At 42.8% G+C, this 60,948-nt stretch overlaps 3 protein-coding genes and 1 non-coding gene across 5 annotated transcripts; 3 read left to right on the forward strand and 1 right to left on the reverse strand.

Annotated features, from left to right (window-relative positions):
- The first annotated feature begins 8,410 nt into the window (after nt 1–8,410).
- On the forward strand, nt 8,411–12,986 carry pthlha (parathyroid hormone-like hormone a). The gene is made up of 2 exons (XM_085376353.1): nt 8,411–8,517; nt 12,473–12,986. Exons 1-2 carry the CDS (start codon nt 8,411–8,413, stop codon nt 12,984–12,986), a joined length of 621 nt encoding a protein of 206 aa, XP_085232479.1.
- A 27,552-nt stretch (nt 12,987–40,538) lies between these two features.
- Nucleotides 40,539–48,742, forward strand: c4h11orf98 (chromosome 4 C11orf98 homolog). Of its 2 annotated transcripts, XR_014907025.1 has the most exons (5): nt 40,539–40,589; nt 42,265–42,389; nt 42,466–42,563; nt 46,790–47,238; nt 47,932–47,995. XR_014907025.1 is itself a non-coding variant. In XM_085376791.1 (4 exons), the coding sequence occupies exons 1-4, from the start codon at nt 40,554–40,556 to the stop codon at nt 48,045–48,047; spliced, it is 375 nt and encodes a 124-aa protein (XP_085232917.1). In that variant the 5' UTR covers nt 40,539–40,553; the 3' UTR covers nt 48,048–48,742. The 2 variants fall into 2 exon arrangements, 1 of the variants encoding a protein (XP_085232917.1); XM_085376791.1 differs by lacking the exon at nt 46,790–47,238 and having other exon boundaries at nt 47,932–48,742.
- A 6,458-nt stretch (nt 48,743–55,200) lies between these two features.
- On the forward strand, nt 55,201–59,768 carry mansc1 (MANSC domain containing 1). Its single transcript, XM_085376776.1, has 3 exons — nt 55,201–55,453; nt 56,309–56,449; nt 58,741–59,768. Exons 1-3 carry the CDS (start codon nt 55,201–55,203, stop codon nt 59,766–59,768), a joined length of 1,422 nt encoding a protein of 473 aa, XP_085232902.1.
- On the reverse strand, nt 58,427–58,499 carry trnat-ugu (transfer RNA threonine (anticodon UGU)). The gene has a single exon. It is a non-coding gene; the product is annotated as a tRNA-Thr (tRNA).
- Nucleotides 59,769–60,948: the final 1,180 nt, after the last annotated feature.

Here is a 60,948-nt window from a genome sequence, read left to right on the forward strand (position 1 = left end):
ATATTCACAGACAGCACAGTTTGGTACTAAAGACTGCTTTAGAGAGTCAAATACCTTCAGTGTCTCCCTTTAAATGCTAATCTAATCACAAGCCTAAACCCATAAAGACTGTTTAGCAAGTCAAAACTGCTCAAAACCACTTTCTGTCCTCTCCATATTCTAATCCAGTTTGCTGGCAGTGCAGCACTAACCATAATCAGATCTAATTGAGTTTAGGGACTTGTTTGCCTTGGTGGGATCCAAGAGTGACACACCAGCAGATTATGCACACCCATGTGGGGACATCTGCAAAATTCACCCTAAGAGCCTGAGAGGCAGACAGCAGGCGCCTTCCCCTGGTCTCTCCATGATGCTGGTGTTCGGAGCTCTATGCTGCTGTAACATTCATCCTGCTGAGAGTTAATGCCAGAGAACTGCAGGAATGACTTCTGCTGAGCGTTGCTCTTCCTCTTCAGTTACTTGTGCTGACGTATGATATCGTTTTTTTAAGTTGCTGGCTCCTGGTGGGAGTTTAGATGACACATCAGTGAAAACAGGCAGTTGGCTTCGATTAATAAAGCCAACTGAGGAACACAGCTCTCTTTGCCTACAACATTACCACTGCAGACTTCGTTCAAGCCTTTCTATCATTCACAGAACCACACAGACTACACCCATGCCATGTATTTTTATAAAACAGCACAACTCTGTAAAAACTATAAGAACTTATCAGTCCCGACACATATGAAACTATCCTGCATAAACTTTACATTAGTGCAGAGAAGTCATTATAAAAATATACACTATGCAAGAATGTAAACAAAACTTCACTTAATGTCTTTAGAATATTTCAGGATCCCGCTGTTACATAACGACAAAGAAAGTGGCAGTCTAGGGGATTATTAAAACCAACTGTGGAGGCTACTCGTTCCCAGTTAAAGAGCTAACGAACAGCAGCAACCCCACAGACATCCAGCGGGCAGGAAAAATAACTGAAAAAGAAGCAATTGCATTTTTTCACAAGGTTTATTCAAAAAAATTTAAAACGTAGATGATATAGAATAAATATTCTACCATCATTTCAATCTGATTAAAATCACTCTGTAGGGGTACTTTATGTAAAAAAAAAAAAAAAACATGAGGAAAATTTCAACCTTCAACACAAGGGGGCAGATTTACCCAGTGTGGTTACACAACCCAACTACCTGTATATTCTTCTTTGTACGTTAAAAATTATTTTATTGCTCCTAATTTTCTAGATTGTTTTTCTACAAGCGCATATCATCCAAATATAATAGCAACATAGTAACGCTAATGATAACATTAGCTTGAGACAATCTGTTGAATGGAAATAGTCAAACATATCTATGTAGTTTAAAGTAGTAAAAGAATGTGTTGCTAATTTGAGTCTGTTGCACTTGTTCTTGTGATTTAAGAGTGGCTAGCTCTAACAGTGCTAGTCGCAGCAGCCTTCTTTCTTTTTTACGTCACCAGGTTATTTATTAGCTTACTGCGAAACAGTCTTCATACCAAGTCATTACTGTGCATGTGTTGTTTGTAATAATAAAATAGTAAATGTAAAAAATATCATAGATAATGAATAGTAAAATAGTAAAATTTTATGGAGCTTTTCTTCTTATGTCTGACATCACTGGCGGGCGGTGTTGACAGGTGTCTCTGGGTTGCAGTCCTGGTTACTGGTGGGTGGTGTAACATTACAGCTGGTGTTGTGCATTAATAACATATGAATAAGTTTGATTGAGTTATTTTTGTGCCGCTGTGTAATGTCGTGCAGCTGACTGGAACGAGTGTGTGTTTGTAATCATTCCACCTTGAAGTGAGGCATGAACACTCCTGTGAACAAGAGTTGGCCTCACACTCTGAACAGACGTGATGGCACTTGCGCGATGGTAGCTGGAAGACTCGCCCTAAATCACAAAGGAGTTTTCGCTGTGAGGAATGGAGGCCGCGGGGAAGGGTGATGGATGAAGATGAGTGAGCGATGATGAAGAGACCAGGAGTAGTCGCTACCTCTCCCTCGCTCAGGGGTGGCCTTCCCCTCGCTCTCATTTTGACCTCTGGCTTACCTCCTCCTCCTCACAGCCCTGTCCTTGCTCAGTGGTGACATGTTTGACCTGAGGAATTCAGGAATGTACAGTTTGTATTTGGATGGACAGAAACTCTCAGCCTCCCACCCTCTTGTTTTACTCTCATTCACTTTATACAACCCACGCCCACCACAGGAACACATGCTCCACCACCGTGGTCCAACCACAAACAGTAATTCCTTGACTATGAGAGCTGCTGCAGACAGATTCCCAGAGTTTTCTACTCCCCACCCCAGCCTCATGACCAGCTGACACGATTGGAAATTCACTGCATGCTTATCAGAGTTTGGGTGGAAGGAAGTTGTTTTAAAGAGTCAGGAGAGCCACTGGGCTGCACCAAGGCCTGGTGTGAGATAAAGAAGGATTACTTTGAGCTGTGAACCATACAAAGCTACTCTAGCAGAGTCCAAATGTTTCCTCAGTGTTGTGGCAGGTTTTCTGTTGAGCATCTCCTTAGACACCCCTCACCTGACCGTGTTGTGACGACTTATAGGAGATGCAGGGGCTCTCAGGAGGGAGTCAGGGCCGTGGATGGGGGTGCACGCCAACAGTACATGGCTTTGTGTGTAGAATTGTTTTCAAAAGCAGAGAGGCAGGGGAGGCGGGGCGCCGTCGCACAGATTAAAAGCGGACATTTGTTTTGTGTATGTGGTGCTCTGCCAAAACCCAGCAATTTTCTGTGAATGTAAAACAGCTTTCCTGGCTCAGACCCCACAGGCTGCTTGCTGCCAGGAAAATACTTTTTCTTTCTTGTACCTGTTTACATGCAGGTAAAGTGGCTTTCACAGGCCAAAAGCACATGAGAGCTTTCTTTCCAGCCTCTGGAGGAGGAGTAGGGACATGGACATGTTCCCGCCACAGACCTATGGCATTCCTCTGTTTGTCCTCTGGTGTAAAGAGGATCTGCTGGACTTCGTGTTCCTGAATCAGCTCCAACCAGAGGAGCTCATAAACTGGAAGGAACTCGACTAATTTGCAGACAAACTGTGGGGAAAACGACTCCCCTGATTCCCTCTGGCATTAATCATTCACCATCAAATGTTGACTTGTTTTATACTGCGAGCAGTGACTGGGGAGGGAACAATGGATTCTGTTTATGATCACTAATGAATGAAAAGCGCAGCAGAAAGCTCTGTTGCATCACCGCGTCCAGGGCTCATGTTGGCAGCCTGCAGGTTTAACAAATAATGTGTTCATTGTGTGCTTCTCATGTTCATACAGTGACCTTTACAGTGAAGCTGCTATTTCTGGGTAAAAATCAAGGACGCATCAATAGACCACAGTCGCCAAGCCAAAATGTTTGAGATAATTGGGTAAATTGAAAACACAGCCTGACTCAACTGCACCAGTTGCCTTAGACTCAGAGTCCGTGCTGCAGGGAAGCCCTGATAAATATCTATATGTGCATGAAGGAGGAGCGCAGCTCTTCTGAAACTCCAGGAGGCTGTCAGTAATGTTAGCTAAACATTTTCAGAGCGCACAGTGGGCTAATCTTCACCTTTCATGCTGCTCTTTACGCTTAGAGGAGCTGATGAAGGCTCGGGTTAGCTGGTACACTGATTAAAGCTGTCCCAACATAAACCCAGGTCCAGCTCTTTAAATACAGACAGCCAGCCAAGACAGAGTCTGCATGTAACTCAAGGAGGGTCCAGCTAGGATGTTTTAGCTTTATTTATTCATATCTGTTTGGCTGGACAAGAGAAGAAACATCTAAGAGAGAAGGAGGAAGAAGGAGTGCAGGACAAACATCAGGAGTTACAGAAACCAGCATCCATTTACTTTTCTGGCACATGCTCAGTGAGGTGTTTGTTGTGCAGAGAGCCTGAACACTGTCAAGTATTAGGCCATCTGTAAACAGGTCAGCATGGACGCTTCTGTCTCCAAAAAACAATCTAGTGGAGGCTAAAATGCTAACATTGAGATGTGAAAATGAAGCTTAGAAACCCTTGTGTTTTATCACAGTGGCTTCATGCAGTTTGGATGTCGACTTTAGAGAACTCACTATTATACCTCTCACACATGGATTGATCAGCTGATGGTCCAAATGCATCTCTGAGATCTTATCTGGATGTTTTCCTCTTTCTTATTGACAAGACTTTCAGATATCTTTCATCTGCTGTAGAAAGTCTTTTAGGCCTCACATTCTTTTTTTTGTCCTTCACTTGTCCAGTTTCCTCCCTTTTTTAACTGACACTTCACACTGTGCTGAGATATGCTAGGTTTTTAGCTAACAGCTCTTTGGGAATCACCTTGTTTATGCAAAAATACAATTTTATGTCAAACTGTGTTATCGTTGGCATTTTTCACAGATTCGGCTACAGAAATGGGAAGAAACACTGTGTTTTTCTGATGCTAGTAACAACGAGCCTCAAGATACAATTTTAAATCTGTTCTTTGCTTAGTTGTCTGTGCTATGTAGACACAACACTGGTTTATCCCTTTAGTTAGGAGTCTTTTTATGCTTGAATTAGCCATAGGTCAGAGTTAATGGGCTTAACAACAACAACAAAAAAAATAATTCCTCTGAAAATGGTCAGTACAAGGACTGGACTTGAAATGAGTCGAAAAGCAGCCAGAGTCCAAAGAAGAACTGTGAAAGCCTGGGGAAGTAATGCTAAAGAAAAAAAAAATGAAATACACAAAGTCTGGCTCAAAGAAATAAAAAGAAATGAGGGGTGGCTTAAGACTTTTGCACAGTAGTGTAGATCATGTGGTTTTGATGCTGTTGGTGGATTCATGCTACAATGAAGGATAATTTATAAACTGTAATTATATCTAAGTGGAACTCCTGTTTGGGAATCGGTGCTAACATTCCTGAAGAGAAAGCCAAGAAATGTTTGTGTGCACTCAGACGTCAGTTGGCTGAAACGTCAGTAACATCAATCTCCTGTCTATTGTTTCTAATCATGCTTCGAACCTAGCGTTTCCATGGCACTGGGTTAGAAAAACTTGTACAATTGCACATAAATCTCAGCTTCAAACATGCGAAAAGTTGATGCCACATGCTCGAGTAAACATTTTTTCCCACCAGTGATTTCCCCGCCACAGAGATAAGACCCGCTGAGTGTGCACTGGGCTGCGTTTTTCTGTGAGATCTGGTCTTAATTGTGGGAAGCGACAGCTGGAACACATTGCTGATATTTCAACGAGTGTCAGTCAGAGCAGGGTAGGGCGATGGCGCTGCTGCCCGCCGTGATTGTCTGACTTACTCTTGTTTGCTCTCACATATGTGGGGGTTAACTTAGGAAACTTGGGGGCTCCACTTGAAGCCAGAAGGTTGATGTATAGATTTGTATTCTGATCATCTAATGTTTACATACTGAGTAAAACAGGTCTGTTAGTTTTCTCAGCGATCAGAACATTGATGTGTTTCACTGAAAAACTGCACTGTTAATGTATTTCATAGATTAAATGATTTTATTTTTTTAAAAAGCAGCAGTTAAAAGTATAAATTCAGCTTACATCAGGTGTGTTATGCACATTTCTCAGACAAAATTAAATAAAACATGTAAATCCGGTGCTTTTGCAAGACATCGTTACTCAAAGCTGTTTTAAACAAATATGCCGTTCAATCCACAAACTATAAAAAATTTCTTCTGCTTTCAGGATGACGTGCCGCGTGTTTTAGCTGTAACTCCTCTGCCAAACCTTCAATAGAATTCAAAATTCATTGCTTCATTTTGGCTCATCAGATTTGAAATTGCTAATATGTCACAAATATTAACAGTTTTAATGGCTTGTCTTAAAGGTTGTTGTTAGAGCTTGAGTGGCAGTGTAGCCAATTCTCAGACTAGCTTAATGAGGTCATAATGTCTAAAAATCACAAAAAAAAGAAAAACTCTAATTCAACTAACTTAAGTTGTTAATAATAATAATAATCTCATATGTGGGACATGTATTTTGAAACATCAGTTTAAACTTCACTCTTGTGTTGTTTTAGCTCTTTTGCATGTCCGAAAATCTTAGAAGGCCTCTCACCTGAGTGCTGGCCAGGTGTGGTGGGTGGAGCTTCACCTTGCATACCAGGCTGCATAGCTCAGGGGTTAGAGCACTGGTCTTGTAAACCAGGGGTCGTGAGTTCACTGTAGCCTAACATTATGGAAAGTGTACTCACTGTTTCCTGGGTAGAAATCCTCTGTGGCACCTTTATTGTTAACCTTGGTGACGCTTCGAAATGGAGTCTAGAAACTGCTAGGTGGCTATGTCCATCTTTCACATACAGTCTATCCATGGATTTACTATGAGTATTTTTTTTAGCATCATGATGGAAACCAGCTGCTTCAGTAGGCTTTAAAATACAGAAGTGTATTGTTTCCAGAGTGTAAGTCTCATATTTGCATGTTAGGTTTCTCCCGACTTATAAATCTGATCTGTTGTAATTAAACTGAATCATTTCTGTCAGCAGCTCCGTCCCCACACGTTGATCTCTACACCTGATTACAGGAATCTGATCTAATCTGATCTAATCACGTTAAATACGACTCAGCTGGAAACATTCCTCATGTGTGAGGATCAAACAGCCTCAGACCACCAAGACTGTCATCGCTCTTATGTAAGCTCGGCGTATGGAGCTAATGCAGAGCTACACTAGATACAGATGAATCTGAACTTTTCCAGGATTTTTATCTTTATTTTACGTAACTTTAAGGTTGTTAAACTTCCCTTTTCTACTCTTAAGAACAAGTCAGCCCATGAAATATTAGAATTAAAAGTTAATGAACTTTACAGTGAAATGTTATCAAAATGTATATAATTTAATTACATCCCATTTGCAAATTAAGATAGATGAAAGTACAGTTTTGCATACTTGTTAACGGAGACTCTATAGCGTCTCACTCACAACAATATGAAACAATAATGGACCGCTCGACTTTCTTCATAGTTTCAAAATGTCCTGATCTGCAGTGTGTTGATACACGTGATTTGTTTTCTGTGCACGTCCTCGCTGCACTGACAGGTAAGGGCTGAACCTGCCAGACCTCATCACCCTCCTTCGATTTTGTCCTCAGAGGCATCGTACCTGAGACAAACCACCTAACTCCTCGAGTCTAAAGGCCAGTGATGGCTCACGGTCGCTGCTGACACCCGCTGTCAGAGTGGATCGCTCATAAACCATCACCAAGTTTAGGCGCAGCGACGCTGCCATCGCCTGATATCACAGACTTCACCTTTGGTTTTACTGAACTGAATATTGAGATTTAAAAACGAATTACAGTCGAGCTGTGATCAGCACTGAAGAAAAGAAATAAAAAAAATACATGTTCTGCTTTAAGTTTTTCTGACTGGCTGCCCCTCACATGTGGAGGGTTTGAAGAACATGTGGTGGGCTCATGTGCCTCTCATGGCCTAACAAAGATATTCCTGCTATGATGTCATACAGAAAACCGGGTGATATTAAGAGCTTTGTGAGGGGTTGACATGATTTTTTTTATTATTTAATTAAAAAAATTAATCATTTAGTGATTAAATGATGCAGAGTAGGGTGTGGGCTGATTTTCCACTAAAATCCAAAAGGTGTGATGCTATTTTCTCAGTGTGCAACACATTAGCTTACATTAGACACAGAATATATACACTAGTGTCTGAAGTTATAAAAAGTTGCTTTAAAAATGTGTTTAAATGTCATTCACGTTTTTTACATCACAACAATATCCTTGTTGTGATGATTTAGACCTTGATAACTGTGCAGTGACAGTGTGAAAGGCTGACATGCAGCTGCAGGAATGACTGACTTTAGTAAGTATGTGCTGCCGTCTGTGGCCTCAGACTCTGTGCTGTTGGCACTAACTGACCTCCGTAGATACAGCTGTGGTTCTTGCTTTTGTTGCTGCTTGAGCGCCACCTTCCTGCCATGTTTCCTCCTCTGCTCCCCTCCCTGAAGGAGGCGTGAGGAGGTCCTCCTCTCTGTTAACAAGTCCTCCCCTTTCCCGTCTCTGACCTGCAGCAGCTCTCAGGCAGCATGCAACAAATGCTCCCATCAGAGCGACCTGCAGCACTGCAGTCGGGTTCACCTTTAACCGCTGTAGCTGCAGCTGGATGACCTCCCTGCTCACTCTATGAGGAGGCTTTAAACTGGGAACAAACCAAAGAGGAGCTGCTGGATGAGTTTTGGCTTGTTGGGATTGCTTTTCCCCCCTAAAGGTGTCATCACCTGGATTTTCTCCTGAGACAGTTTGAGAAAGGACTCGTTTTCTGTGTTTTCTGTTTCTGTGCTGCTGTGGGAATGTAAGTTTCCTGTGAACTTTTCTTCTCGTGTTTGGGTTAAACTACTGTTTGGTGAAATAAGAGAGATGACTTTCTTGTTTCTTCTCTTTGCAGAAATAATGTTCTTCTCCAGGACGGTCCTGCAGCAGTGGTGCTTTGCTGTCTTCTTGCTCTGCTCTCCGGTGCCGCACTTTGGACGGCCGATTGATGCCCTGAGCAGCAGAATGTAAGTCTGGATTTCATTTTTGAGTCTTTTCATGTGTGTCCAGCAGCTCGCCTCATCATGGTGGGTGAGCTGCAGGCTGGAAAATGTGCTCGTTTGTGTTTAGTTAGCCTTCGCCCACCTGTATGTTTACCCAGAGCAGAGACCATCTCGGTGCGATAAACCCCTCCGACCTCCCTCGCTGTTTGGGAGTGAGTTGGATGAATAATGCTGATGTTCGGCTCGGCTTGGGACCAAACCAAACCTGCTCAGCTGTTTGATGCCAAGCAGAATAAATGCTCCTTCACGCTGCTCGGTCAGAATTTTAAACACACTTCAGGAGCTTTTTTTCCACTTTGGAAAGATCATATCGCTGAGATGGTTTTTGGATGTAAGCGTTGGGAGGATGCTCTGAGCCGACGCTGAAGGAGGAGGAGGAGAGCGGAGTGATTCAGAGCTCCGGGTTTTCCTTAACGGACTCCAGACGTTTCCCTTGCCGTGTGTGATATGTACCTAATGGGATTTTTGGGGGGACGGGGTTCACGCTACCTGGGTGGAAAGAAAAACAAGAGCGCAGTGAAGGGATCAAAAATCAGCCAGCGGTGGGAGCTATTGACCTCTGACCCTGTTTTCCGTAGACTCAATTGTAGTTCAGTATGTTTTCTTTAATATTAAAAAAATAAGTGCAGACGGTTTTCTTTGCAAGCTCCTTTGACTACGATGACCTGGATGACTGAGAACCTTCACAGAAAAAAAAAAAAAATTTTCATGGTTTTTCATTTTTAATTTGTGCTTCTCAGGCTGTCAAACGTGAACTTTTGGTATTCATGAAGCAGTTTTATGAAAGATAGGTCTCATTTTTTCTGTTAAGGAGTTACACGTTAACAAATGAATGATTGCACATTAATTTGTTTAAAGGTATTTCAAATTTTTAAAACTTAATACTATTTTGTTTTTACATCACCGGGTCAACATAATGACCTCTCGACTGCACTGACTTTATGTCCAAAGCATTTGTTGATTTTAGAGATATTAACAAAGTCAAACCGGAGCTTTTCTTTCTTGTAATACTGTTTTGAATCAGGAGATGGCGCCGTGATTAAATTTAAACTTTAACTGTTAAATTGGTCACCGAGTAAAAGCAAAAACTATTGGTGAAGCCAGAGCGCGACTAAAAAGGGAGCACATGTCTCAGCTAGCGCTGCCCCCTAGTGGTGAAAGTTTTAGTTAAAATCTGCAGCGAGTGATTTAAAAAAGTCCCTTTAAATCTGGAGCCAATAACAATCATAATAATAAAAATAATGATAATAATAATAATAACAATGACTGTCAGGATTTTGTGGTATTCTTCATTTTTTTTCTGGGTGTCTTGTGGTGTGGTTGTTTTGGGCTAATGCAGGAATAATTCTAGTGTTTTGTTTGCCGGACAAAAAAAAGTTGTAAATTTCTTTTAAAAGGGGCCGTAACATCAGAAACATTCATCAGAATCAGAGCCGCCCGGTACTGTCAGCCATCAGGGCCGTGAATCATCTCTAACCACTCGCCGCTGCCTTTAGGAAACACTCGTCTTTCACTCGTCTCCCACAGAGAGAAACAATTAAGAGCCGGCAGGCTGAGGACGGGGGGCGCTGGAACGCTGCCACTGCAGGATGTCCCGGCCTGTTTTCCCGCTCCTCCTCCTCTCTGTGGAGTGTTTGATGTGACTGTTATTAAAGGTAAAACAGAACCAGATCGGCTTTCAAAGGCGGCGATTTACAGGAAATATCTGTATGCATATATAAACACAAGCTGCTGTTGAGGCCGCCTGTGTGTTCTGCTCTGGATATTTTTATTATTCAGCAGGAAAAGCTGAATGAGAAGCGGCAGCTCAGTCATCAGGCTTCACTTACTCAGTTTGCTGTATGAAGCAGGGGGTGGAGGAGGGCATCACGGGAACCTCCGGTATCTCCTGCTAAAGCTGTTTGTGTGCTCACACACCTGAAGTGTCTGGGCGGCGTTGGCGCTCAGCAGTGTGCAGCCTTCGACCTGTGTCCGCTGCTCTGTTAGTCTCAGAGACTCGCAGTAAAGCAACATTGCGGCGAAGCCTGAATCCCTCACAGCTTTGTAGATCTTTGATTTGTAAAACTTAACAAGTTTCAGCATTTTTGAGATTATACCTCTGTGCTGTAACAGGGGATCCATCCTCGAACTGAGACCGCAGGTAACCTAACCTGCGTCACCGTGTAACTCTAACTCTACGTTGCTGTAACAGATTCTTTGCCAGAGTTTTTGAATCAGTGAGAGAATACAAGTCAGTGCATCAGTATGAAGAGTAATTATCATAGCCTCAGTATAAGGACTCACACGTGTCAGCATAGCCCTGCATGGAGCTCACAGGAGATGCTGCAGTGGATGTGAGGTCAAAAACCTGAGGGGCAAAACAAGAGAAAGCAAGAGTCATAGATAAAAGCGCTGCATGAATGTGTGTGTGTGTGTGTGTGTGTGTGTGTGTGTGTGTGTGTGTGTGTGTGTGTGTGTGTGTGTGTGTGTGTGTGTGTGTGTCTTCGAGTGGTATGATGATCAGCTGAGGAAACAGGTCCATCTACCCTTACGCACCATGGAAAGCATAAATCCTGACGATGGTGTCAGTCAACTTCAAAACCTAAATCAGCTGTTACCCCGTGTTGCGTCACAGCAGCCTGCCATCACTGTGATTCGTCTTGAAAAAAGTGGATGAACTTTAGGAGAGAAACTTAACTAATGTTGTGGAGGTGAAATTGTGTAGGCTCTGCTTGGATTCAGCATGTTGGTGGTTTGATTAAACCAGCATGAAACTGCTTGTTAAAAAAATAAGATGGATCAAATTTTAAGCTTAAGCTGCTTTAAGATGAAAGCTGAGTTAAACGGGTGAGTTTTAAATATGTGCTCCCTGGTACAGGTGTTATGAAGGAGGAAATTATCCACAGACACACCGTGTCAGGCTGTAAACTCACTGCTGGAGCCTCTGCTGGACGTCAGAGGAACTCCAGCTTCATTTTTTAGGCCTTCGTTCTTCAAACTGTGGAGTTTTAACTGTGGCGCTGCTGCAGTTGACACTAAACGATCGTAACGCTCATGGTGTTATTGCTGACTGAACTCCTCCGATGGGTTTTCAGCTAAAATCAGAGTCGATAGATTTATTATGACTCACTTTTTCAGTGTGGAGGAATGTGCAGCTTCATTTCAGAATCACAGCAGCTTTTTTTTTCTTTTTCCTCCACCACATTTAATTGGCACGAAGTGTTTGTGGCAGCAGTTTTTGTAATCCCTCAAGGGTCTGAGTGCCACGAATGTGCCGGTTAACATTCACGCTGATGAAGAGTGAAAGCGTTGGCTGCGCTCATGTTCATCTAAAAGGAGAGAAAACCCTCCTGGACCTCCTCGCAGGGCGGGGATCTTCTGTATCACTTTTAGAAGGCTTGGAAAGCAACGGCACGGCTGTGGTTTGATGAATCAGGTCATTTCTCTGCATGGATGCAACAGCGCTGTCCAAAAACAACTGGAGAGGAAAGACAGCAGCGAAACCTGTGTTCAAGAAATGCCGTCGAATTTATAAAGGAGAAGGATACAGTTTCTCCGGCTGCTCCATTTCAAACTGTTTGCCTGTGCTGCCCTCTGCTGGTCAGTCAGGTCAACACTAAAATGCCAAAAGTATGTGGACAACAGGGAGCAACCCAAAATAATGCACATGTGTTTAGCTTCGTCAATAAGCCTGTAAAAACAAATATTAGACCAAATTTTTCAACAATAAAAATATTATTTTATTTTGCATGGTTCAGTTTGAAGTGCTTCCTGTGGTGTAGATGGTAACACTTTTGATTCCAGCAAGAGTCACAGGGTGTTTTTATTTAAGGAGAAACCTGCAGACATGAGCTCTGAAACATTTAAAAGGGCGTTGTTGTTGTTTTTGTTTGATTGAAAAGCTTCATGTAAACAAACCTTCTTTCTTTCTTCTGTTCAGGAAACGCTCGGTGAGTCACGCTCAGCTGATGCACGACAAAGGCCGGATGATGATGGAACATGAGCGTGTTTTACTCCTGAAGGCGCTTTTGGACGAAGTCCACACGGCAGAGATCCGTGACCTCCCCATGCGGACCACAGGGGGAGGCGGGAGCAGCAGCGACGCCGGAGTCGGGATGCCGGGGGGCGGCCTGGGAATCAACCTCAGCACCACCGGCAGCACCCTGCACTCCAAACCCCCCGGAGGCACCAAGAACCTCCCCATCAGCTTCCGGCTGGAGGAGGAGGAGGGCACCAACCTGCCACAGGAGACCAACAAGTCGCAGACATACAAAGACGGCGTGAATAAAGTGTCGGGCAAAAAGAAGAAGAAATCGAGGGCTGGGAAGAGGAGGGAAGGGGAAAAGAGGAAGAGGAGGGCACGCTCTTTGGGGTGGAGGCTGGAGGATGAACTGGGTAGCGGACTCCACCTGGAGTGGAGGTCTCTGCTCGGCCTCCAGAGGGCGCTGCATTAAAACGCCGTCAGTCTCTGACGAAGGTGAGTCCAAACAGCTGACCTGGTTTTCAGAACATGATCACATGATTAGAGAGTTTTCAGAACACGCGTGTGCCGCATTACAGCCGCAGATACTGCAGAGTGCAGCAGTGCACTGACTCTGTGCTGTGTCAGTGTTGTGGAGCTGAGATGATGATGTCTGAAAAATAGGGCGGACAGTTAGAGCTCTGTAATTCACCCTGATTCACCTGTTTTTCTCCGTCTCTGTGTTGCAGAAACCTTCGGACGGTTGGAGTGGACTCCTAAATGCTCACATTACAGACTCTGTAACTGTGATTGTTTGGAAAGAAATTGGAAAATATTTATTATGTGTAAATATTCTAAATATAGCAGAGTAGATAGCAGAATATGATAAGAAAATAAACCTTATTGACGCTCCGCAGGGCGACAGATTTTACTCTTTGTGAATCCTTGCTTTTCCCTTTTTTAAATTCCAATTATGTTCAGTTTTTTGCATTAATTTATTTTGTCTGAATGGTGTATTTATTTGGTAAATGTATCAAGGTGCTGCTGACCTTCTATATTTTTGTACCGTAATGCACTTTAGATATATAAATATAAATATATATACCATTAATTTTGCTCATTGACTTGTGTTTGTGGGTGATTGAAATGAAGAAAAACGACGGTTGTCTCTCTGTGTTACCTTTCAGTCGGTCTGTCCAAGGGTCCAGTTTATTTTTGTTTCTCTGCTGCTGTTTGTTCGATTGTTTTCAGTTTGTTGTCTTCGAACCGCTCTGCTTCTCACGACCAAACATCACATGTGTACATAAACCAAACACGGCTTCATATTGTTGTTTTTGGCACTTGCACTGAGATAAACAGCCTGTACTGAATGGATTAAACATTTGACAGTATCTTTCTCTCAGCCTCTCGTGTCTTTGTTTCATTATTGCTAACACTTATCATTTTTCTCGACACCCACACTGAACAGCTCTATCTAATAAATGGTTCATTGTGGGCGTGGAGGAAAAATCACCTGTGGTGGATTAAACTTTAAAACTCGTCCTTATGGCTCATGAACTGTTTTTTACCTGTAATATCTTGTCTATGCTGTAAATAGTATTGTTCAACTTGGAATACTTCATTTTAATTTTACATCTCAGTTTAGTTCAGTTTTTCTATACCTAACAAGTGGTTGATGAGCATATATGACCAATAGTTCACATCGCTCCCCAATGTGCCTTACAAACCTTTTCTTAATGAGTAGCCATAGACAATGACAATATAGCTATGTAATACAGTTAGCATCATTCCCTGATCCCTGCTTGCCGAGGCAGACCCACTGAGGTTTTGGGATTAGGGTCTTATGTCAGACTACTGCTTGTGCCATGTGGACAGTTGTTAAACAGCTAACAGATCATCTGCAGAAGAATGGTTTATTTGAAGAGTTTCAGTCAGGTTTCAGAGCTCATTACAGCACAGAAACAGCTTTATTGACGGTTGCAAATGATCTTCTTATGGTCGCTGACAGTGGACTCATCTCTGTGCTTGTCCTGCTAAACCTCAGTGCCGCGTTCAGTACTGTTGACCATTGTCAGAGTTTTACCCCTGATACTGCTGAATAAACAGAAACTCACTCAGGAACGAGGTCACACAGAGCTTAAGTTTTCACTCGCGAGAGGGAAGCAGTTGTCTCCAGCCCACTTCAACTTCCTTCCTTCTGCAGTTTTTTTTTTTATTGTTTACACACATGAATATTCATAAAGCATGTTGCTGTGTTAACTAAGAGAAATTACTATATATGGTTACAAATTGTGTTGTGCAAGAGTGGTTATGTGATGTGAGTGCAGCCCTTACATGTTGTCGGTATCTTGTCCTGCCAGGTGGCTTCCTTCATTGAGTAGAGTCTGTTCTTCTCAAGGCTGCTTGTTCCCTTTTTGGAGGTCGTGCACATACTCATAGCTTTTTAAATGGCACCCTACAACACATACATTAAACCTAACAACCATAATATCCTAATAGAGCGATTATAGCATGCTGTAGGTATTGCAGGTGCTACGCTGCAGTGGGTTGTATCATATCTTTCTAACAGACTCCAATTTGTTCATGTAAATAGAGAGTCCTCTTCACACACTAAGGTTAATTATGGAGTTCCACAGGGTTACATGTTAGGACCAATTTAAACATGAACGATTGGTGATATAGACTCAGTATATCATGTATACAGTTATCCACAGAATAGGCTCCACAGGTGAAAAACTGCATAATCTAGGATTCAGGGAATCTCACACATGGACACACTGCACACAGAAAACTACAGACAGCTGTTAGCGTGCTATCTGGCACTGCACTCCTGTCAGCACTTTCGGAGTGCCATTTATCACACATACTGGCCTGATCCCTTTATTCCCTAACATTTGCATCCTGGGTTACTTATCAACACTACAATTACAACCCTCCTCGCTAATGTTATCTCCACATCTTTTGAATGTTTTAGAGAGGGACTCCAGGTTGGAGTGAGCCAAAAAAATAAGTTATCATAGGGACCAGTAACTCACTATGACCCACTGATCAGGTAAGTATGGTCCTATTTGTATATTGCTGCATACTGTAGAAAAAAGGTAAAGCAGAACAAACGTCCCAGCCGTAAACCACCTTCACATTTGTTCTGGGCGACCTCTCCCAGCAGGCTGACCCCCTACAGGTATAACATTTGAGTCATCTCTGAATCATACCTTTCTGTGACATCAGTGAATCTCCCACTTCAACAACATAGTTACAGTTTAAACTGTTTTAGATTTGTGAATAAATGTGCAAATAAATTTTAATCTTAATAATGGGTTCCGAAACAGTACCTAATGTCTAGTGATTATCCACCCTAACAACAAATGTGGAGAAGACGGCTGAGTTGAGAGAGCACAGAAAAGTGACTCGAACATAAACATAAAGAAACACATACACTGTAAATAGACAGTGAAGCTGCTAACCGCTGTGTGGGGGGTCCTCCTTTACACATTTACAACAAAATTATTTGTTCATCATTTAATTATTTTTTTTTCTTTTTTTTGTGTCCCGTTTGAATCTTTAGCCATCAGAATTGTTGTCTTAAGGCCAAGAAAGATGCCAAGCGGATTTATTTTACCAAGTGGATCATCATGGCCTTGCCATATTGGTCCATTTGATTGACCTTTATTATAATTATGAATTTATTTTATTTTCAGTTGCTACAAACGGGACAGACATGACTGGGGGATAGTACAGGGAGAAAGAATGAAAGAAAGAGAGGGAGAGAAAGAAAACCAAAGGGGAGAAGAGACGGTGAGAAGGGGGGGAAGAAAGAAAAAAAAAACACCTGGGTCACCTGTATGGAGAAAAAAAACAGAAGAGAAAGCAAACAACAAAGAGCAACATAATAAAAAAAAGGCACCATCACAATAAACTAGCTAGCAGTAGATATCAGTAGATACTAAATAATAAACGATATTGTGCAGCACGCAAGATAGACAGCGCACAATGTGAGGCAGCAGTCAAGAAAGCTGTAGTCCGCGTCTGTGAATACCCGTGTGTACACCTGTGTGCATACCTGTGTGGATCAGCATGCTTGCATTCCAAAGGTTTCTCCATGTAACGATCTGCTAAGGAGTGTGGGGGGGCCACAGCCCCGTCCTCCAGGGTATGAAGCAGGTATGGAGGAGATCAAAACTCCAGACATCCAGAGGCCCCCAGAACACAAGAGACCAAGGAAGACCAACAGAGGGGCAGCCGCGCCACTGTCCCAGTAAGAGCTGAGGAGAGTCCCAGATGAGGGCTCACTCAGCAGCCGCGGAGCAGAAGCCAGGGGGAGTTGCAGTGACGCGCCCGTGTGCTCCGCCGGCAGCCAGCTGTGCCTGAGTGACCGAGCCCCAGGCCGAGAGGCCGGGGGCACCCCACCTCCGAAGTGGCCCCAGCGAGCCCCAGGCTCCAGGCCCCGATAAGCGGCCGCCAAGGAGTGAGCCGGTGTGTACCCGGACGCCCACCCCCAGACACAAAGAACCACCAACGCACCGACACCTGAGGGAGTCCGCCACTGGCAGGGGAAGTGGTGGTGGGTGGAGATAGGCCTCCATACCTTGGAGGGCCTGACATGTCCCCAGAGAGGTGGCGTCTGATACCCAACCTGACATATAGACACAGACATACAGGCACACACAGATACAAACATCCATTCCCACCCTCATGCTCTCATATGCACTTACTCCACACTCAACCAACGTGGAGACAGACATAAAGAGACGCTGTACACACGATCACACTCCCCAAGCATACTCTACGAACCGGGTCTAGGTACCCTTGCCCCTGGAGGGGGGAACCGCACCCAGACCCAGGTGGTGTTACCCTTTTCCCTGCGGTGGGGAGAGGCAGACCGCCCCGACTCCGCAGCAGCAGGGAGGCCCCACACTCCAGACCGCAGTCGGACGGCCAACTCCTCCTAGCCCCCCCGCTCCAGCAGGCCGCAGAGAAGGGGGGTGAGAGAAGACTCCAAACCTCCCTCCACCCGCTCATTGTAGTGTTGATGCATGTGTGTTCTAAGGTGCAATTAAAACCCAGGAGGGCATGGAGCTACCTGCCAGAGAGCAGCAGGTAAGCGCATAGTCCCTCCTGCTAGCCCTCAATGTCTACGTGTATTCAAAATTGAGAGGTGGGCAACGACGCCAGGGGTGAGGTGTACACCCTGATGGTAATTTGGACTCCGTGTATCGTGCCCACCCCTAAGATTCTATATGTATGTGTAATGAGAGTGTGAGTAATGTGAATGTCTAAGTTGTGGGATAAAATTGAGGCAGAGGCAGCCAGAAGGGGACGGGGGGGGGGGGGGGGGGGGTAGCCTCCTCTGCACCCTGGTGACATACCCCTACTCCAAGGCCCTGCATGTGTGGGTGGTTGTGGTGGAGCGGGAAGAGGGAGGCAGCTGGAGATGGGGAGGGAAGGAAGGGAGGGGCAGGTTACCCCTCCCTGGGGCCAGCTCCCCCGCTGACCCCAGTAGGCACTCCCATACTCCGCGACCCGCCAGGGAAAGGGGGCCCAGGCCCATCCAGACCGGGGCCCAGCGCAGCAGCGCCCCCCGGCCCCACAGAGCCCGGGACAGTCCACCCAACCCCACCACAGAGAAAACTGCACCCACCCCACCATCCACTCATCTTCCAGACTACATGAGACAATAGATGCCCAGGCTGAGATCTTTCTCCACCTCTCCTGTATCTCCCCCTCCTGCAGAGAGTTCCTGAGGAGAGGAAAGCTCCTGCAAGGTGTGACAATCTCCCCCACCAGTTGAAGAGCCCCCCAGGTGGCTCGACGCACTGGCGGCACCCTGCGCCAGGGATGGGCCCCCATGCACCCACCCGCCCACAACCCCGGCAACACACAAACCAGGACCCGAGGCCCCGAGGCCCGGCCAGGGCCCCAGCCCAGAGACGGAGCGCCCCCAGAACCTCACAACCATCCCGGACCCACCCAGGGGCAGCCAGGCTACCAGGTCAGTAACCCACGTCCGTCAGCACAGACCCTCCCCTAGCCCCGCTGCACGCAGCCACGAGGAAACAGTCACCCGAGAGCCAAAAGAGCCCCCACCCGGACATGACCGCTACCCCGGGTTGAGCCCCCCAAGGAAGATGCCTCCGGGGAACCCCCCGACGCCCTAAGCCTGTCCCTACCCCCACACCAATCACAACAGTGAGGGCGGGACCAAACTATGACCCCCCACCCCCACTAGGTGATGGAGCTGATCAAAGGAGCCCAGAGCAATTGATCTGATGTGGTGGCAGAGGCTGTATCAAGACTAATGTAATCTAATAGATAATTTCTATATTGGTTAGAATTAAGATTATTTTTATTTTTCCAGTTCATGAGGACAGTTTTCTTGGCTATGCATAGGGCAGTGAAAACCATATGGGCTATATTCTTTTCTGAAGTGACATTATCTAAGCTGCCCAACAAACACACTAAGGGGGAAGTTGGAATGTTACATTTCAGACACTTTGATAAGTCTTCACATATCTCGCACCAAAACTTCTGCACTGGTGGACAGAACCAGAGAGCGTGGATGTAATTGTCTGGTGTATTGCCTTGACAGTGTGAGCAGTTGTTGGAAGATGTAAAGCCCATCTTGAACATCCGATGACCTGTATAGTGCACTCTATGTAGTATTTTGTATTGTATTAATTGCAGACTGGGATTTTTAATCAATTTAAAGGTTTTTAAGCAAATCTGAGACCAGAAGTTTTGGTCTAAGCTGACTGATAAATCTGCTTCCCACTTTGCAATAGGAAGGGATATTGATTCATCTAATTTAGAAAGTGTTCTGTATATTTTAGATAATAATTTGGGGGATTTAAGAGTAAGGAAATGTGCCGCACTAGGTGGTGTTTGTAATTCAACTTGACTGAGGTTAAATTTCTTTTTTACTATGGATTTAATTTGTTGATATTCTAAAAATCTTTTCTTGTTGATCCCATATTGTGCAACTAGTCTGTCAAATGGAATAAATTCTGTTCCCTCTAATATATGTTCTAAGTATTTAATTCCTTTACAACTCCATTCTGGGAAATTAATCATATTACTGTTTTGTAATATGTCAGGGTTATTCCAGATAGGTGTACGTTTGCATGGGATTAATGAAGACTCCGTTATTTTTAGAAACTCCCACCATGCTGTCAGAGAGAAGCTGATGTTGATACTTTTAAAGCATTCATGTCTTATGTTTGAGCTAATAAATGGTAGGTCTGAAATCTCTAGATCCTTGCATAGTGCCTGTTCAACATCTAGCCAGGGCTCATCTAAGAAGGTATGTTTTGACCATTCTGAGATGAACTCAAGCCTGTTGGCTAAGAAGTATTGGTGAAAATTAGGCAGATCTAATCCTCCTCTATCCTTGGTTCTTTGTAGCGTTTTTAAGCTGATACGCGGGGGTTTATCTTTCCAAAGGAATTTGGAAATATATGAATCCAGAGATCTGAACCAATCTTGTGATGGTTTGTTAGGGATCATCAAAAATAAGTAATTTATTTTTGGCAAGATCATCATTTTTATAGTGGCGACCCTTCCCATGAGTGATATGGGTACAGATTTCCATCTAGTCAGATCGCCTTCTACTTTCTTTAGAAGTGGGATGTGGTTTAATTTAGTTAAGTCTGAAAGCTTAGGAGAAACATTAATACCTAAATATTTAATATTTCCGGATTGCAGTGGGGCAGAGGAAGAATTATGGAAGGAGCAGTTAATGGGGAGAACTGTAGATTTTGGCCAGTTAATTGAATAATCTGAAACTCTTGAAAACCAGTTTATTAGAGTAATTACCTCAGAGAGGTTGGTTTGTGTGTTTTGCAGAAAAAGCAACACATCATCCGCATAGAGACTGATTTTATGTTCTATGTTCTTACATTTTATGCCCTTAATTGTTGTAGCCTGTCTAAATGCTGCTGCTAGAGGTTCGATAAAAATTGCAAAAAGTGAAGGGGAGAGTGGGCATCCCTGTCTGGTGCCCCTCAGGAGACAGAAGCTGGAGGATGTCTGGTCATTTGTTCTGATACGAGCTGTTGGGGAATTGTATAATATTCTTATCCAGTTTATGAAAGAGTTTCCAAAACCAAATTTGTGTAAAGTTGCGAATAAAAATTTCATCATTTAATTCAGCATAAAGGAATTTACGACTGGATCTAGTTTTCTATGTCTGGGTGAGCATTTAATCGGTGGACAACTTGGATGAGACAAAAAGTGGCTGTTATGACTAGTATGGTAAAGAGGCAAAAATAAGCTTCCACTGTCCAGACAAAGAAAATGACCAATGGGGAAACTACCAGTGGATATTTAATCAAAAAAAAGAAAAAACTGTTATCAGTGACTGGCAAATGAAGCCTTTGCATATCAGACAGCATGTACCTTGTTACTCTTGTGACGGCCAGTGGGCTGGCCTTGTGTTTTGCTTTTTCTGTTACCTGTTTCTTGCAAGTAGGTGGAGCTGACCCAATTATTGATGCAGCACACCTGAGAGGCCAGTCCCAGTGTGTATAAAGACACCTTGACTGAACCAGCGGGGGCTGGCGTTGGCTCTGGCTCGCTCTGTCTGGCACCCATCATGTTCATTTGGAAGTTTCAGTTATGGCTGTAATGTCCTTTAAATTGTCTTTCAGTTGCTTTACCTTATTTTCATTAAATATGTCTTACAGCCTTTAAAAGCCTGTGTGTGGTCTCCCTCTTGATTGTCATTTCCTATGAGCCGGGTTGTGACACTCTGTATACTTACACGCTGTTAGCTCATGTTTTTTTAAATTGACACAGGAAATGATTAGCAGGGTTTAATGATGACAGAAAAAACATGTTCTAAAGTACAATTAAAAGGACTTAATTAGCTTCATATACATAAAAAGAATTTGTCTACATAATTTTTTCCTGCTGCAGGTAAAGCATTGATTTCTTACAGATGTGTTACAATAGTGAGTGAAAACTCATTATACATAATGCATTGTAGGCAATCAAAATCATCAGCTAATCCTGTAAACAGGAAGTGATGTCACATCTCAATAACTAATAACATTTAGTGCATAATCACCCCCGTTGGAATACAGCTGTTAAAAGCAACCAATCGACACAACAACATCAAATGCCACACGGGTGTGGCATAGTGCATGGTGTTTGGGATGAATAAAGCTCTGTAATGTTGGAGTATCTTGGAGTAATATTTGCTAAAATCTGTAAACTGTAGTTGCCTGCAGTGTAGGAAAAAATAACTTTGCTTTCATCAAAGTGAAAAGCTTTCGTAGTAGTGAGGTATCACTTATAGAAGAATCACTTTTAGTTTTTTTGGTGCTTGTCTTAAACATTCATGGGTAAAAATATAATGAAGTACCGTATTTTCACGACCATAAGGCGCACTTAAAAGTCTTAGATTTTCTTCAAAAAGTACGGCGCGCCCTATAGCGCAGTGCGCCCTGTGTGTTGTAAGGAGGACGTAGTAGAGAACACCATGAGAACGCTAAAGGGTGAAGTGTGGGCGGTGATCGTATATACCGGACAATCGCACATACCTGTCTAAAAGGACAGGTATGTGCATTATGCGGAACATCATTGTTTTAACAACCCTGAAAATGGCAAAGAGACACGCTTACGAAGCACAGTTTAAATTGAAGGCCATCAGCTATGCGGAGGAACATGGAAATCGAGCAGTGGCGAGAGAATTTAAGATTAACGAATCGATGGTTCGCAAATGGAGGAAGCTGGAAAACAAGCTCCGGCAGGTCAAGAAAACGCAGCTGAGTTTCCGCGGACATAAGGCGAGGTGGCCCGAGTTGGAGGAAAGACTCGAGCGGTGGATCATCGAGCAAAGAACGAGCGGGAGAAGCGTTTCGACGGTCACCATTCGGCTAAAAGCAGTTTCACTAGCTGAAGAGATGAACATTGAACATTTCCAAGGAGGTCCGTCTTGGTGCTTTCGTTTTATAAAACGGTGCCATTTTTCCATCCGGACCAGGACTACGGTAGCGCAGCAACTTCCAGCGGATTATAAGGAAAAGCTGGCCATCTTCCGCTCCTACTGCAGCAAACACATCGGCGACAAAAACATCCAGCCCAGCCACATCACAAACATGGACGAGGTCCCGCTCACTTTTGACATCCCGGTGAGTCACACTGTGGAGAAGAAGGGGATGAGGACTTCGATGGGTTTGATTGATGATAAAAATGTGAGTACCAAACTCAGTTTTGCTCCTGCTTTATTTTTAAATACGCACACTTGTATGCTTGTGTGTTGTTGATGATGACGATTACCGGTAATAGAAATGTGAGTAAGGTACCGAACTCAGGTTTGCTCCCGCTTTATTTTTAAATACGCATACGGTACTTGTATGGGCCCTATGATCCAGTGCACCTTATGTGTGTGTTAAATACAGTAATGGCACACATGACTGAGACTGCGCCTTTTAGTACAGTGCGTCTTATGGTCGTGCAAATACGGTATTTAGTTTGACAGCAAGCAAATAAGTTTCCTGCCTGGTACAAAATGAAGAAGCTCCTGTTTTATTCATTTTCATATCAGTGTGAGTTCTTAAAATTCTTGACCATGCATCAGTGCAAATTTTTAGAGTTGATTCTTCTGAAATTGTCATTTGTGCAAAGTCACAATGTCATGGTCCGCGGCCCGGCGTCCGGGGTGCTGCTGGGATGTCCACGCCCACGAGCGTGGCTGCTAACCCCACACCTGCATCCCATCCCAGGCGATCACCAGGTGGACTATTTAATCCTGCCCTACCTGCTGCTCCACGCCAGTCCGTAGTCGCCTCTCAGCGGTAACGTACGCCTGCGGAAAAGAACTCGTATGACAAACTCTCCATCGGACCTAACACTGTTTTTTTCCCTGTGTACCCAGATCACAACTCGGCGTGTTTTTGTTTTCGAGCCACCTGCCTGTCCACCTGTCCGCCTGAGATTTGGTTCACATTCAGCTTCGCCGTCTCGAGCCCTTTTGGAGCTCCACCCCCCTCTGGTTCACTCGGCCCGGCTATCACCGTGAGACGCACACTCCACCTTCCCTCGTATGCTGCCTTTTTTCCGCACCCCAGTAATCTGTCTCTCTTTTTGTTTTACAGCCTCTCACAGCCCCGCTCTCGGCGTTCCCTGTGCGGTCCCTCGGTTTCTTCTGGTTTCATACGTTGTTTTTCTGGCTACCCTCACGGGACACCTTTAGTTGCAATAAAAATTACTTTCTTTATTCGCTCCTACCCTAGTGTGTGTGTTCTGCTACTGGGTCCTGCCTGCGCTCGGAACTTCGGTTCATGACAGTACGGACTGGCCAGTATGGACCCAGCAGATCCACTCCGCTCCGCTATTAATAAACAGGGCGCTATCCTCGGTCGCCACGATCAGCAGCTCCAGTCTCTCCAAGACCGTTGTCAAGAGCTCAGTGACACTCAGAATAAATTACAAACTAGGCCGTCCGACCCCGTGCACCACGGCGTGTCGCCTCCGCCGCTGGAACCCTTCCACGGGGAGCTGGACCTGTGTGGGGGGTTCCTTTTCCAGTGCTCCTTGTTTTTCAGTCGCACGCCTCACGCGTTCCCCATGGATACTGCTAAGATCTCCCACTTCGTGGGATTGTTACGGGGGCGTGCTCTAGCATGGGCTGAAGCCTACTTAAATTCTCACCCCATTCGTGATTGCGATTACGATGACTTCCTGGAGGAGTTCCAGGCTACGTTTTCCCCTCCGGTATCGGAGGACGATGCCGCGCAGAAGTTGCTGGGGCTCCGTCAGGGGCGGCGCAGTATTGCGGAGTACCTAGTTGAATTCCGTACTCGAGCGGTCGCCGTGGGTTGGCCCGATTCGGCTCTTCGTGGGTTTTTTTTACGGTCGTTAAATGACCAGATGAAGGACCAACTAGCTTTTCACGAGGAGACCAGATCCTTTGATGAATTGGCCTCCCTCTCCCGTAGGATTGACAGACGCTTGCGGGAGAGGGATGCCGAGCGGCGGTCTAAGCCTATGGGCTCCGTATTGCGCCCCGGGTTTCGCGTTTCTCCACCCGCGCCCCCAGCTGCGTGTGCGCGCTCTCCGTCGCCGCCCCCGCCTGAACCCATGCAGATCGGACGCTCTCGGCTTTCTCCGGAGGAGAGGGAACGCCGATTTCGGGCTGGAGAATGTCTGTACTGTGGGAGGCCCGGTCACCGCATCGCTGTTTGCCCGGTCCGCCCAAACGACCCGGCCCACCGGTGAGTCCGGGGATACGGGTGGGCAGCACTCTAAGCACTACTAGACCCCGATTGTTACTGTCCGTTACTATCGTGACTTCTAATCAGACTTTTACATGCCCCGCGTTAGTGGACTCCGGGGCGGAACAGAACCTTATGGATGAGAAGCTGGCTAAGAGGCTAGCTGTGTCTCTTACTCCACTCGAACCGCCTATCCCTGCGTCTACATTAAACAACCAAGTGTTTGCATACATAACTCACCAAACCGCGCCTGTACGGTTAATCACATCAGGTAACCACCAAGAGCAGCTGTCCTTTTTCACTTTTCCTGCTCCTGACACCCCGCTTATCCTAGGCTACCCCTGGTTACAGAGACATAACCCACACATAGATTGGGCCGGAAAAAGTATCGCGAGCTGGAGTGTGTTTTGTCTGGCGAACTGCCTGAGGTCAGCCGTTCCCTCCGCCTCAACGGAACGGAGGCCCGCCCCGCCACCCGCGCCGGACCTCTCTTCCGTGCCCCCCGACTATCACGATCTCCAGCAGGTGTTCAGTAAAGATGAGGCGCTCTCACTCCCGCCTCACCGTCCATATGACTGTGCTATCGATCTGCTCCCGGGTGCATCGCTGCCCTCTAGCAGATTATACAACCTGTCTCGCCCCGAAAGAGAAACCATGGAGAATTACATCCAGGAGTCGCTAACTGCAGGACGTATTAGGCCGTCATCCTCTCCCGTGGCTGCGGGTTTTTTCTTCGTGGGAAAGAAAGACGGGACGCTCCGCCCGTGCATCGATTACAGGGGGCTGAATGACGTCACCGTCAAAAACAAATATCCCCTCCCACTCATTAGTTCTATTTTTAACTCACTCCAGGGAGCTACGGTCTTCACCAAACTAGATCTGCGGAACGCCTACCACCTGGTACGGATACGTGAAGGCGACGAGTGGAAGACCGCCTTCAATACCCCACTAGGGCATTTTGAATATCTAGTGATGCCGTTCGGGTTAACGAACGCCCCGGCGGTTTTTCAAGCCCTAGTCAACGACGTGTTACGGGATTTCCTGAACGTGTTTGTTTTTGTTTACCTGGATGATATTTTGATTTTCTCCAAGACGCTCGAGGACCATCGCATCCATGTGAGGAGCGTGCTACAACGGCTGCTCGAAAATAGACTGTACGTAAAAGCGGAAAAGTGTGAGTTCCACGCCTCATCCATTTCCTTCTTGGGCTACATCCTCGCTGGTGGGCAGGTGAAGACCGACCCGGTGAAGATCAAAGCAATATTGGAATGGCCGGTTCCGGAGACACGAAAGAAGCTTCAGAGCTTCTTGGGGTTTGCGAATTTTTATCGCCGTTTCATTCGAAACTACAGCCAGGTGGCCGCGCCTCTCACCCAACTCACCTCACCCAAGGTGTCTTTCACATGGTCCCCTGAGGCCCACGCAGCCTTCGCTAAATTGAAGCGATTATTCACGTCCACACCCATTCTGACCCATCCTGACTCTTCTAAACAGTTTGTTGTTGAGGTCGACGCATCTGATGCGGGAGTCGGGGCGGTTCTTTCCCAGCGGTCTGGGCCCCTGAACAAACTCCGGCCGTGCGCCTTTTTCTCACGCCGACTCACCCCCGCGGAGAGGAATTACGACATCGGCGACAGGGAACTCCTAGCGGTAAAACTTGCATTGGAGGAATGGCGTCACTGGCTGGAGGGGACCGAACAGCCCTTCGTTATATGGACGGATCATAAAAATCTACTGTACCTTAGAACCGCCAAGAGGTTAAATCCCCGTCAAGCTCGCTGGTCCCTATTCTTGGCCGCTTCAACTTCACACTCTCCTATCGTCCCGGGTCACGAAACATCAAACCCGATGCGCTCTCCCGTCTGTATTCCCCCGACAGCGAGGCGCCCCCCCCCCGCCACCATCCTGCCTGCCTCCTGCGTGGTGGGTGCTCTCACCTGGGAGATTGAGGAGACCATTCGCCAAGCGCTCCCGGGGGACCCTGACCCAGGGACTGGACCGCCAGGACGGCGCTTCGTTCCCGCCGCCGCCCGGGGAGCAGTCATCCACTGGATCCACACAGCACGATTCGCGTGCCACCCGGGCGTGAGCAGAACGGCGCGCCTCCTCAGCAGACACTTCTGGTGGAAATCGCTACTACGGGACGTGAGGGACTACGTGTCTGCCTGTGCCGTCTGCGCTCGTAATAAATCATCCACGAAACATCCCATGGGCCAGCTCCACCCACTCACTACTCCCCACCGGCCCTGTTCTCACATCTCGCTCGACTTTGTTACCGGTCTCCCCACCTCTTCTGGAAAATGTGTCATCCTCACCGTTGTGGATCGGTTTTCTAAGGCCGCCCACTTCGTCCCGCTAGCCAAGCTGCCCTCGGCTGCTGAGACTGCCCAAGCGTTAGTCACGGAAGTCTTCAGGCTCCACGGAATTCCCCTGGACATTGTCTCCGATCGCGGTCCCCAGTTCACCTCACAAGTGTGGAGGACCTTCTGCTCCATTCTCGGCGCCAAGGTCAGTTTGAGTTCCGGTTTCCACCCGCAATCCAATGGGCAAACTGAACGCCTTAATCAGGAGCTGGAGACTATGCTGAGGTGCGTAGCCAGTCAAAACCCCTCCTCCTGGGTTACTTACCTGCCCTGGGTGGAGTACGCCCACAATACTCACACCTCGTCCTCCACCGGCTTCTCTCCTTTCGAAGCGTCCCTCGGGTATCAGCTTCCGCTCTTCCCGGAAGAGGACCTGTCCCTCTCCGTCCCGTCGGCCCCTCATCACCTCCGGCGCTGCCAACGTGTGTGGCGCTGCGCTCGCCGCGCCCTCCTGCGCGCAAAGGAACGACAGGCGCACTACGCCGATCGTCGCCGCGCCCCAGCCCCTGACTACCAGCCGGGACAGAAGGTTTGGTTGGCTGCTGGGAACATCCCGCTCCGGGGCATGTCCCGCAAACTGGCTCCCCGTTTCATCGGGCCGTACGAAGTGGACCGAGTCATCAACCCGGTGGCAGTCAGGCTCCAGCTTCCGGCCTCTCGGCGTGTGCATCCCACGTTCCATGTATCTCAACTTAAGCCGGTCCACCTCAGCCCCCTGTGCCCTCCTTCCGAGCCCCCTCCTCCCGCCCGGCTCGTCGGCGGCCATCCGGCCTATGCGGTCCGGCGGATCCTGGATGCGCGCCGGCGCGGGCGCGGCTGGCAGTATCTTGTGGATTGGGAGGGGTACGGCCCCGAGGACCGCCTCTGGGTCCCGCGCTCCTTCATTCTGGACCCTCGTCTCATCTCTGCTTTCCGTGCTTCTCTCCGCAGGCGGGGTCCCGGCCGGTCGCCTGGGGGCGACCCTTGAGGGGGGGGTACTGTCATGGTCCGCGGCCCGGCGTCCGGGGTGCTGCTGGGATGTCCACGCCCACGAGCGTGGCTGCTAACCCCACACCTGCATCTCATCCCAGGCGATCACCAGGTGGACTATTTAATCCTGCCCTACCTGCTGCTCCACGCCAGTCCGTAGTCGCCTCTCAGCGGTAACGTACGCCTGCGGAAAAGAACTCGTATGACAAACTCTCCATCGGACCTAACACTGTTTTTTTCCCTGTGTACCCAGATCACAACTCGGCGTGTTTTTGTTTTCGAGCCACCTGCCTGTCCACCTGTCCGCCTGAGATTTGGTTCACATTCAGCTTCGCCGTCTCGAGCCCTTTTGGAGCTCCACCCCCCTCTGGTTCACTCGGCCCGGCTATCACCGTGAGACGCACACTCCACCTTCCCTCGTATGCTGCCTTTTTTCCGCACCCCAGTAATCTGTCTCTCTTTTTGTTTTACAGCCTCTCACAGCCCCGCTCTCGGCGTTCCCTGTGCGGTCCCTCGGTTTCTTCTGGTTTCATACGTTGTTTTTCTGGCTACCCTCACGGGACACCTTTAGTTGCAATAAAAATTACTTTCTTTATTCGCTCCTACCCTAGTGTGTGTGTTCTGCTACTGGGTCCTGCCTGCGCTCGGAACTTCGGTTCATGACACACAAGCTGATAAAATGTTTATTCCATATTAGGTTTTAGCCTTTGCATGTAGTAAGTAGTTTCTTCATAGTAGTTTTTCTGTTGCACAAAAGAAACCACAAGTTCCTGTTTTTATAAATTTAACAAGATTTTTACATGTTTGTTAAAAGTTCATGCCCTAAATGGAGTGACTGGAGATGTCAAAGGGTCGCGCCATGTATGGTATGACAGGAGATGGCACACATACACACACATGCTGATGTTGCGCACAAATGCTTGCCTTGGATGTATGACTGCTTTCACCGAATAAAAGGAGCTGTAAGGGAAGTCAGTTTCGGAGTTGACTGAGTTCGGGTGAAGGGCTTATAACTCTAAGACCCTGATCGGGCTTCCCTTGCCGGCAAGTAAAAGACAAAAGCGCTGTGGTCTTGCTTTGTTCACAAGGATCGGTCTCTGAGACAGCGAGGTCTGTGAGTTTAGACCTAACATAAATCATATTCTGGAGCTGTATAACTAAGAGTCAGTTCAGCAGAGGACTAACGCACTCTTCACTCGGCCTGATGATAAGTTAGTTTCTGTTTGTATTAGGATGGTGACATATTTGGTGTAGCACAGAATAACCTGTGAACTCAAGCCATGCTGCGATACTGCATTATGTTATTACCTGTAAAGACACTGCAGCCAGTAATAGTGAGATAATTCTGTTTTCTCCTAAAGGGAAGATGATGTATTAAAATGACTTTTTTGTTATTCTGTTTTTTCAGGACGTCCTTTGGATGATTGTCCTCACTGTTGGTCTGCTTGGCTCACATTGCGAGGGCACTATATCCTGTAAAAATGAAACTAATGGTGATGTAGACTGGTAAGACAACATCTGAGCTATTCATTCAGGTGTACTGAATTACACATTAGTAACTTTGGTCTTCAAGTGCTTCAAAGCTACGCTATGGTACCTTTTGCACCTGCGTTTCAACATAGTCATAGATGATGTTCAGACACTGCTACACTATTTTACACTGTTATTATCAGTTATTTTATATATTTCCATTTCATAAATAACTTCATTTGGGCAGTAAGACATAACGCATACCTAAAACTATGAAGACAACACACAATACTGTGACACTTGCCTCCTTTCTCCAGCCCTGCACATCTATTTTCATCACTCGTATTATTCTCACTTTATTGATCAAAAGAGGAAACAGGGAAAGAAAACACTTTGCAAAATTTCACAAGCTTCATCTCATTTTAGCATCATGGGGAAGCCAGTGGAAAATACTATTCATAAAAGGCCCTGTTATTCATAGTTAAAGGTTTTCAGTCATATCTCTGCTTACTCTACAGGTGCTTGTGAGACTCGGGTATAACAGAGTTTGTTATTTTCTTCTTCCATGCTCAGTTAAGCTTCTCATCATTTATTGTTATCTTTGAATTTACTGACTTGTCTCTGACATCACCAGGTTTATTTTGTACAAGAAGCCTGGTGGGTTTGATTATGTTTACATTGATTCAACCGACCAGAACCTTAAAAAGAATAACAAGCCTGTCAACAACCAAGCTGGTGTCCTGGCAAATACCCTGAAGCCCTACTTTGAAAAAGTGAGAATAACTCCATGAGTTTCTGTTATTAGTGTGTATGCACTTTGAGGAAAGACATAATTTATGTTATGTTTTTGTGGATTCTTTCCGGATGAGCAGTCGCCAGATTCTGCATTCATTGCATACAATGATCAAATGCCAAGTTGTAACGCACTACAACAATATGGCCACAGCAAAGGTGGGTAGAAATAATTTTTTAATAATAATAATAAAAATAACATAAGAAATACTAATAAAAACACACCTGATTTAAATGTGCTCTCCTTCACGCTCACCTCTGAGCATCAGAACCACAGCTTCTGTTATTCTCAGATCACTCAGCAAATGTTCTCTTCTTAATAATGACATGAGCTCTTTCATGTTCTTGTTCTGCAGGAGTTGTGATGATGGATAAGGATAATGTAGTCTGGCTTTTACACAGCACACCAAAATTCCCCGAAGGAGATGAAAGCAATAATTTCTATCCTGAAAGTGGGAAAAGGTACGCACAGATATTTATGTGTGTAACACTGCCCTCTGATAAGTCTGCACAAATAGGTAAGGCAGCATGTCCAAGGTAATTCTTCATGTCTAGAGTGTATGTGAAGTTTTAACACAGTAACATGTACGTCCCTCATTTTACTTTTTTTCAGCTCAGCATCTTAAAGACATCAATGCTCATATATTTAAAAAACACAATCCTGAAAAACTCCTGAAAAAAGATTCTTCCAACATAAAACGAACGCTGCCCTACCATGAGGACTTGTTGTCATCCGGTGGTTTGAAGTTTACACGCTTTGTTAAACAAATCTCCAAGAAAAGGGATCCTGAAGGTGAGATTTCTGCTTCATTCATTTAAGAAAAAAATCTTAAACACTGTGTCTTTTGTGAAATCATTGTGACTTTCTGTAGTTTCCCCACCAAAGTTCTGAGACTCTTATTTACAAGGTGTGAAACATCAAGCCCAACACAGTCCTTTATTTTAACTTCTCTAATGTTTTGGCCTGTGAAACATGAGCTGGGCGACGAGTAGATCTAACTTTACAGAGTAGTTCTGTTCAAAACTCACTTTATTTAGATTTTAACTCTAAAAATAACTCACATATAAAATTAAATAATGATCCTGGTATGAAAATGTTGTGGAAGCTGTAAAATAAATCCTGTGAACACACATGTTATGCTGTAAGTTTGTATTGCCATGGAGACCTTTCATTAAGGTGTTAGTGTGACCCAGCCTCAGTGCAGAGTTAGTGCAGGGGAGTGTAGCAGCAGGGATCATATGAGGTCTGATGTTTGTAAAAGAAATCATTAAATAAGAAGAGCTGGAACTTCCCAGAAACTCTCAGAAAGAGAAAGTAGAGTCAGGGTTGTTGTGAGCAACACTTTTCTCTTTTTTTTAAAAAAAATTCTGGCTTATTGTAACACTGTCTGGTGGTTTCCTGATGTTTGTCTTTACTTTGGCAGGAAATCTTTATGTCACCATTGCTGACACACTACAGACCAATTTATCCATCCAGACCTGGCGCAGCGACCCTGAAGAGAGTGGAAAACGTCCGCTTTTTAAAACTGGGAAAAAAAACGAACTAGTCACCATCATGTCAGTAAAAACTGACGCAGGTGAATGGAGTCATAAATGTGATCATTCCAAATGGTGTGTTTCTGACATTCAAAACTGGATGTGTGTTGGTGACTAAAACAGAGAACCATCCCAGTTCGAAAGGCCTGGTGGTGCACTGTGCATTAATAGCAAACCTGTGGCAGATGCATTTAGGCAAATTAAAAGGATTACTGGCACTGATAGCGTCACTAACAGTAACACTGACTGTAACAATAACAATGTTGCTAGTCCCCGTAAAAGACCAAGATCAGGTTAACTGCAGCAGACAGCCGTCTCGGTCTTGTTTTCTATCTATGTTCACCAGTTTTGAATTTATTGTAAATTTATTTTATCAAAGTGAAGCTGACTTGAATCTGGTGCTGACATCGTCACTCTTGTCAGTGTTATCTAATGTTTCTGTGAATAATATGAAATTAAAAACATTTGATGGATATTTCACAGTGTGGTTCTTTCACCCATGGAAACCATAGAAATAAATGACTTTGCATGAATCTGTCTTGTTTTTACTCTGAGGTCCTGTTTCTGTCTGATGACGTTTAAAAGTATTCAAACTAGCCCCTACAGTCAGACATCTTTATTTTTATGGTTTAGTAGATTTTGATTTGCCAAACCAGGTTTTATATTGAGATTTTTCTTCTGTAACAGGTCTTCTTTATTACAAAACAACAACTTTGGCACTTTTATTATTTATTTGTAAAGAAATTATTTTCACAGTTCACTTATTCATTTTTTTACTACATTATTTGTTGGACTTTATGCAAATTAGTGCATATGTGATATTATAACTCGTTTTATAATAAATAAGAAGCACACAAATTAAAATATTAATGTAAATGATCGCCTGGGGAAATTAAGAGCTCATATCAGTTAAGTTTTCTTGTTTTGTCCTTTTTTTCCACTTCCACTAGGTGTTCTGTAACTTTACAGTTGATATTTGAAAGTAGAGTAACTACTAAGTAGATCTGTCTGTGTTGATGCTGAAAGATTTATAATCTGATTCTGACTGTAACTGTTAAGATGATTATTGTGCACGTGCCATTCAGGCCTTCTAACAGCAAAAGAAAGCATTGATACCGGTGGTACATACTGTCAGTATTTAGACGGTGACATGGGTTGTGTAATTTGGCCTCCTTACATCATCACAATTTTTTTTGACTCAAACACTGTGACCGGTGCAACCAATCAGAATGACTTCAGAGCGTGATCACTTTTTTATTCGTTTTATCCATTTGTAATTCATTCTTATGCTAAAAAACGCTCTCAGTATTTGGACAGTGACACATTTTTCTTTAACTTCAGAGCTCCAGCATCTCTAGTGTGAAGTAAATGATGGTCACTGTGTTAATGACACAAAAACACAAAGTTACAGTTTGGTCCAATAGTATTTAAAAAATTGCACAATTCTAAATTTTGTACAGCAACACAAAAATGTATTTTAAGTCCAATGCTCAATAATGATGGATGTGTAGCTTTTCAGCTCTAATCCAAAGGGTATAATCAGAGTACTGTACATAGTTTTTAGGAGTTACTAATATTCTTATAGAGTATCAGATTTTCAGAGGCTTCAAAGTCGTTGGACAATTTGAAGTCTAGAAGCTGTGGACATAACAAAGTGATGCTTTCCTCACTTGAGATGCTCAGACAGGTCTCTTTACCTGCAGTTTTGTCTGAATGAGCATGCTCTATTGGGTTTGAAGAATACCTCATTATTCTTCACTGACCAGTTTTACAGCATTTGATAATCAGTGACAGCATTTCCACTGCAGCCCTGCAGGCTGGATCTAACTGTTTCACAGCGCAGTAACCATGCTTTATTTCAGGCTAATGGTGCTGAACTTACAGAATAAAAATGTTTTACTGGATAAATACTACAATGATTAGAATAACCTTTGTTTGCACTACACAGTTTGAATTAAAAACACACACACACACATTAAAGATAATATGCATGTTCAGACATACAGACGCATGATCAGCTATGTGGTATCAGGTTCACTCCATCCATACAAATAGACACAAACTGAACTTTACCTCTGCTTAACTTACTTAACCGTAAACCTTCATCTGTCCATGTTCAGAGTGAGTGACAGCATTTTACAGTGTCAGAAAATAAGGGAATATTAGAAATGCACAGTGATAGGGACGAGCTGTCAGAGTGCTCACATAATGTTATCTTCATAAACATAATCGCAGTAACCGAAACAAATACTCAGAAAGTCTGCAGTAATCTTTAAATTCATGTAATCAATAATACTTTCATAAAATGAGACATCCAAAAATGTGCACACAATATGACACATTTAACGCGTGTGAAATGTTGAGCAGTGTGTAGAAGCTTTGGTCTTTGTCAGTGCCCTCAGACAGAACACCTCACACCCACGGTGCACAAATCCACAACGTGCACCACTCTACAATGTACATTTACACCAAATAATGTTGACCTTCGAAGCTTGTCTGTCAGATCAAATCCTTGTGACATCACGGTGGTTAACAGTGAGTTTTTATGGTTAGGTTAGAAAACAGCAACAGTGCTGCAGTTCCTGTATGAACTGAACAACTTTGAAAATCTAAGAAACAGTTGAGCTTCTCTCCTCGAAAGCTAAGAGGGACAGACTGAACATGCAGACTGGACGGACTTTGTCACACTGGAGCATGAAACGAGGAACAATCATCAATCAGGAACGATCATATAGCCCTGTCGTCTTATTTGCTGTGATTTAGTGTGCGATTGTGTCCACGGGCAGAATTCTTTCATCTGGAAGTGACCTCATTCTCAGATGTTTCACTGACTTGATCACAAAATCTCTCAAACTTTTCGCCCTTTCAAAACTAAAACAGCTGAGAGAGGTAAAGGTAAGACAAATACTAATGAAACAAATGCAGTTATGCACTTTTATTTTCATCTGCTTTGAAACATGGGTTTAAGAAAAGGTTTCTTCTGCTGCTCCATTTGAAGCTGTTTGCTTGTGCTGCCCTCTGCTGGTCAATCAGGTGATCTTCCAGAATCTCTTAACTTTTGTTAACACAAGTGTTTAAATGAGCTTCATCTTTGGATAAGCTTTTTGCAACATCTTTAAAATTCCCCATCCTCTTGGAGCTGGAGGCTGGAGGATGAACTGAGGAGCGGACTCCATCTGGAGTGGAGTTCTCTGCACGGCCTGCAGAGGGCGCTGCATTAAAACGCTGTCAGTCTGTGACGAAGGTGAGTCCAAACAGCTGAATAGTTTTTGGAACATGATCACGTGATCAGGGAGCTGCAGATACTGCAGAGTGCAGCAGTGCAATAACTCTGTGCTGTGTCAGTGTTGTGGAGCTGAGATGATGATGTTTTAAGAACAGGGTGGACAGTTAGAGCTCTGTAAATAAATCCTGATGTATTCACCTGTTTTTCTCCATCCCTGTGTTGCAGAAACCTTGGGACGGTCGGACGATTTGACAACATCCTCCCAGCTGCTCTTGTCTTTGTTTCATTATTGCTAACACTGTGAGGTGGAATCTCTGAAAAGATGGCTGAAGTTGTGAAGAAGGAAAATTAAAGCATTTATTTAACCATTAAAACATTACGAAAGCCTTCAAAATCTAGTTTTAGTCTAAGAAAACTTTTTTTTTAAATTAATCTTTCCAGGTTGCAAAGATAAATAAGGATATTAATATCAGGCTTACAAGGAATTAGATACTTTACCAAGAAATCATAAGGAGCAACCCACATAGCAGACAAGTTTGGCCGAGATCTGGTGTCACGCCGGCACTGCTAGCTGACTTCTGGCATGGTAAGTGGTATGTCATCCAGATATGGGCCAGGCCTGGCAATGATGCAGGTTTGACAGGTTTGTGAGTGTACACTTTATCCAAAACCTAGTGAGGGTTTACTCATGGTTGCCATCGGGTGGCTGTACCTCAGGAGGTAGAACAGGTCCTCTAGTCTGCATGTCAACAGTGTGAATGTGTATGAATATTGTTAGGAAGCACTCAGTTTAGAGAAAGTGTTTGATTGGGTGAATGTGGCATGTTGTATAGAGCACTTTGAGTAATCCGTGAGAGTAGAAAAGCGCTTTGTAAGAATCAGTCCATTCACTGTCTGAGCAAAGTTTCGTATTGTTACTTTTGCACTGTTGTGTTCCGGCACATGTTGTTATTACATGGCTTGATTAGAGTACACATTAGACTGACATCTGGGGCTGGAGCTGAAACTGTTCTGGGACAGGCACAGGCACAGGGCAGCACTGTGTCTACAACTGGTACGTGGCTGCACACAACTTGCACATAGCCCACATACCGCAAAGAATGACAGCCCTTTGGTGGCCCAGATCAGGTTTGCCAGAGCTAATCCACACATGAGCCAGCACAGGACCACCAGTGTGTCTGCAACTGGCCTTGTGCTGGCCCATCTGTGGGCCACCTCTGGCAAACCAGATCTGGGCTAGTTAATGTGAGATGCCAAAAAGTGAGAGGGAGACCTTTCAGTGATGCTTTTCAGAAATCGGAGAAACTCCCCACAAACATCCAGGTTTTGCTCTTTCAGCTGGGCTGAGCAGATGTGAATGTCTGACTGAAGGAACTAATGAAACAAGAAGTAGAAACCTCCTCAACAGGATCTACACTGAGCTCTACATCACAGAGGAACAGAGTGAGGGAGTTTATACCCAACATGAGGTGAGGCAGCTGGAGACAGCTTCCAAGATCCTCCATGACACTCCAATCAGGTGCCAGGACATCTTTAAAGCATTGCCTGACCAACAGAGACCCATCAGAGTGGTTCTGACAAACGGCATTGCTGGTGTTGGAAAGACTTTCTCAGTACTTTCTTTCTCACTTCCGGTATGATGGCGCCTGTGTTTGGCTCTGCCGCTGCCGGTTGTAGTTTGTCGCGCTCTACTACTGTTGTGTTGTTTTTTTCTGCTCTACTGTTCTCACTCAGTTTTAATGATGTATTTGCGGCCCTGGTGTATGATCGCCTGGCCTTGCTATCCATCCGATCCTCTATGATGCCACACGATGTCTCGTCGCCCTCCTCCATTAGCTGGATCCTCGTCAGGCGATTTCAGTGGCCCCTCTAGACCACGGAGAAGGAGAGGGAGAAGAGGAGGTATTCAGGTAAAGCTCAGGATGTACTGGCGGCGCGGTTTGGCTGGTAAGCGACGTCGAGCGTGCGTTGTCTCTTGTGTCCAGAAAAGCTCCATGGAGGGGGACTTGTTTTCCACGGCCTTGTTTGGATACGCTGGGCCCGGCTCTTTGAGACCCTGCCACCTCAGGAGGGTTTATCCAGACTCTTTTGCGGGCTGGCTTTTTCTTCCCTCGGTGAGTGGATTCTATGAGCGGGACGGCTCAAACCCTGTGTATTTACGTCCCTTAACTCGAGCCTCTGCAAATAACGAGGCTTCTAGCTCACTGAATATGGCGCTTTTTAACGCTTGATCTCTGTCTAATAAATCATTCTTGTTGAATGATTTTATATTATCTAAAAAACTCGATTTTTTATTCCTGACTGAGACCTGGCAGCGGGATGTAGACAACTCATCACTTGTTGAACTCTGCCCGGATGGCTATACTTTTATTACCCAGCCTCGGTTGTCTGATCGGGGTGGTGGGCTTGCCATGGCTTTCCAGGACCGTTTCTCCTGCCGCTCCGTGAAAACTGGACTTTTTCGCTCGTTTGAGCTGCAGCTGCTTAAAATTGGTAACAAGGATCCTTTGTACTGTGCTGTGGTGTATCGTCCACCTGGATATAACAGGTTATTTTTATCGGAGCTCAGCGACTTCTTATCCGCTACTATGAAGCTGTCTAGAGTGCTTATAGTTGGGGACTTTAACATACACGTTGATGATGACTCCGACCTATTCACCAGAGACTTTATGAAAATTATTTTCATTTGACTCAGCATGTGTCCGGTCCTACACACAGCAAAGGCCACACACTGGACCTTGTTTTTACTTTGGGTTTAAAGGTCGTTGATATTATATATAGAACATGTAGATATAATCTTTCATAACCCAATTGGATGTGTTTAGATTTTAAACCTGGAGCACAACATTACAACGTCCCAGTCACTGAGCTTTTCTCGAAAAAGGAAAAAGTCAATTTTATCCTTCTGTTACTGTGGACCACCATCTTCTCAGTTTTCTACACACTTGAAACACAAGCACATACTACCATGCTGCTGATCCCAAATCGAGTCTTGCACTTTAGAATCAATACATTATAAATGATTTTAACACTACTTCAGACAACATGTTTCTATCAATTATCACATATAAACGTTGTACATGTACAACATTTACATTGTAAAGCTACAATGAAATTTCCAGAAACCAAAGGAATATTTTTGGCTTACATTTTCAAATGTATTCTGTGACAACAAATAAAAACATAAAATTATTACCAAAAGAAAATGTAAAGATTTATTGATGGATGTTGTGTATATTCATAAATTGTATGAGTTAAAATTGTGAAATCAAGGAAGTAAACTGACTTAAGAGTCTCCAGTCTACAGTGTGGACTCTCCAAAGAAAACACGCATCTGTTTAATTCCTGAATTCTACAGACTGTTTTCACTCAAGTCCAGAAGCTTCAGATGGTAAGGATTGGACTTCAGAGCAGACACCAGAGCAGCACAACTGATCTCTGATAAACTGCAGTCAACCAGTCTGAATTGTGGGGGGAAAGAGATAAAAACAATGATGATCCTATCAGATGTGTTCAGGTTTTAAACATGTAGCTCACTTTACTATGTCCTAACCAATGAGCAAATACCTCTATTTCTGTGTTTTCTGTGCATTCATGTATATGTGTGTCTTTGTGTCTATTCAGAAAGATCAGTATTAATGATCAAACAGTGGATTAAATAGACAAAAAATATTTATTCCTTATTCATATATATTCTTTATTCCTTATTCAATACAAATATTTGTGCGCGCGCGCGTGTGTGTGTGTATATATATCCCCACAAACTGCATGCCTTTGGACGGTGGGAGGGAGCCGGAGTACCCATGCATACTTCACACAGAAAGACCCCGGCCTGATGGTGGAACTGAACTAAGGACCTTCTTGCTGTGCGGCAACAGTGCTAACCACCGTGCCTCCACACACACACACACACACACACACACACACACAGTGGTCCCTCGCTATAACGCGGTTCACCTTTCGCTGTTTACCGGATTTTTTTGTGTGCAATTTTGCATGCTTTTTTTTTCTTACAGCGCATTGTGTTCTGCATCCTGATTGGCTGTAGACCATTGTCAATCCATCTCGTGCCGTGTCTCCTGTACAGTACAGAATGTGTTCAGCTTGTCAAATTTACATAAATCTTTGATCGCTAGCAGTGTGACTCTGAAGTGCTGTACTGTAATTTTGTAGGTTTTCTGCCCAGCAAACACAACAATGTCGACAAAATGTTTTGCATCATCAAAGGCAACCGCCATACCAACCGCAAACCTCGTTTACTTGCATTTGAGTTCATCTTTTCATTTCTTCACATCTTCTAGCAGCTTCAGAGTGTAGGGATTCATGCATTTTCATTTACACGACTGTTTTCTGAGGGGAGACACAAATCCCTTTTTGTGAGGACAACATCATAAAAGCATAGTCACAAAAATCACAGCATAAAAATCTGATAAATCAAACATGCAGGTGGATCACCTGCTGAGGTGAGCATCTCACAGCTGTTTCTTTTTCATTTGCATATTCTGAACCACAACAACTCTGCAGATTATTTCTGTGTATGACACTAAGACACTTGCAGTTATGTATGCATCAATTTGAATTGGTGTAAAGTCTGTGCTCATCACTGTGTTGTTTTGAATTTGAGCGCCACACAGTGGAATGTAGAACTGAGCCAACACAATTTTTGACTTAAAAGTAATGAAAACTAGTCATAAGAACAGCCTTTAGTAAATATTTTTCTTACGAATTCTTAAATTTTAAATGAATGTTTTTTTAATTAACAATTAAAAAAGATTTTTTCTTTTTTTTTTAAACTTTTTTGTAAAAGTCAACAAAATTGCTCTAAAATATGTGAATGTTTGTGGTTATTGATCTACATTTTAATGGCAACATATAAGAAGTTTATATATTTTTTAATGATAATCCATGTGTATGTGTGGGGTTGTATTATGGCGATGTAGCCACTGGATGTGAGCGTTGAGCTACTAAATGTTAAAAACTGGCTGTGTGAAACTTTTATTTAAGAAAAAAAATAACCTCTTTTTATTTGTTTCATTCATTTATTCATTTGTCTGTAACTGTTTTGTTAAACTTTTTGTAGTCCTTTGTTTACTTCGTTGTTGCTTAGTAAAATGTTGCAAAATTGATTAGGACTAAATAAATAAATAAACTGCACTTGACCTGTCCAATTAAAAATTGTGAATCTATTTTAAATGCTATAAAAATGTAGTTTAAGAATAATTCTGAAACAATGAGTTATGCACAGTAATGCTATTAATACTAACAAGAAGAATAATTTATACGTTCATATTTTTATCGTTGTGTGTAAACTATGTCTGAGATAAAAGTTGTAATTTCTTGTTTTTACGTGACGGTGTTTTGCCGTTGAACTCCGGGCTTCGTTGTAATGTTTCGTCACGACTGCTGGGGGCAGTGAGGAGCCGTGTGGCCTGAGGACAGCCAGGATTTAGAGCGCAGAAGAAGAAGTCTGTGTTCCACGTGAGCTGGTCAGCATGGCACCTCCGGGAGGAATAAACAAACCGAAAACTGTAAGAAATCCTGTTTTTCCTTCTGTTAGTCGGTTGGAGCCGAGGGCACATTCAGGAAACAATAACGAGTCAGACAGATGTTAAAGTTTTGTTCACACCCCCCTACAGTTATAGTAATGAATCAGTCCTTTGAGACAGTTTCCTCTCCAGTATTGTCAGTTGCGGGAAGTCGAATATAGCCTTAAAACATTTTGAGGAATTGTTTTAAATGTGTTGGTGCAATCCCTTTGTTAGTGGAGCGCATTGTAACTTCAGGAAACTGGGACACCCTGTGGACGGCAAGTAAACTGCATCGATCGAAACGTCACGAGACAAACAACAGCTACAGCTCTAAGAAGAATAGATTATACAGTAACCGGAAGCAGCAAAGGTGCTCTAATGGCTTAAATTATTATTTTTATGGCTGTTAATTTCTAACATGGCAGATGCACAGCTGCAGGTTTTAAACTTTGAAGTAATCGTTAGTATGTTCAGGTCTTTCTTCCACAGCCTGGTGGAGAAATCCTTTTAAGCCATCAATGGACAGTTACGTTTTCCAAGCGGGTCACGTGAGAAACCGTGTCTGTTGTGGAGCTAAACTCAGTTCTGGTCAATGGTACTTTTCTCTCTTTATAAACTGACGCTGGTGTTACAATCAGTCTGTGAAAACAGTAAAAAGTGCAGTAAAACAACAACAACAACATGTTAAGATTATTTAAGCTAAACTGCCAGAAAAGTGAGCCCTGCTACAGGCTGGCGACTATTCCAGGTGTACCTCACCTCTCACCCTATGGTAGCTGTGATTGGCTCCAGCCCCCCTTCCAACCCCACGACCTGGAATTAGATAAGTGAAAGAATATGGATGAATGAATGCCAGGAATAAAAACAAAAAAACTATATGTGCTGTTGTTACTGTGTTCGTAGTTTGAATACTTCATCTGCAGTTTGCAGTTCTCTCACTGAAAAAAAAGAACTGATCATCTGTTTACGGCTTCATATGCATATTACTTGAGAGTTGTCTGCCATATTAAATGTGATACAACCACAAATCACTTGTGGAAGACTCACTCTACTGTGGCAACCATGTCCAGTGTCTATGATCAAGATCAGCGGTCCCCATTTACAGGAAAATGGAAAGTTTTTAAAACTCTGTTGGTTTCCAGTGTAGCTGCTAACACTTTAAACCTAACTTTGTGGTTTCAGTTTAAATCGGCTGCAAGACACATACTGATTTATTTACCACCTGCTTCAAGATTACATTAAATGCATCAATAACAAACTGTGGCTGTGTCTTGATTACATTGGGTTATGTACATCACTCTCTGCTGCAGATGTTTCATAAACACAACCTGTTGGGTCGTTTCTCTGTAGCTTTTCTTGTGTGATAAAGTGTGACTGAAGTAGATGGAGCTCAGTGAAAAGAAACACTTATTACTATGTCCTCAGAATGTCAATTCCAACTTTCAGAACAAAATATCCCACAGAGCATTTTTCGCCCAGTTCTCATCTACCCCTGATTTAGATTCTAACCGTCAGTTTCAGATCTGCATTGTCTCTGAGTTTAAGTTGAGTCAGCTAATTCAAAGAAAGCCTGGATATGTTTCAGCTGTTGTTGTTTGTTCCTTCATATCTGATGAGGAGCTCTAAACACTCGAGTGTTTCTGCCTTCCTTGAACGTGTCGTGGTTCTCTTGCAGGAGTTGGGGAAGAAGCTTTTCAAGCGCCGGCGAGTTCTGAGCCGTGAGAAGAGGAAGCGGCATCAGATCGTGGGAGCTGTGGTGGATGAAGGTCTCATCACCATCCATCACCTGAAGAAGAGAAGGTGAGTGTCAGCTGACCCCCTCCTTCCTCCACCTTCTCATGGCCGCAGCGCGTTGTGACATTTTCTGTCCCATCAGGACGAGTCCGAGAGCCAACATCACGCTGTCAGGGAAGAAGAAGAGGAAGCTGATTAAACAGCTGCAACACCAGCAGAAGGAGAAGGCCTCTATGGAAGGTAAAGAGTGCCAAACCTTCTGACTGACTCTCTCCTTAAGTGTTTTCAGCATCTCTCAGGTACTTCAGTCGGTGTTAGTGTGCGGCTCTGGTTTCCAGACCTGTGTGGTCCACTAAGCTTTAGACCTAAACATATGAAAGACCAGTTGGGATTGCTCCGTTTATTACTTTACATTAATTAATCTTATTTTGAATTTGGGCATGGATGAAAATTTACATACGCTCTGGGTGTTTATGGAAAAATTGGAAAAATGTAACATCCCAAGAACAAAACTCTCATGCAGTCATAAGATAACCTTAACAAATAGGTAAAGCATTTGGGATGCATTGTTTTTATTATTTCCAGTCTTCGTAATTTATCTCTTCTTGGAAAACTGCAGACTGTGGCAATGCAAAATTATGAAAGTTTTGACTTTTCATTGAAACTCAAATGCATATTGTCCACTCTGCCTCAAAGGCTTAAAGACATCCACGTGGCAACATTGAACGCTAGTCATAGCGCCACCTAATGGCAGCAAGACGTCAGTTTTAGCTGATTGATATGACATTATCACCAGTGTTGGGAAGGTTACTTTTAAAATGTATTCCACTACAGATTACAGAATACATGCCCCAAAATGTATTTTGTAATGTATTCCGTTACGTTACTCAATGAGAGTAACGTATTCTGAATACTTTGGATTATTTAATATATTATCATGCTTTTTATAACTACATTAATGTACTATTGCTGTGTGATTTATTACTAGTACTGAAGGTTACTCGCCAAACCAATACCAACTACATTTTTAAATCCTAATATAAAATGAGTAACAGTAGGTGGACATTAGGTAAGGCTGCACTTTTTGCAGCGATCTTGTATAGAAAACTATACGGCATCCATCCCACTTTGGATGGAGCAGCTCTCATTTCTAGAAATATGGACAAATTTATTAAACCCCCCAAAATATGACTATCCAGAGTTGGGACCAGGAAGCAGAGTTGCAGTCTTACACGCTTCTCTGCAGCTTCTCTCCTCCTGCTACCCCCCCAAAAACCCATCTCCATAGAGACTGTGTCGGCTCCCAAACAGACAAAAAACAAACTAAAAACCAGCAACAAACAACTTAAACATAAACAATTACAAAGAAAGAACAACAAAGTATCCACATCTGAACCAAAGAGTAAAACAGTGAAATGTGGATTATTAAATATCAGGTCTCTCTCCTCCAAGTCTCTGTTAGTACATGACTTAATAATTGATCAACAAATTGATTTACTCTACCTTACAGAAACCTGGTTGCAGCAGGATGATTATGTTAGTTTAAATGAATCAACACCCCGGAGTCATTCTAACTACCAGAAATCTCGAAGCACAGGCCGAGGGGGCGGTGTGGCAGCAATTTTTCACACCAGCCTATTAATTAATGAAAGACCAAGACAAACTTTTAATTCATTTGAAAGCCTGATGCTTAGCCTCGTCCACCCCAGCTGTAAAACTCAGAAACCAGTCTTACTTGTTATCATCTATCGTCCACCTGGGCCTTACACAGAGTTTCTGTCTGATTTCTCAGACTTTATATCTAATTTAGTTCTGAGCTCAGATAAAATAATTATTGTGGGTGATTTTAACATCCATGTAGATGCTAAAAATGACAGCCTCAACATGGCATTTAATCTGTTATTAGACTCAATTGGCTTCTCTCAAAATGTAAAAGAACCCACCCACCACTTTAATCACACTCTAGATCTTGTTTTAACATATGGCATAGAAACTGAACATTTAACAGTGTTTCCTGCAAACCCTCTCCTGTCTGATCATTTCCTGATAACATTTACATTTACAATAATTGATTACACAGCGGTGGAGAGTAGACTTTATCAAAGTAGATGTCTTTCTGAAAGCGCTGTAACTAAGTTTAAGAATATAATCCACCCACTGTTATCATCTTCAATGCCCTGTACCAACATAGAGCAGAGCAGCTATCTGAACGCTACCCCAACAGAGGTCGATTATCTTGTTAATAATTTCACCTCCTCACTACATATGACTCTGGATACTGTAGCTCCTGTGAAAACTAAGGTCTCTAATCAGAAGTACCTGACTCCGTGGTATAATTCTCAAACACGTACCCTAAAGCAGATAACTCGTAATCTGGAGAGGAAATGGCGTGTCACAAATTTAGAGGATCATCATTTAGCCTGGAGAAATAGTTTGCTGCTTTATAAGAAAGCCCTCCGCAAAGCCAGAACATCTTACTATTCATCACTGATTGAAGAAAATAAGAACAACCCCAGATTTCTCTTCAGCACTGTAGCCAGGCTGACAAAAAGTCAGAGCTCTTTTGAGCCAACAATCCCTTTAACGTTAACTAGTAATGACTTCATGAACTTCTTCACAAATAAAATTTTTATCATTAGAGAAAAAATTACCAATAATTATCCAACAGATGTAATATTATCTACAGCTACTCTTAGTACCATTGATGTTAAGTTAGACTCTTTTTCTCTAATTGATCTTTCTGAGTTAACTTCAATAATTACTTCCTCCAAACCATCAACGTGTCTTTTAGACCCCATTCCTACAAAACTGCTCAAAGAAGTCCTGCCATTAATTAATTCTTCGATCTTAAATATGATCAACCTATCTCTAATGATCGGCTATGTACCACAGGCCTTCAAGCTAGCTGTAGTTAAACCTTTACTCAAAAAGCCATCTCTAGACCCAGCAGTCTTAGCTAATTATAGGCCAATCTCCAACCTTCCTTTCATATCAAAAATCCTTGAAAGAGTAGTTGTCAAACAGCTAACAGATCATCTGCAGAGGAATGGTTTATTTGAAGAGTTTCAGTCAGGTTTCAGAGCTCATCACAGCACAGAAACAGCTTTAGTGAAGGTTACAAATGATCTTCTTATGGCCTCTGACAGTGGACTCATCTCTGTGCTTGTCCTGCTAGACCTTAGTGCAGCATTCGATACTGTCGACCATAATATCCTATTAGAGCGATTAGAACATGCTGTAGGTATTACAGGTACTGCACTGCAGTGGTTTGTATCATATCTATCTAATAGACTCCAATTTGTGCATGTAAATGGAGAGTCCTCTTCACACACTGAGGTTAATTATGGAGTTCCACAGGGTTCAGTGCTAGGACCAATTCTGTTTACATTATACATGCTTCCCTTAGGCAGCATCATTAGAAGACATAGCATACATTTTCACTGCTATGCAGATGACACCCAGCTCTATCTGTCCATGAAGCCAGATAACACACACCAATTAGTTAAACTGCAGGAATGTCTTAAAGACATAAAGACCTGGATGGCCGCTAACTTTCTGCTTCTTAATTCAGATAAAACTGAGGTTATTGTACTCGGCCCTGAAAAGCCTAGAAATATGGTATCTAACCAGATTCTTATTCTGGATGGCATTACCTTGGCCTCCAGTAACGCTGTGAGGAACCTTGGAGTCATTTTTGACCAGGACATGTCCTTCAATGCACATATTAAACAAATATGTAAGACTGCGTTCTTCCATTTGCGCAACATCTCTAAAATTAGAAATATCCTGTCTCAGAGTGACGCTGAAAAACTAGTTCATGCATTTATTACTTCCAGGCTGGACTACTGTAATTCATTATTATCAGGATGTCCAAAAAACTCACTGAAAAGCCTTCAGCTAATCCAAAATGCTGCAGCAAGAGTACTGACAGGGACTAGAAAGAGAGAGCATATTTCTCCTGTTTTGGCTTCCCTTCATTGGCTTCCTGTTAAATCCAGAATTGAATTCAAAATCCTGCTCCTCACATACAAGGTCTTAAATAATCAGGCCCCATCTTATCTTAGTGACCTTGTAGTACCATATCACCCTATTAGAGCACTTTGCTCTCGCTCTGCAGGCCTACTTGTTGTTCCTAGAGTTTTTAAAAGTAGAATGGGAGGCAGAGCCTTCAGTTTTCAGGCCCCTCTTCTGTAGAACCAGCTTCCAGTTTGGATTTAGGAGACAGACACTATCTCTACTTTTAAGATTAAGCTTAAAACTTTCCTTTTTGCTAAAGCATATAGTTAGGGCTGGACCAGGTGACCCTGAATCCTCCTTTAGTTATGCTGCAATAGACGTAGGCTGCCGGGGGATTCCCATGATGCATTTAGTTTTTCCTTTCCAGTCACCTTTCTCACTCACTATGTATTAACAGACCTCTCTGCATTGAATCATATCTGTTATTAATCTCTGTCTCTCTTCCACAGCATGTCTTTTATCCTGCCTTCCTTCTCTCACCCCAACCGGTTGCAGCAGATGGCCGCCCCTCCCTGAGCCTGGTTCTGCCGGAGGTTTCTTCCTGTTAAAAGGGAGTTTTTCCTTCCCACTGTTGCCAAAGTGCTTGCTCATAGGGGGTCATATGATTGTTGGGTTTTTCTCTGTATCTATGAAGCGCCTTGAGGCGACTTATGTTGTGATTTGGCGCTATATAAATAAAATTGAATTGAATTAAACTTATTGTTTCGGAGGAAAACACGAACACGGTGTACAGTCGAGTCTTAATAGCTTACTTACAACTGGGCTCGTCAGGCACTGTTTTTGGCTGCTGTGGTTATTGTTATATTTACATGCTTCCAGCTCCTGTTTCTGCTTGGTGACAACTCGTACTTTCGATTCTCCTTTTTCTCCCTCCCTCGCGCTCACAGACACATAACGGGTATGACAGTCCATTCTCCCTGCAGCACTACACTGCCCATGAGGCTACATTCTTTAGGGCTATGCGTTTAACACTCTGGCTATCACCTTCATATTAAATAATGTTTTGAATAATAATTACAAAAATCTTTCTTCACGTCATTATGCTGGCGGCAAGTAGAGGTGACATGGGCCGTGAGACCCAGGCATTAGAGCCTCTTAATGCGTCTTTTGTTTGGGTCTCCACCGGCATGGAATTACCAAAAATAGAGAGGGCATAGCCTAACAGGTGAAATAGGACTGTACTGCTGTGTAATCCATTTATTTCAACAAAGTAACTGTATTCTGAATACCACCTTTTTAAATGGTAACTGTAACAGAATACAGTTACTCATATTTTGTATTTTAAGTACATAATGCCGGTACATGTATTATGTTACTCCCCAACACTGATTATCACTGTGTGTTCTACACGTTACATACTGACACAGATGATTAGAGAGTGAAGGTTGTTTTTTTTGGGGGGGGGGTTTAACACCACATAGTGGACACAGGAAATGATGCATTTGTCCATCATCCAGTTAGATTCCACATGTTCTGCATCAAAGCTGACTGATCATCAGCTGCATTTTGTGTTGTTTTTCAACTTCTGGTGTTTTATTGATACTTTTTTATGACACTAAAATAAAATTGCTCATCATTCGTCTCTCTGTAGTGGAATCAACAGCAGCACCACAGAAGAAGCACAACACCTCATCAGCTCAGACCAAGAAGAAGAACAAGAAGGCGTCCGGATGCCAGGACGATGTAGAGATGGTGGATGTTGAATGAAGATATGTCTGCACTATGAGTCCCTGCTCAGACGTCCATGCCGGCGCCTCAACTTTGAGACTAATGGACAATAAGGACGTCCGTCCTGTAGTTTGTTTCTGCAGAAGAAAAAACTACAACAGTTGACATGGAAGCCCCTTTCTGCCAAAAATGTTTCCCCTCAAATATTAATTGAGCTGCTTTTATTTTAGTTGTAAATAAATCTGAATTTGTTTGAGGCTCACACTGTTTTATTTTTATTTGATCTTTTGCAGATTCTTAACCAAAACAGCTTTAATCAATCATTTAAACAAAAAACTTGAGGTTATTCTAAGTTAAATTAGTATGTTAGTGAAAAGACCAAATGTCTTTCTATGGTGTAAAAGTTTTGTGAGAATTAAAAATGTAACTTCACTGGCAAAAATATGAAAAAATATGATATTGTTTTAAATTTACTGTCTGAAGATATTTTTGTAATTTTTTGACTAACCAAAGGCATTTTACACTTTCATTTTGTTATTTGGCAGAAATGGGTTTCCATATGTGATTGGGTTTTTATTTTATATCTCTGTTAGCGTCGCAGCACCTGCAGAGTTTGAGGGCAACATTTGGACCTGTGGTTGTTACAGCATTCATCTTGTAAGCTTGTTTAATTAAATGGGTCATGAGCTTTGACCTTTAACCTTCTGTTCCACCTAGTTCATTAAAATTTTATACATCATCAGAAGTTTCTATTCATTATTTAGATTATATAATAATTCAGATTTTTTTTAACCTTTCTTAGTTGTTGGTTCATAAATATTTGACTTATTATTTTCCTGACACAGTTTGGTAAACATTTGTGCTTGATGGGAACATCCAGGTTCAAATGTAAACTGCACATTAAAACTCATTTTGGCTCTTCAGCAGTTTATGTTGAAAGAAAATTTTGTTACAGTTTAACACAAACTATGTTCATTTTTGACACGTTATTCAAATAAAGACCTGATAAATCCTTGTTTAATTTTTGCTGACTTCTGTTTTTTTATTGGGAAATAACATCATAGGTTTCCATGCTTAAAGGTATTGTGCTTTGTTTTGTTTTTTTACGTATGTCACTATTTGTGTTTTCTGACATACTTTGATGAGCTTCCATATGTCAAGTCATGTTTTAATAAGTTTTTCTAGGTGGTTAATTCGGGTTTATTTTAAGAAATATTTTCTCTCATGAGTTCTATGAACTGTGTATAAAAATATATACAATTAAATGTTTTCAGAATTAATGAGCCTCCATAGTTCTGATATACTTTATTTATTTATTTATTGGAGAGTTGTTTATAAACGTTTTGTCTTTTTGACCTTTTAGTAAGTCCAAACATTTAGTCCAGTTAATTCTAGATGTTTGTGTTCATCATTGCGATTCAATTATTATCAAAGGGCTTTAATGGGTTTCCAAACTTATTAAAAATTAAATAATATTGTTTTAAATATTAATATGTCCCCATATTCTTAAGAAAGATAGATAGATAATAAAATGTTTTCAGAAAGCTCCAGGGAGTTCTCATTATTTGTTTTTACTTATAGGGTTGTATTGCGCTTCCATTTAAGTCCATTCATCCATCCATTGTGTACCCCACCCCATAACAGCTGTAACTGGCACTAGCCCTCCACAACCAGGTATTTTTTTTTCTTTTATCTAATTTTTTTATTTTTGATCTTTAATGCACTTCCATGATTTTGATATTAGGTTCAGTTTTGTTTTACTTTTTCATTTTATTTGAAGGCTTCAAATAAGCTTACATTATCTATTTTTATTTACTATTTATACATCCCATTAGTTGTATTTTTTTCAGGGGGGTATATTGGGCTTCCGTATGTTTCAAAATTTGTTGTCCAGATTTTGACTTACTGCAATTGTTTTATTTATTATTTAAGTTCTAATGTCTTTATGGGCTTCCATAAATTCAGTCGAATTTACACCTATGTTGTTTTTGTAATGTTTTAGAGGCGTTAATGGTCTTCCATACATGTTGGAGGTTTTATAAACTATTGATCCGCTTCACGCTGGCATCCTTTCTCTCAGATGTTTTGTTCATGATCAGATTTAATTATTGATGAGGCTCCGTATGGAGCTCTTATATAAACTGTGTCTTTATTGAAACATCTGAAGCTCTTTGTGTCCGGTTTCTCCGGCTGTTTCTCTGATATTTTTCCGGCTTTTTGGAAGAACATCAGACGGCAGTGAGCCTCAGATTGGGGATGCAGGCTCCTTCCCTCCCCCTACCAGAGGACAAAGACTAAAATGGGTCAGACTCAGGAGACAAGCAGCAGATCCTCCGCACCAGCCATCATGTAACGTCCTCCATCCTCTGCAGGCGGAGAACAGCCGGGTTCGTTATTAAGACAACAGAAACGCGTCCTCTGCCTTCTTTTTGTTTGAGCATCATGTCCTGTCGGGACGGCTGAGGCTTCTTACTGGAACTAAGCTGGTTTGAACAAACACCGACTCATCACATCACATCGCACTGACCGCCGGAGGGACGATGGAGGCGGCGCCGAGGTAATCTGTGTCCCCGCTGACCGCTCAGGTAACAAAACGCATTTCGGCCGCTTCGTGTCCCAATTAGGCTCCATTACCGCACCAGTAAAACCAGTACAGGGCAGGTTTGAAGGGCAGGTGCTGTGTGCAGCAACACATTAGCTTCGTGCTAAGACTCCAGCTTATAGATGCGGTCATGTGTGCAGCGCATTTCATTTATTACACACTTTATTACAGATTTTTGGCCTTGAGCTCAGGCTCAGCCCGGGCAGGTGCTCTCAAGTTCTTATTATCCAAAAGGAGCTGAGAGAACAACAGCTGCAGTTCTTCTGACGTCCAGCAGGGGCTCCACAGAGTCAGTCCCCATAGACTCCCATGTTATAAATTGACGTTTATTTCCTCTCTTAATAACAGCTGGGATATCTGTGTGACGTCATCCTGTGTTCTGCTGTTGATGTGATGTATGGATGGAGTCAGTGCCTCAATCATAGATTTTATATAAAAGATGGAATAGCTGCTGGAGCTTGAGCTTTTTCACTGTCGCAGTTTTTGGCTCATGGGCTAATGACTTGTGATTGGCAAGTCTGATTCTAATAACAGGCAAAATTTACAAAAAGATCTTTGAGTTTTATTTAGTTAAACTTGAAACTATAGTCTGAAATCAGAAAAGTATCACAGAAGTCACAGTTTTGGCTTTTTATACTGTTAATAAGGTTCAGGTTTTAGATCTCTAAAATTGGACTTTTTTATTTATTCATTTTTCAGGTAGCAACTTTTAGCCATGCAGGTAATTTACACTTAGCCCTAAACTCACTTATTTAAACTCTGTTGAAGTTTAATGTCAGACTAAAGTTTATTACAGTGAACTAAGACTAAGAAGACATTAGTTAAAAATTAAAACTACTTCTTCTCCTTTTACTTTTTTTAATGCCCGAACAGCCCCTGAGTTGTCATGTTGTCAGAGTCATGAAACCGGCTCTGTGAGGTTATTACATCACTATTCTGCTTTTACATCAATGATGCATTTTGTTAAGCTCTGTGCTAGTTTTAGTTGATTACAGCCTTATTGTACACTATAAGCATAGTGAGTTATTTTCCTGATTTAGTGGTAAGATAACTCGACAGGTTGTGAAATTGTTGTTGATTTCTTTAGGCTTTTATGTGGACATGATAGTATGTGAGGAGGCTGTATATGACATGGAAGAATACACCCCATGACATTCTTATGTTTTTAATTAACTTTGTTGCAGATTTTACGAAATTAAAGACTAAATTAAAAAACATAAAATATATAGAGATTAAACTCACCTCTAACTCTGGTTTGTTAGAATTTCTCTTTCTAAAAAAAAAAAAAAAAACTAATAAAATGATCACCATGACAGTCCTCCCAGATGTTACAGGAAAGGTTCATCCAAGCACCCATTAAAACGAGGACTAGCGAGATTATATACCACGTTCTGATGTGGATTTCTAAAAAGATGAAGTCATATTTGGAGTTAGTGAAGTCGAGTTAGTTGACATATAATGATGTGCTGCCTGGTGGCTACTTACAGACTCATGGTTAAGCTAGTATAACACATTAGCACAGGGAAGATGGAGAATGAGGGTTAAACTGCTGTGAGTAAAAGTTCATGCTGAGGGTTCCTGTTGAGTAGAGGACGATGCTGACATAAAAACAGGGTCATCATGTTGTCGTGAATAAGGAGCACTAATCTGTCTGATAGTGGCTCAGATAACAGCAGCTGTAAAGCTGATAGGAGAGCAGCCGTAGCAGAAAAACAGGCTAAAGTCCTGCTCTGTGGACTGTGGACCCACAGAGCTGCTGAGCATCTAAAGGAGGACTGTTCACACGGTGAGTTTCTGCTCTTAATTATTAAATACTCAAAACTCTTTATACAAACTAACATGTTAAGTAGGCTGTACATGGAAACAAGGTCCTCTTCATCTTCTGTACTTGTGCAATGGGAGCTGGATTTATTCCACCAAATCCAAACGATGATCTTTCAACTATATTTAAATTTTTGAGGACGTGGATGAGATCACAGTAAAGCAAATGTGGTAAAAAAGATGAGTGTAAATTTTGCTTATGTAGCCAAAAACACTGCGTTTTTAATGTGCTTAGCAGACACACCACAGAGAAGCATCCCAGCAGCAGCCTAAAGTCACGCCAGGTGTACTTTTTAATAGGCTCTGCATCAGGCTGCACGGAGCAGAAGTGGGCAGGAAGTGACAAACAGGAACTACAAAGTGAATTTGATGTGTTTTAGAAATAAATGCCCGCTTGCACATGACAAAAGTCAGTTGGAGACTCAATGCGAAAATGTGCACCTGGTTTACTTCCAGGATTCTCCACGAGACGCCTGAGGATGCTACAGGAAAAGTGCACACAGTATCATACTGTATAGAGTCTAATTCTAAACCTCCTCACCTGTAATGATCTTTCACATGAACATCAAGGCAGTTTGAAACAGAGGTTGAGGTTGGAGTGCACAGTGTAAGTGGTAATGGACGTGTTCTCAGAATCTTTCGATTACACCCCCCGTGAGTAAACGTGATAATCAGGATGTAGAACACTTTGTGACGTGAGATTAATGTTTACCTCATCACAGATAACACCTGAGTTAATAAGAGCTGTAAGGAGTAATATGTAATCACAGTCCTCTTTTCTACCATCTTAGCAGTATAGAAAAACTTAAATATGGTGAAATCCACCTTTAAGGGGCTTCTGATGTCCTCATCAGTCTAATCAGGGGCTCTCTAAGTTTTGATGACTTCATCGATTCGTAGATCCTTTGATTCTCTTGTGCAATATTATTTTTAAAAAGTGCTGCTAACATTTTTAGTGCTATGCAGCTGACACCCAGCTGTATTTAACCATGAAACAAATCAGCTAGTTAAATTACAGGCATGACTTAAAGGCCTGGATGACAAAACTGAGGTTATGGTACTCGACTCTATCTTTAAAAAAATGGTGTCTAACTAGATGTTTACTCTGGATGGAGTCCAGCAACACTGTCAGGAACCTCTGAGCCATTCTTAATCAAGACATATAGGACTGCTGTGTGGACATAAATTTTCTTTTTTTCTTCTTTTTGTGGGGGGGGGGGGGGGGGGGGTAGCTTTTATTGCAGTAAAACAATGGCGAAAAGACAGGAACGCTACGACAACTACAAGACATGCAGCAAAAAGCCTTGGGGCACATTTAAACCCAGGTCTTTGCATTAGCCCCACAGGACATAGATCACCTGCTCTACCCAGTGAGCTAAACCATCGCTCACACTGGTCTGGTTAAACATTAACTGTAGATGAATGTGACATACAGTATTGGATGCAGGATGCACTTTAAAACCACTCATTGGAGATGGATCGGTTATACCCTTAAAGAATGTGATGCGGTGCGACAGGTGCATTTTATATTTGACCTGTTCTGTAAGCATCCACCTTTGAAATACACAGCTGAATGAACCTGAGCTACAACCATGTGGTGACTTGAAATAGCCTTATGAACATGTACCATTGCTGGAACAGGAAATATATATGCAGGATGTCAGGTGAAGCAGAATGGGCCCTCTTTAAGGATCTATGTCAGATTTTCAGTCACAACAATTTATGTAAAAGATTTTTGCACTTCTGTCTGTAAGCGTCAACCACTGGAGTGGAAAAATGAAACACTGAAAACATGATTCCTCTAATGCAGCGGTCCCCAACCTTTTTTGCGCCACGGACCGGTTTATGCCCGACAATATTTTCATGGACCGGCCTTTAGGTGTCGCGGATAAATACAACAGAATAAAACTAGTACTGGTACCGAAAAAAAGAAAATTTATTCATAACACAAATGAAAAGACCCAGGAAAACCGAGTAAACGATAAAAACGATAACAAAATAATGCTGAAAACCGATAAAAACCCTGAAAACTATACATTTCACACCTGAGCCTCAACTCTCACGGACCGGTACGGACCGAGGCCCGGGGGTTGGGGACCGCTGCTCTAATGTTTAGCTCAGGCCCCAACAGTGCGTCAATCCCCAAAGACTCTCATATTAAATGTACAGCCTGCTGTGGTCTCTGTAGGTTTAAAGTTTCCATTATTAGAGGTGTGGCCTCTTTTCCTTTTCCTTAATTTTGATGCAGCGCTGGAATAGCTTTAGATTAGCGGTCTGAATGCTTCTTCCACCACATTTTTCTCTCTGATTCAAACATCTTTCTGACCTCGTTCAGTAGTAATCTAAAAAAAGAAGCTGCCCCGCCACCTCCTTCAGGAACAGCTTCCATTTTTAGGTTTCTATTTTCTCTCCACAGATCTAATTTTGCTCTCTTTGTGGTCCAAGACAGATCTGGGACTCTGAGACATCCTGACAAGGGTTTGAAGTCTCAGACAAAGTCCAAGAAAGACTTAATAAGATGTACTAAAAGGTTTGACTTAAAACAATGGTTCCAAAAAAATCCACCTGACGTTTCCTGCCCTTTTTTCTCGTTCAGTGTCATCTTGCCTCTGTTGTTCTGAGTGTTTGCTGTGAAACACTTAAAGTGATAATATCATTGATTAAACTTTAATAACAGTGGGTTTGTGCTCTGCAGTTCATCTCTGTGGATTTCTGCTGTCCTGCTCTGCACACCGAGGCCTTTCTGATCTGAGTACGCCCACTGCAGCCATGACCCCTCCCACCTCTGAACGACCCTTGGGGACGCTCATGCTGTTCGTTTACGCTGCTTTCACATTCATAGTGATGATATCACTTCCCGTGTCAGCACTGGAACCGGAGACGTGTTTCTCCAGGCAGCACCAGAGCGCCATAGTCGACGTCAGGCTGTCGCTAAACAGACCGACAACAGCCATGGATGCCCGGGTGGTCCACTCTGAGCGGGATTGCGTCCTCGCCTGCTGCTCAGAGGAAGTCAAACCAGGTGAGCAGAGTGAATGGGGAACATGGGGGTCAAAGGTTATGTTTTTTAAAGATATGTTTAAAAAAAACTGTGTCTGAACCATGAAGCATGAAGCATGTAGCTAAAGTAAAAGCACTCATTAGTCTATCCATAATATTATTGGATAATACTAATCCAGTTAAAGCTTTAAAATAAATGGTATGGAGTATAAAGTAATGTACTGGCATCTAAAGTCTGGTTGAAGTGGAAGCAGCATAAAATAGAAATACTGTACTTCAGTAAGAAGTACAGCTTTAAAAAGCATTACTTAAGGAAATTTACAAAAGCCAGCAGCGTCTGTAGGGACCAATTATAAATGGTGGGCTGGTGCCACCCTATGCTCATTCCATCCATTTACACCCCTGCAAAATCATCACCAGGATCTATAGAAACAACAGCAATGACTGTATGTCCAAGATACCTTTGTATAGTGCTCAGGAAAGCCTGAGAACTGAGGTCACGCTGGCCCTGGTGGTGAAAGTTTTGGGTAATTTGTGCAGATTGTAAATTTAAATATTTACCTTCAAAACCAGACATAAGAAAAATCAAAGCTTCATTAAAGGGGAGCTGCTCTTCTTGTTTCGTCATGTATACCTAATTTAGTCAGAGAAAGTATAACCCAGGTTACTGGCTTTGACGGCCACAAGTAACCATCTAAAGACTATATCTGGTTTTTGGTCAGTGTTTTTTTTTTTCCTGTAACCATCGCTACCGTGGGATATATCACAGTTTCTCTATAGTAGGCTCACCAGTCTCAAAGGTCACAGCAGACCACTATAAGCCAAAAACTGTGACTCAAAAAAGTGAAAGGAAAAAACTAACTTTGTGTTTCTGAAGGTGCTAAATGCAACATGGTGGTTTTCAACGGGAACAAACACGCTGGTGATGAGAACTGCTTCCTGTTCCACTGTCAGATGGAGCAGGACTGTCCTTTAACGAAGGCTCAGGAGGGCATCAACACCTATGACATCTACAAAGGTACGTCAGATACTCATTGTAAACACAGAAAATGACTTTAATAATGATGATTAAATGCATGATGAACAAAGACATGAGTGACCCAGCTTTGCATACATTCAGCTTCGGATTCTTGAAGATTTTTAATAAGTAAATTTAAGCCAAAACTAGAAGTATTATTGATTAGTTTAGAAAATAGTTTTCATTTTTCACCGTAGGATCTTCACTTCATTATTATTAAAAAACAAAAACAAAAGCAAAATTAATGATAATGATATTATGTTGATACCTGTGGAAGATCAGTCACGTTCATCAATTACCCTCCCCACACACATTTTTGGCTGTGCGTTCTGTGTGGAGTTTGTATGGGTTTTCTCCAGGGCTTCCTCCCACAGTCCAAAGACATGCAATTAGTGGGGTTAGGTTAATCGGTGATTCTAAATCCGGTCTTTAAGTGATGTTGTGATGAATCCTGCTTCCAGGTCCAAACTACTCTGCGTTTAATAAGGCTGTTGTGTTTTTAACGTTTTAATTAGTGCTGTCAGCGTTAATCTTGTTAAAATGACGTTAACGCCATAACCCCATTAACGCAGCAAATCTCTGTTAGCGAGTTAACGCGGATCGTCCCGTGTGTGGGGCTGCACGGCGACAACGCATTAACACGTTTAGCTCGTTAACGTGTTAGTGCCATGCAACCCCACGCACGGGGCGATCCGTGCTAACTTGCTAACAGAGATTTGCTGCGTTAATGCGGTTATGGCGTTAGAGTCATTTTAACGAGATTAATGCTGTCAGCACTAGTTTTAATGCTTTCATCTTGTTCTATATAATCCCAAAAAAGCCCCTAAAAACAGTCAGTGATCACTGTCAGCCTCTCAATTTTTATTACTGCTATTAATTTTAAAGCACAGTTTTTAAAACCTTGCGATGTAACTACAACCCAGTCAATGCAGCAGTATATTAATTACTAACCGCGTATTGTGGATGGATTATCTCAGTTGTTCTCCTGACTGAAGTTTGGTCCATTTACAGAATCCTGCCATGCGATTGCATTTATCCCTAACCATCGGGAACCCTCACGTTACCTTTTATTGAGTGGAAAAAAGTTAGTGTTCGTCCTCCAGCGTCAATGATTATATTATGCTAATATAGCTGTGTCGCTAGCGATCACCTAGTACATCATTATATACCAGCTAGTCAAGCTTCAGTAACCCAACAAACATCCCTGCTGTTTACTTTCCTGTGATAGTAAAGGTGATAACAGAGCTGTACGTCTTAATTTGTTTTCAAAAATATCTCAGTCAGAACATGGTATATTCTATTTAGATGCTAACTCACTGCTAACTTCTAACTCCATTAAATTTCATAAATTCTATTTTCATGAATGCCTGGATGTTAAACTTAATTGTTACCCCTAGTAGAGCAGTAATGTTGATCATTTTATTACAGATGAAAGAATTTAGACAGTTTTTCAACTCTCAGTAATGCCGCAGTGATCGTTAGTCTTAGGGACCTGCAGCGTAGTTTGGGCCCAGACATAGCTAATGACGGCAGACTTAAAGACTTTAGGTGCAAATGTGATCACGACTGGTTGACTGTCTCTTCGTGTTAGCCCTTTGCATGTCTGGGATAGGCTCCAGACCCTGCCCCTGCAACCCTGAACTAGATAAGTGGAAGGGAATGGATGAATAATTAAACTCAAAATACAACTACATAGAGGTCCATAACCATAACATTAGCAAATAATATACAATGTTATCATATATGTGCATTATTGATGTCCTATTTTCAAATATCATGGTTATCATAAATATCTTCACCTGTATATAAAAGAATAATAATTTTAAATATTAATGTGTCAAATTTCCTGTATCATGAAAGATAATTAACAAGCACCTGAACAAACATTTTAAATGATGGGGTATATTTTATGTCATGGAGTTTTTTCCCCAGAGAGTTAACAGACAGTATGGTTCTTTCACAGAAGGCATGTAGTTAAGGCTCCAGTGAGATTTGAACTCACGACCCCTGGTTTACAAGACCAGTGCTCTAACCCCTGAGCTATGGAGCCCTATATGTCAGTGTGAGACACACCTGTAATATGTGACATACCACTAAACCCAAACCGTTCATGAATGGTTGTTACCAAATTGGATCAAATGTCAGTATAATTGTTTTTTAGCCTTCTAAAACTCACTTTTTCTTGTTTGTGTTGAATTTTGGATGATTGTGGATTTTTGCTGCCCCCTGCTGACCAAACAATTCTATACAAATCTTTAAGTTTATGTCTTTGTGTTTTCTTTCCTGCACAGGTTTACTTCATCCAACCACTGTGAGACCTCCCACCACTACCACCATCACAACCACCACCACACTGGCACCAACTACGCCAACAACTGCACAACCAACAACCCCAAAAAGTATAACAACAACAATGCCACCAACCACTATCACAATGACAACAACCACTACCACAACACAACCGACAACCACTACCTTACCATCAACCACAACCTCAACCCCTACCTCCACCTCCACCCCCACCCCCACACCTCCACCCATCATCATAATTGCCACAATGGCAGCAGTGACCTCATCACCCACCACTGCAAAAGCATCACCTCTTTCCACCACCTCCATAAAAAAGCCTAACAAAACCACCAAAAAGCAAACTAAAACCTCCAGGAAAGGAAAAATTCATCCTATCAGTATCACCACCACCCAGCCAACTCATACTTCAACTCCCACCACAACCCCAAACACCACCCCCACCACCACTCCAACCACCTCACTTCCTGTTGTAACAATGAACAAGGAGGCCAAATACAGAACTACCGAAAAACTTCAGCCAAACACTGAAACCACCACGACCACGACTACAACACTTCCAACCACCACAACACCTCTAACCACCACACTTTCAACTACCACAACTACCACAACAACCACAACCACACCTCCAACCACCACCACTACTATTCCGTCAACTACCACCACAAACCCCCCTACTCCTCCTTCAACAACCACTACCACAACAACATTCACCACCACCACCACCACCACTGAGGCGCCCACCACCAGGACAACGCCCGCGGCGACTCTTTTAATTGTCCCCAAAGGTGCTGTTCAGTCTGACCACATCCTCCAGAATTCAAGTGCTGCCAGAGGCAAAGGGATAGCAGCACATGGAGCAATGAAAAGCGGCATGGTGGCATTTGTGGTGCTGGTGCTTGCCATCCTCACAATGGCCCTCGCCATTGGAGGCCGCAAAGCAATGGAGTCTTTCGACAGACGCCACTACACGAGACTGGAACTCAATGATCTGCACTACGAGGTGTGACAAGGAAAACGTTACAAGGACGGAAGCCCAGAGGGGCAGTGAGATTTATTGAATTTATTCAATTAGTTTAATAGCACAAAGTTACATAATAATGGAGCACCTACATCACCTCCTGAAAGGTTTGTCATACTGTGGAGAACACTGGATTGTGATTGGCCGGAGAGTACACATAATATTTAGTTTCTTTGCATTTAAAACAGCTGTCACTTTTTGATCTTCTAAAAAATAGCGCACTGCTTTGCTAGCAACATTTTTTTCTGTTGTTTTTAACACCCAAACCACCAATGTTATGTAAAAGATAGACACAGATATTGATATTACCTGTTGGTTTGTGACCATTGCCATGTTGCTATTTTAAAACTGGAGGCAAGCTGAAAGAGAAACCAAGGGGTGCTGTGTGTTCATACTTTAGTAACTTTTTTCTAAGTAGAGAAATTATGGCCTCCATGCTGTTTCAGCTAGCACTATCTAAAACTCATGAGTGCCATTTCAATTAACATCTGAAAACAAAATTTCCTGCATATGTTTGGGTTTTGACAGAGATCATTTTAAAAAAGATTGGTCATAAGACCAATTTTGAGGAAAGAAAAACCCTGTAAAAGCTAAGCTAAGCTGGCTTAGCTAGCTGAACTTTATGTTTATAACAATAGTGAACAAACTCCGCCCATTCCAGATTTTCTAACAAAGAAGTCATTCAACAAACTCACCAGTCACATGATTTTTAAAGTCTTCACTGTTGATTATTTCAGCTTTATTCACCTTAAGTGACCATGTCCATCTTTTATATACAGTCAGTAGGTAAAGTACAAAGATGACAACCTCATTCCATTTCAGACTCCGCCTCCTTAAACTCATCACAGACCAATCATGGACTTCATACTTTAATTTTTCTGTTATTGGTGTTAACAAAAGAAAAAGATGGTAGACTTATATTGAAAAGTTCTCACAATGAAGACAAAATATCTCTTAATTTAAAAACTATTCTTAGAATTTATTTGAGGTGTTTTTGTTTTGTGAAAAAAAAATCAAACTTTGAGATATTTTTTGGGCTTTTATGTTTTTAGATTATTTGACTTCTCATGAGACAAATTCCTCAGTTGTTACTTGATCTTTTTAAGTCTTGTGCAACAAGTGATAGTGCAACTTTGAAGCAGCCTTCAGACTTTAGGCGGTAACACTG

Source organism: Diplotaxodon limnothrissa, linkage group LG17 (assembly GCF_057381915.1).
Source record: "Diplotaxodon limnothrissa isolate DT_005_m linkage group LG17, D_limnothrissa_male_GT1.1, whole genome shotgun sequence".
In the NCBI taxonomy this organism is placed as follows: Eukaryota; Metazoa; Chordata; class Actinopteri; order Cichliformes; family Cichlidae; genus Diplotaxodon; species Diplotaxodon limnothrissa.

What these genes read in the sequence shown, in the direction of transcription:
- mansc1 (XM_085376776.1), top strand. Translation starts at nt 55,201, where the DNA reads ATGACCCCTCCCACCTCTGAACGACCCTTGGGGACGCTCATGCTGTTC. An exon ending in CTCAGAGGAAGTCAAACCAG is followed by an intron (nt 55,454 to 56,308) that starts GTGAGCAGAGTG and finishes GTGTTTCTGAAG; the next exon opens with GTGCTAAATGCAACATGGTG. An exon ending in CACCTATGACATCTACAAAG is followed by an intron (nt 56,450 to 58,740) that starts GTACGTCAGATA and finishes TTTCCTGCACAG; the next exon opens with GTTTACTTCATCCAACCACT.
- pthlha (XM_085376353.1), top strand. Translation starts at nt 8,411, where the DNA reads ATGTTCTTCTCCAGGACGGTCCTGCAGCAGTGGTGCTTTGCTGTCTTC. An exon ending in GATGCCCTGAGCAGCAGAAT is followed by an intron (nt 8,518 to 12,472) that starts GTAAGTCTGGAT and finishes TCTTCTGTTCAG; the next exon opens with GAAACGCTCGGTGAGTCACG.
- c4h11orf98 (XM_085376791.1), top strand. Translation starts at nt 40,554, where the DNA reads ATGGCACCTCCGGGAGGAATAAACAAACCGAAAACT. An exon ending in GAATAAACAAACCGAAAACT is followed by an intron (nt 40,590 to 42,264) that starts GTAAGAAATCCT and finishes GTTCTCTTGCAG; the next exon opens with GAGTTGGGGAAGAAGCTTTT. An exon ending in GGAGAAGGCCTCTATGGAAG is followed by an intron (nt 42,564 to 47,931) that starts GTAAAGAGTGCC and finishes GTCTCTCTGTAG; the next exon opens with TGGAATCAACAGCAGCACCA.